Source organism: Dioscorea cayenensis, chromosome 10 (assembly GCF_009730915.1).
Source record: "Dioscorea cayenensis subsp. rotundata cultivar TDr96_F1 chromosome 10, TDr96_F1_v2_PseudoChromosome.rev07_lg8_w22 25.fasta, whole genome shotgun sequence".
Taxonomy (NCBI): Eukaryota; Viridiplantae; Streptophyta; class Magnoliopsida; order Dioscoreales; family Dioscoreaceae; genus Dioscorea; species Dioscorea cayenensis.
In genome coordinates this window covers 23,051,165-23,119,596 of record NC_052480.1, presented here as the reverse complement: position 1 = coordinate 23,119,596, position 68,432 = coordinate 23,051,165, and the positions used below count along the sequence as shown (strand labels likewise).

At 37.6% G+C, this 68,432-nt stretch overlaps 11 protein-coding genes and 1 non-coding gene across 17 annotated transcripts in view; 5 read left to right on the top strand and 7 right to left on the bottom strand.

Annotated features, from left to right (window-relative positions):
• Positions 1-8,556: 8,556 nt before the first annotated feature.
• LOC120270476 (sucrose nonfermenting 4-like protein) lies at positions 8,557-13,819 on the top strand. 2 transcript variants are annotated; one of them, XM_039277499.1, is made up of 13 exons: positions 8,557-8,875; positions 8,971-9,043; positions 9,516-9,692; positions 9,820-9,954; positions 10,051-10,110; positions 11,018-11,107; positions 11,542-11,670; positions 11,781-11,925; positions 12,023-12,199; positions 12,885-12,948; positions 13,073-13,142; positions 13,248-13,347; positions 13,716-13,819. In XM_039277499.1, the coding sequence occupies exons 1-13, from the start codon at positions 8,808-8,810 to the stop codon at positions 13,802-13,804; spliced, it is 1,377 nt and encodes a 458-aa protein (XP_039133433.1). In that variant the 5' UTR covers positions 8,557-8,807; the 3' UTR covers positions 13,805-13,819. The 2 variants fall into 2 exon arrangements, with proteins under 2 accessions (XP_039133433.1, XP_039133432.1); XM_039277498.1 differs by having other exon boundaries at positions 8,971-9,058.
• Positions 13,820-13,893: 74 nt separating this feature from the next.
• LOC120270475 (U-box domain-containing protein 44-like) lies at positions 13,894-17,682 on the bottom strand. Of its 3 annotated transcripts, none has more exons than XM_039277497.1 (4): positions 17,431-17,682; positions 16,145-17,357; positions 15,765-16,065; positions 13,894-15,667 (listed from the first exon to the last, which is right to left on the bottom strand). In XM_039277497.1, exons 2-4 carry the CDS (start codon positions 17,348-17,350, stop codon positions 14,067-14,069), a joined length of 3,108 nt encoding a protein of 1,035 aa, XP_039133431.1. In that variant the 5' UTR covers positions 17,351-17,357; positions 17,431-17,682; the 3' UTR covers positions 13,894-14,066. The 3 variants fall into 3 exon arrangements, with proteins under 3 accessions (XP_039133431.1, XP_039133430.1, XP_039133429.1); XM_039277496.1 differs by having other exon boundaries at positions 16,145-17,351; XM_039277495.1 differs by lacking the exon at positions 17,431-17,682 and having other exon boundaries at positions 16,145-17,424.
• Positions 17,683-19,389: 1,707 nt separating this feature from the next.
• Positions 19,390-23,064, bottom strand: LOC120270016 (pentatricopeptide repeat-containing protein At5g61800-like). The gene is made up of 2 exons (XM_039277023.1): positions 21,540-23,064; positions 19,390-21,411 (listed from the first exon to the last, which is right to left on the bottom strand). The coding sequence occupies exon 1, from the start codon at positions 23,062-23,064 to the stop codon at positions 21,541-21,543; it is 1,524 nt and encodes a 507-aa protein (XP_039132957.1). The 3' UTR covers positions 19,390-21,411; position 21,540.
• A 3,085-nt stretch (positions 23,065-26,149) lies between these two features.
• On the bottom strand, positions 26,150-26,231 carry TRNAS-AGA. Its single transcript has one exon. It is a non-coding gene; the product is annotated as a tRNA-Ser (tRNA).
• Positions 26,232-26,350: 119 nt separating this feature from the next.
• Positions 26,351-28,680, top strand: LOC120270151 (multiple organellar RNA editing factor 8, chloroplastic/mitochondrial-like). The gene is made up of 4 exons (XM_039277173.1): positions 26,351-26,757; positions 27,393-27,490; positions 27,589-27,654; positions 28,188-28,680. Exons 1-4 carry the CDS (start codon positions 26,399-26,401, stop codon positions 28,478-28,480), a joined length of 816 nt encoding a protein of 271 aa, XP_039133107.1. The 5' UTR covers positions 26,351-26,398; the 3' UTR covers positions 28,481-28,680.
• A 257-nt stretch (positions 28,681-28,937) lies between these two features.
• Positions 28,938-31,553, top strand: LOC120270395. The gene has a single exon (XM_039277388.1). It carries the CDS (start codon positions 28,938-28,940, stop codon positions 31,551-31,553), a length of 2,616 nt encoding a protein of 871 aa, XP_039133322.1.
• An 11,418-nt stretch (positions 31,554-42,971) lies between these two features.
• On the top strand, positions 42,972-50,279 carry LOC120270688 (retinoblastoma-related protein-like). The gene is made up of 19 exons (XM_039277760.1): positions 42,972-43,124; positions 43,206-43,329; positions 43,427-43,531; positions 43,639-43,769; positions 43,859-43,955; positions 44,056-44,102; positions 44,739-44,937; positions 45,048-45,114; positions 45,219-45,398; positions 45,496-45,689; positions 45,772-46,636; positions 47,143-47,299; positions 47,400-47,472; positions 47,555-47,731; positions 47,821-47,940; positions 48,012-48,153; positions 48,257-48,357; positions 49,662-49,777; positions 49,878-50,279. Exons 2-19 carry the CDS (start codon positions 43,225-43,227, stop codon positions 50,026-50,028), a joined length of 3,027 nt encoding a protein of 1,008 aa, XP_039133694.1. The 5' UTR covers positions 42,972-43,124; positions 43,206-43,224; the 3' UTR covers positions 50,029-50,279.
• A 732-nt stretch (positions 50,280-51,011) lies between these two features.
• Positions 51,012-52,505, bottom strand: LOC120270394 (proteoglycan 4-like). The gene is made up of 2 exons (XM_039277387.1): positions 52,442-52,505; positions 51,012-52,270 (listed from the first exon to the last, which is right to left on the bottom strand). The coding sequence occupies exons 1-2, from the start codon at positions 52,503-52,505 to the stop codon at positions 51,012-51,014; spliced, it is 1,323 nt and encodes a 440-aa protein (XP_039133321.1).
• A 693-nt stretch (positions 52,506-53,198) lies between these two features.
• Positions 53,199-54,233, bottom strand: LOC120270689 (ethylene-responsive transcription factor LEP-like). Its single transcript, XM_039277761.1, has one exon. It carries the CDS (start codon positions 53,973-53,975, stop codon positions 53,235-53,237), a length of 741 nt encoding a protein of 246 aa, XP_039133695.1. The 5' UTR covers positions 53,976-54,233; the 3' UTR covers positions 53,199-53,234.
• A 2,654-nt stretch (positions 54,234-56,887) lies between these two features.
• LOC120270837 (nudix hydrolase 13, mitochondrial-like) lies at positions 56,888-58,311 on the bottom strand. Of its 3 annotated transcripts, none has more exons than XM_039277900.1 (6): positions 58,231-58,311; positions 58,036-58,112; positions 57,827-57,941; positions 57,664-57,747; positions 57,290-57,439; positions 56,888-57,165 (listed from the first exon to the last, which is right to left on the bottom strand). In XM_039277900.1, exons 2-6 carry the CDS (start codon positions 58,101-58,103, stop codon positions 56,986-56,988), a joined length of 597 nt encoding a protein of 198 aa, XP_039133834.1. In that variant the 5' UTR covers positions 58,104-58,112; positions 58,231-58,311; the 3' UTR covers positions 56,888-56,985. The 3 variants fall into 3 exon arrangements, with proteins under 3 accessions (XP_039133834.1, XP_039133835.1, XP_039133833.1); XM_039277901.1 differs by having other exon boundaries at positions 57,827-57,926; XM_039277899.1 differs by lacking the exon at positions 58,231-58,311 and having other exon boundaries at positions 58,036-58,118.
• A 6,541-nt stretch (positions 58,312-64,852) lies between these two features.
• On the top strand, positions 64,853-67,650 carry LOC120270061 (histidine biosynthesis bifunctional protein hisIE, chloroplastic). Its single transcript, XM_039277060.1, has 5 exons — positions 64,853-65,054; positions 65,743-65,988; positions 66,067-66,162; positions 66,291-66,442; positions 67,252-67,650. The coding sequence occupies exons 1-5, from the start codon at positions 64,899-64,901 to the stop codon at positions 67,469-67,471; spliced, it is 870 nt and encodes a 289-aa protein (XP_039132994.1). The 5' UTR covers positions 64,853-64,898; the 3' UTR covers positions 67,472-67,650.
• Positions 67,651-68,057: 407 nt separating this feature from the next.
• Positions 68,058-68,432, bottom strand: part of LOC120270393 (pentatricopeptide repeat-containing protein At1g59720, chloroplastic/mitochondrial-like) — a 1,305-nt gene continuing 930 nt past the window's right edge. Inside the window, exon 1 of the mRNA XM_039277386.1 lies at positions 68,058-68,432. This exon is cut by the window's right edge and continues 930 nt beyond it. Within this exon, the coding sequence (XP_039133320.1) occupies positions 68,058-68,432 (375 nt within the window).

The window sequence follows — 68,432 nt, the reverse complement described above, 5'->3', positions numbered from 1 at the left end:
CATGTTTAAATTGCTTGAAAATCCCCAAATAGAAACAAACCCCTCTCCCCCCTCCCTCCCCAAATTAAACCCTCAAAATTAGATTTATGGTTTCCAATGAGTATTCACTTAGTTCTAGACCTTGCTATTTTCGCTCTGATTTTGTCGAGATTCTGCAATTTTTAGTCCTTATTGGAGAACTGTTACACCAATAAACACCTAGTTAAGTAGAAATGAGGGTCTTTTTCTTTCTAGCTATTGCGAAGAAGGAGATTGCCAGCAAAGCAATAGGAAAAATGTGATAGTGAAAAAGATAAGGGATAAGGTGATAGTGTAATTTTATAAAAGTTAATTAGTTTTTACAAGGCTGCTATCTTATCATGGTCATCATTAATGTAGTACGCGTGCATAATAAATAGTTGACATATAAAACATATCAGCATCCATCTCTCTCATCATTGGGTCGGGCCTATTGAGCCAAGAAAATTGAGGCTTTGGCCTAGCTCAAGCCTAGATCAAAAGGAACTTATGAATAGTTTGGGCCAGGCTGGGCCGGCCCAAGTTTTAAAATATGAAGCCCATTGGTTTGGCATTTTGGATTAATTGTTGGATCGGGCTAGGATCGGCCTATTGGATTGGGCTCTTACAGGGCCGCTATTATTTCTTTCTCCAACTTTACTTAATTAAACTCTGTGATGATTTAAAAATAATAATTATAATCAATAAATTTATTCATTGATTATTAAAATAAATGAAAACAAATAAAAATAAAAGGCACTACTCATCCCTAATTTCTAATATTCAATGTTCTACCCTTTTACTGGTTCACCATCTCCATCCTAGCGTGCGGGGTGTGGCCTCGCCGTCTTCTTCTTCGATGCCAACTTCCTCATCTTCATCATCAACCACCTTAACATCACCGATTTGCATTGTAACGGCATGATTAAGTCAGTTCTTCTCCCAATCTTTCATAAAATGGCATCACATCCTTAAACTCAAGTCCTATTGTATTATTTGAATCTTTATCCAAATAACCTCTCTTGTTTATATCTTTCTATCTGCTTTTAGCCTCGCAGTCTCAACATAATTAGGTAACGAGTTCATTATTGATCTATCATATTGGGTGAGAGTTGCCATAAATATGGTTTTGTTACTCATTCCGGCCATTAGTACTGTAGTAATATGTTTAAATTACGTGAAAATTCTCAAATAGAAACCCACCCCCCCCCCACACACACACACACACACACAAAAAGGAAAAATTAAACCCTCAAAATTAGATCTATGGCTTCCCATGGGTATTCATTTAGTTGTAGACCGGGCTATTTTCTCTCTGATTTCGTCAAGATTCTGCAATTTTTAGTCCTTATTGGAGAACTGTTACACCAATAAGTACCTAGTTAACCAAAAATGAGTGTCTTTTTTTCTAGCTATTACAAAGAAATAGATCCCCAACGAAGTAATAAGAAAATTGTGATGGTGAAAAAGAGAAAGGATAAGGTGATAGTGTAATTTCATAAAAGTTAATTAGTTTTTACAATTCTATTGTCTTATTATAGTCATCATTGATGTAGTACACATGCATGATAAATAGTTGACATATAAAACATATCAGCATCCATCTCTCTCATCATTGGGCCGGGCCTATTGAGCCCAGAAAATTGAGGCTTTGGCCTAGCTCAAGTCCATATCCGAAGGGACTCATGAATAGTTTGGGCCGGGCTTGGCCGACCCAAGTTTTAAAATATGAAGCCCATAGCCTAACTCAAGGGTTTGGCTTTTTGAATTACTTGTTGGATCGGGCTAGGATCAACTTCTTGGATTGGACTCTTACTAGGCCGCTATTATTTCTTTTTAAAAATCTACTTAATTAAACTCTGCGATGATTTAAAAATAATAATTATAATCAATAATTTTATTAATTGAATATTAAAATAAAAAAATAGATAAAAATAAAAGGTCCCCACTCATCCCTAATTTCTAAAATTCAAAATCCTACCCTTTTGCTGGTTCACCATCTCCATCCTGGCGTGCGCAGTGTGACCTCGCAGCCTTAGTCTTCGATGCCAACTTCCTCATATATATTCATCATCAACCATCTCAACATCACCGATTTGCGTTGTAATGACATGATCAGGTCAGTTCTTCTCCTAATCTTTCATAAAATGACATCATATCTTTAAACTCGAGTCCTGATCTATTATAGGAATCTTTACCCAAACAACCTCTCTTGTCTATATCTTTCTGTAGGGTCTTATCCTTGCAATCTCAACATAATTAGGTAACGAGTTTATTATTGATAAATCAGATTGGGCGAGAGTTTCCATAAGTATAGTTTTGTTATTCATTCCAGCCACTAGTACAACAGCAACACTTTTTAATTGCGTGAAAATCGCAAATAGAACCCCCCCACACCACACACACACACACACACACACACACACACACACACACAAACCCTCAAAATTAGATTTATGGCTTAACATGGGTATTCACTTAGATCTAGACCATGCTATTTTCTCTTTGATTTCGTCCAGATTCTTGCAATTTTTAGGCCTTAAAAAAGCACTGTTACACTAACAAACACCTAATTCACTAGAAATGATTTTTTTCTAGTTATTGTAACGAAGGAGATTGCCAGCAAAGGAATAGAAAAATTGTGATGCTAAAAATGATAAGGGATAAGGTGATAGTGTAATTTCATAAAAGTGAATTAGTTTTTACAAGGCTACTGTCTTATTATAGTAATCATTGATGTAGTACGCATGCATGATAAATAGTTGACATATAAAACATATCAGCATCCATCTCTCTCATCATTGGGACGGGCTTATTGAGCTCAGAAAATTGAGGCTTTGGCCTAGCTCAAGCCCATATCCTAAGGAACTCATGAATGTATAGTTTGGGCCTGGCTGGGGCGGCCCAAGTTTTAAAATATGAAGCCCATGGCATAGCTTATGGGTTTGGCCTTTTTGAATTACTTGTTGGATCGCGCTAGGATCGAGTTATTGGATTGGGCTCTTACCGGGCCGCTGTTATTTCTTTTTAAAACTCTACTTAATTAAACTCTATGATGATTTAAAAATAATAATTATAATCAATAATTTTATTAATTGAATATTAAAATAAATAAAAACAAATAAAAATAAAAGGTCCCCTCTCATCCCTAATTTCTAAAATTCAATATCCTACCCTTTTGCTAGTTCACCATCTCCATCCTTGCTTGCGCGGTGTGACCTCGTCGCCTTCTTCTTCGATGCCAACTTTCTCATCTTCATCATCAACCACCTCAACATCACCGATTTGTGTTGTAACAGTATAATCAGGTTAGTTCTTCTCCCAATCTTTCATAAAATTGCATCACATCTTTAAACTCGAGTCCCGATCTATTATGGGAATCTTTACCCAAACCACCTCTCTTGTCTATATCTTTCAGTATAACTCTCAGTCTCAACATAATTAAATAATGAGTTCATTATTGATTTTTCAGATAGGGCGAGAGTTGTCATAAGTATGGTTTTGTTATTCGTTCCGACCACTGGTAATATCGCAACATGTTTAAATTGCGTGAAAAATCCTCAAATAGAAACAAATCCCCCCAAAATTAAACCCTCAAAATTAGATCTATGGCTTCCAATGAGTATTCACTTAGTTCTAGACCTTGCTATTTTCGCTCTGATTTCGTTGAGATTCTAAGATTTTTAGTCCTTATCGGAGAACTATTACACCAATAGGCACCTAGTTAAGCAAAAATGAGGTTCTTTTTTTTCTAGCTATTGTGAAGAAAGAGATTGCTAGTGAAGCAATAGGAAAATTGTGATGGTGAAAAAGATAAGGGATAAGGTGATAGTGTAATTTCATAAAAGTCAATTAGTTTTTATAAGGCTACTGTCTCATTATAGTCATCATTGATGTACTACGTGTGCATGATAAATAGTTGATATATAAAACATATCAACATCCATCCTATCATCATTGGGCTGGGCCTATTGAGCCTAGAAAATTAATTCATTAGTCTAGCTCAAGCCCATATATGAAGTAACTCATGAATAGTTTGGGCCGGGCTAGGCCGGCCCAATTTTTAAAATATAAAGCCCATGGCCTAGCTCATGGGTTTGGCCTTTTCAAATAGCTTGTTGGATCGGGCTACGATTGGTCTATTAGATTGGGCTCTTACCGGCCCACTGTTATTTCTTTCTCTAACTTCACTTAATTAAACTATATGATGATTTAAAAATAATAATTATAATCAATAATTTTATTAATTGATTATTAAAATAAATAAAAACAAATAGACATAAAAGATCCCCACTCATCCCTAATTTCTAAAATTCAATATTCTGCCCTTTTGTTGGTTCACCATCTCCATCCTGTGTGTGTGCGGTGCGACCTTGCCGCTTTCTTCTTCGATCCTAACTTCCTCATCTTCATCATCATCCACCTCAACATCACTGATTTGCATTATAACGACATGATCAGGTCTGTTCTTCTCCCAATCTTTCATAAAATGGCATCATATCCTTAAACTCAATTCCCAATCTATTATGGGAATCTTTACCCAAACAACCTCTCTTGTCTATGTCTTTCTGTATGGTCTTAACCTCGTAGTCTCAACATAATTAGGTAATGAGTTTATTATTGATATGTCCGATCGGGTGAGAGTTGCCATAACTATGGTTTTGTTATTCATCCGGCCACTGGTACGACTGCAACATGTTTAAATTGCATGAAAATCCCCAAACAGAAACAACCCCCTTCCCTCCTCCCCTCCCCCAAAAAGAAAAAAACAAAAACAAAACCCTCAAAATCTATGGCTGCCAATGAATATTCACTTAGTTATAGACCTTGCTATTTTCGCTCTGATTTCATCAAAATTCTGTGATTTTTAGTTCTTATTAGAGAACTATTATACCAATAAGCACCTAGTTAAGCAGAAATGAGGTTCTTTTTTTTCTAGTTATTGCGAAGAAGGAGATCACCAGCGAAACAATAGGAAAATTATGTGGTGAAAAAGAAAAGGGATAAGGTGATACCGTAATTTTATAAAAGTCAATTAGTTTTTATAAGACTACTGTCTTATTATAGTCGTCACTGATGTAGTACGTGTGCATGATAAATAGTTGACATATAAAACATATCAGCATCCATCTCTCTCATTATTGGGCCGGGCCTATTGAGCCCAGAAAATTAAGGTTTTAGTCTAGCTCAAGCCCATATCTGAACTAACTCATAAATAGTTTGGGTAGGGTTGGGCCGGCCCAATTTTTAAAATATGAAGCCCATGGCCTAGCTCATGGGTTTGGCTTTTTTAAATAACTTGTTGGATCGGGCTATGATCGGTCTATTAGATTGGGCTCTTAGCTGCCCACCGTTATTTCTTTATCTAACTTTATTTAATTAAACTCTATAATGATTTAAAAATAATAATTATAATCAATAATGTTATTAATTGATTATTAAAATAAATAAAAACAAATGAAAATAAAAGGTCCCCACTCATCCCTAATTTCTAAAATTCAATATTCTGCCCTTTTGTTGATTTACCATCTCCATCCTGCACGTGCACAGTGTGACCTTGCCACCTTCTTTGATGCCAACTTCCTCATCTTCGTCATCAACCACCTCAACATCACAATTTGCGTTGTAACAACATGATCAGGTCAGTTCTTCTCCCAATCTTTCATAAAATGGCATCATATCCTTAAACTCAAGTCCCAATCTATTATGGGAATCTTTACCCAAACAACATCTCTTGTCTATATCTTTCCATATGGTCTTAGCCTCGCAGTCTCAACATAATTAGGTAACGAGTTTATTATTGATCTATCTGATCGGGCGAAAGTTGCCATAAGTATGGTTTTGTTATTCATCCGGCCACTAATACTACTGCAACATGGCGTGAAAATCCCCAATAGAACCCCCCCCAAAAACCATCAAAACTAGATCTATGGCTTCCAATGAATATTCACTTAGTTCTAGACCTTGCTATTTTAGCTCTGATTTTGTTGAAATTCTACAATTTTTAGTTCTTATTAGAGAACTAATATACCAATAAGCACCTAGTTAAGTAGAAATGAGGTTCTTTTTTTCTAGTTATTGCGAAGAATGAGATCACCAGTGAAACAATAGGAAAATTGTGATGGTGAAAAAGATAAGGGATAAGGTGATAGTGTAATTTCATAAAAGTCAATTAGCTTTTATAAGGCTACTATCTTATTATAATCATCATTGATGTAGTATGTGTGCATGATAAATAGTTGACATATAAAACATATCAGCATCCATCTCTCTCATCATTGGACTTGGCCTATTGAGCCCAGAAAATTAAGGCTTTAGTCTAGCTCAAGCCCATATCTGAAGTAACTCATGAATAGTTTAAGTAGGGCTAAGCCGGCCCTATTTTTAAAATATGAAGCCCATGGCCTAGCTCATGGGTTTGGCTTTTACAAATAACTTGATGAATCGGGCTAGGATCGGCCTATTGGATTGGGCTCCTACCGGCCCGCTGTTATTTCTCTCTCTAACTTTACTTAATTAAACTATGTGATGATTTAAAAATAATAATTATAATCAATAATGTTATTAATTGATTATTAAAATAAATTAAAACAAATAGACATAAAAGATCCCCACTTATCCCTAATTTTTAAAATTTAATATTCTACCATTTTGCTGGTTCACCATCTCCATCCTGGCGTGCGCGGTGTGACCTCGCCGCCTTCTTCTTCAATGCCAACTTCCTCATGTTCATCATCACCACCTCAACATCACCGATTTGCGTTATAACAACATGGTCTTAACCTCGCAGTCTCAACATAATTAGGTAACGAGTTCATTATTGATCTGTCAGATCGGGCGAGAGTTGCCATAAGTATGGTATTGTTCCTCATTCCGGCCACTGGTATAGTAGCAACATGTTTTAATTGCCTGACAATCCGCAAATAGAAACAACCCCTCTCCCCCCAAAATATGGCTTCCCATGGGTATTTACTTAGTTCCTAAACGAGGCTATTTTCTCTATGATTTCATCGAGATTCTTGCGATTTTTAGGCCTTAACAGAGCATTGTTACAGCAACAAACACCTAGTTATGGAGAAATGAGGGTCTTTTTTTCTAGTTATTATGAAGAAGGAGATCGGCAGGGAAGCAATAGGAAAATTGTGACGCTGAAAAAGATAAGGGATAAGGTGTTAGTGTAATTTCATAAAAGTTAATTATTTTTTAAAATGCTACTATCTTATTTTAGTCATCATTGATGTAGTACGCGTGCATGATATTTATAAAATAGCTGACATATAAAACACACCAACATCCATCTCTTTCATCATTGGGCCTTGCCTACCGAGCCCAGAATATTAAGGCTTTGACCCATCTCAAGACTAGATCCGAAGGGCCTCATGAATAGTTTGGGCCAAGCTGGGCAGGCCCAAGTTTTACAATATGAAGTTCATGGCCTAGCTCATGGGTTTGACTTTTAGAATCAATTGTTGGATCGGGCTAGGATCGGCCTATTGGATTGGATAATCAACGGCCGGCTGTTATTTCTTTTTTTAACTTTACTTAAATGAACTCTGTGATGATTTAAAAATAATAATTATAATGAATAATTTTATTAATTGTTTATTAAAATGAAAAAACAGATAAAAATAAATGGTCACAATTTATCCCTAATTTCTAAAATTCAATATTCTACCTTATTGCTGGTTCACCATCTCCATCCTGGCGTGCGCAGTGTGACCTCGCCACCTTCTTCTTTAATGTCAATTTCCTCATCTTCATCATCAACCACCTTAACATCACTGATTTGCCTTGTAAGGACATGATCAGGTTAGTTCTTTTCCTAATCTGTCATAAAATGGCATCACATTTTTAAACTCGAGTTTTGATCTATTTTGGGAATTTTTTATCCAAACAACCTCTCTTGTTTATATCTTTTGGTCTACTCTTAGTCTCGCAATCTCAACATAATTAGATAATGAGCTCATTATTGATCTGTCTGAACTGACGAGAGTTACCATAAGTATGGTTTTGTTATTCATTCCAGCCACTGCTACTACCACAACTTGTTTAAATTATGTCAAAATCCTCAAACAGAAACAAACTCTCCCAAAATGAAACCCTCAAAATTAAATCTATGGCCTCCCATTGGTATTCACTTAGTTCTAAACCTTGCTATTTTTTCTCTAATTTAATCAAGATTCTGTGATTTTTAGACTGTATCGGAGCACTATTACACCAATAAACATCTAGTTCAAAAGAAATGAGGGTTTTTTTTTTCTCGCTATAGCGAAGAAGAAGATCACCAGTGAAGCAATAGAAAAATTCTAATGGAAAATAAAAAGATAATAGTTGTAATTTTGTAAAAATTAATTAACTCTTAAAATATTATAGCCTAAATGATCGTTTCTAAATTTAAAGGGTTCTACAAGACACTTGATTCATCCCAAAAGTTTATTTAGTCATAGTCTTGGCAATTTTTTTTTATACATAAATATGTAAAAATTACAGTCTTGTTATTAATATATATATATATATATATGTTTTACCGCGCATCTCGTTTCCCTCCTTTAGCAAGAAGTCACACGGCAGGCTTCTAAAACCCTTCAAAATTAACTCCTCCAAAAGGAATTTTTATATATACATATATTTTGTTTCTCAGATTTCTCATTGAACTCTCAGTAGCAATGCTTGCTCTAATGGCTAGTGATTTGTTTCCATTGATTCTAGGGTTTGAGCTTCGCTTCTCCTCTGGTTTCTACAGCTACGTGCAACATTCGTTCTTTGTTTCTGGTCTCTATTAGTGGTTTTCTTCTGTGTGTGCTCCGGAGATGGTTCTGGTGAGGATATTGTGGCCTCATGGCAGCCAACAGGCCAGCGTGACTGGCTCTTTCGTGAGGTGTTTCCTTTTTTTCATTTAAGTTTTTTTTTTATTATTAGTTTTTTGCTATTCTTGCTGCAAAGAGTTGTTTTTTTTTTCTTTGGATTGTGTAGTTGGGAGCAACATTATGTGATGTTTCCTTTGGAGAACTCGCCGGGGAGTTTTCAGTTGTTCCTTGATCTTCCGGTTGGATTCCATCAGGTGGCACTGCTGAAACTTGTGTGCTTTTTTTATATGGATTCTCTTTTCTTTTTCTAGTCATGAGTTATTTTTGAAGAAAATGAAGTTGAAGCTTTATAAAAGATCTGATCTTTTGTTATAAACTGGTGAAAATAGCTGAATTTCTAGTTAGTGATTGGGGGAATAGTTTAAAAATTGTAAATGATATCTTTTCTGGTCTCAGATTGTTGAGTGTTGATTTCAGTACTGAATTTAGTGATGGTTACCATAAAAGGGAAATTTTTGAAATTAAGTTGTTGGTCTTTGAAAATAATGGCCCTATGGGGATACTTTTGATTAAGTGGTGCTTTGTAGATTCACATTGATACCATGCTTGCCCAATTTGAAGCCTTTCTTTTATCTATTTGAAGGAATTAACTTTATATTTATGCTGTCCTGGATCATTTTATTTTCATTTTTTTTTTGTCATAAATTTCAGTACCGATTCTTGATTGATGGTGTATGTCGATATGATGAAATGCTGCCTTATGTCGCTGATGATTATGGTATGATAAATAATTTGTTGGTTACATTGGAAGAAAACACCATGCCTTTAACTCTACAAGATGATCCACAAATGGTCAGAAGCACGGATGTTCGTACTGCTTTGTATGCGGTATGCTCTGTATTTCACCTCACATTCTTTCTTTCAAGATTTTCTTTCTGATTTCAGCCTCCTAGATATGATTGAATTACCCGAAATTGGTGAATGCAGTATTTATTCTAAACTTATTTGTCATCAGGGCTCACCATCTAGCACCATTCCTGATACATTAGCAGCAGAATTGTTAGATGTATTCATTCAATATTCTCGCTGCTGGGTATCTACTATTTTGTCAAATAATACTGTGTATGATATGCTTCCTGTTTCAAGCAAGGTATGCTGATTGCCATTTTGAGCCCTATTGGCTTAGTGTGCTTCATCTCTTCCTCTACATTGCCTCATAATCTTTTTCTCTTTTATGAGTTTGCAGGTGGTTCTTTTTGATGCTCAATTGTCTGTTAAACAAGGATTTCAGATCATGTATGAACTAGTAAGTATGCTATTTCTATATATATTTATTTATTTTTTGTCAGAACTATTTTCTCTTGGAATATCTTGACTAGAAGCAAAAAGAATTGAAGGTTTTGGTGGTAAGATCCTAATTTAACTTACGGTTTGCTACATAATATGAGCATATTTTTCACAGGTTAAATCAGTTGTATGTGATCAATGCCTCTGGTGCTAAAAAATGCTTTATGTTCTATCATTTTTTAAACTGAATCTCTAAAAGGTTTACAAAATAATAGCTTTTTACTGATAAAAACTTCAGGTATGGCATTAGACTTGTTTGGTTATTAGCCAATTTCCATTTCTGCAACCGTCATTAACTGCATTGGAGGATTTAGTACTCTTTATCATGATATTTTCTGGGCTTGGTGTTAGTGTGTAAAGATATTACTCCAATTGAGGATCACCGCTGCTTGGCATTTCATAATGTGTTATAACTTATAAGCTAATACCTGGCAGTTAAGTTACTAATTGTTTTTTGATAATGGATTTTTTTCCGTTTGCATCAGATGCAAACACCTAGCTTCCTAATCCATAGTATCTAATGACATTGATTTAGTATTGATTCAAGGATTCAATCCTATACTTTTCACTTTCTCAGTAAAACCATTTAGGTTCACAAAAACAACATATATTGGTAAAAATTTATCATGTAAGATGCTGATCTACAAGTGAAACCAGAGGCATCCTGGATTGGCTATAGCTGTTGAGGGGTTTCAGTTATTTTGATACCATAAATTATATCAAAGAGAAAAAATATCCTTTGGTTAGTTAGCCTATTTGTTTAAAATTGTTATCTTGCATTCTTTAAGATTCATGTAAATTAAAGCCATTCAAAATTGTCTTAGAAAACATTACATGCTAAACAGATACTGGTGTTATCTGTACAGGGCTTGCCTGTTGTTCCTATATGGGATCCGTTCAGAACTACAGTAGGGGGAATGTTAACTGCTTCTGACTTCATATACATTCTAAGAGAGGTATGCTTTAACTCTTAATAAATTTTCTATACTGTGAAAAATAAAATAAAATAAAATAAAATTATTTTAGGATAATTTGGAATTTCATTAGCCATTTGGCTGCCTAATCCAACCTGCACTTCATGAAGGCTTGGCCTGTGCCAAGATCAGTGTGTTCAGAACATAAATAAATTTTCCTGATGTGAACATGCGTTTGACCTCTGGCGATATATTTTGGGCCAAGTGGCAGAGCCTGACGTAGCTTGAATATCAACATACATCTTTATATTATCTATTGATGTGTGCATGTGCACATGCTGTTAACACAAATGCCTTTTAGTATAATTAACATCTCTAATCTATTAACTTTAGTTTGGGTTGTTTAGACCTTGGCTGCTTATAATAGTATTTTTGCATCTCTTTCTTACAAACATTGAAACATATTGGTTGCGCAGCTGCAGGAAGATGCACTAATACAATCCAATGAAGATCTTGATAAGTGCACAATCTCTGATTGGAAACAATTTAAGTTTCAGCAGAGAAATCCTGTTGGGTCTCTAGCCATGCAGAGTCCTGTCATACATGTATGATATTTAAATCCAATTATTACAGATTTCCTTATCCTTTGTTTTTCACTCTCCATTTCATACACTGATTTCTTTTACTTTTCCTTGATGCTATCTTATTTTTGCAGGCCTCTCATAGTGACTCTCTGAAAGATGTGGTTGTGAAGATTGTGCAAAATCAGATATCCTCAATTCCTGTGTTTGACCCTTCTTCTGGTGATGCATCATCCATACCAATCTTAACTCTTGCATCTCTTCCTGAGATTTTGAAATGTAAAGACTTAGCTCTATCTGTCAATAATTTTGATTCATAACCTGCCTTTGAGGATCTCAGGCTCTCAGCTAACATTTTTGACTAATAAATTATCAGATATATCTGAAAGATGTCAGGACCCTATGAGAATTCTTCCCCTTTTAGAACAACCAATTTCCAGAATTCCTATTGGAACCTGGCTGCCTGGCACTGGTGGGAGAAGCGATGGTCATGTAGTGGCATTTTTAAAGTTTGATGAGCCTGTAACTTCTGCTTTTCAAATTTTCTTGCAAGGTAATTTCAATTCGTGGGTATTGTCTGAATATTTGGTTTATCACTCTGGAGAACAATTGCTCTTCAAAAAGTGTTTCATTTCTTTTTGAAGTGAGCAAAAGGTGATCATACTTGTCTTCAAAATGGCACATTCTCATTTCTATCTATTTACCGAATTGCTTGCCTTTTACTAGTAAAACATTTGCCTTTCATTTTTTTTGATAATTTATGAATTGTCTCTCTGCATCCTTCTGCTCATGCTACAGCCTGTTAACTTACATCTGCTGAAATCTGAATTACTGCCTCTAACTAACTTGAAATCAATAATATTACCAAATGGTTGTGAGAAAAATAGTGAAAGCATAAGACAATGAACTTCTGTAATTTTTGCCGCTGATATCTCAGAGATTTGATTAGTCAATGTTGCTTTTATGTCAAGCATGTATGCTTATTTTCTGTCACAGGTTTGTTATTTAGCAAAATTTCACTGGTTTTCAACTTCAAAACAACTAATATGTTTTCATCTAGCATTATACATATATATATCAAGTTGTCCTCTCCTTGCATATACTCTTAACCACAATAAGCTATTCCCCTCACCGGTTCACATATTCCTGCTCTGTCAAGAGATTGCTGTTAAATTCCAAATCCTTGTACTTATAGTATAATGACTAGTACGCCGACTGTTTTTTCCTGTATTTTGCAGCTAAGATAAGTTCCATACCAGTTGTCGATTGCCATGGATCGTTGATTGATGTATTCTCTCGCAGGTAACAGTAATATCTATTCTTATATCCATGTGAGATGTTGATTGCTTAACTTGTGTTCTCACGTTTATTCATAAAGTGCAGGTTTGTGACTTTTGTGTGTTAATGTCTCTATTTTTTTATGCAGTGACATTTTAACCTTAACCAAAGGTGATGTGTCTGCTCATGCTCAACTTGATCAATTGACAATGGACCAAGTGAGTGCTCACAGTTATTCAAAAGAAAAAACTGCAAACATAAATCTCTTTAATTTCCATTCTAGTCAATATCTTATTAAAGATTAATCATAATATTATACTCAGGCTTTGCAACTAGTATATCACAATAGCGGTCCTAGGCCATCCTGGACATGTTACTGTTCAAGCACCCTCCGGGAGGTCATCGAGCAACTCTCCAATCTAGGTATTCAATAGAATCTAGAATATATATATATATATATATATATAAAGGACCATTTATTTATGGGCGTCCATAGATAAGAAATCTATGGATGTCCATTATTAGCCGTTGGCGACCCAACAGCCAACATTGATGAACAGTAGTTAACACGGTAATAAATATAATAATTACTGTTTGAACAGTAATTATTGTTCATCAATGTTGGTTATTGGATTGTGATCCAACGGCTGATAATTAGAAACCCATAAAAAATATTTTGCCATATATAATATATATATATATATATATATGTCGCAAAATATTTAGATTCAGTTATTAAACTGTAGATGTCAGTGCAACTAGATTGTATGAAATCTTTACTCTGTTTTCAGTGGTTCGGAGGCTTGTCATTGTTGATCCCATAAGCAAACAGCTGAGAGGCATAATATCATTGAGGGATGTACTCATGATCCTCCTTTGAAAAAGTTCACCATATATATGTATATGTCATCTCAGATATCATAGTTGTTGTCAAGGAACTCTTGAATTATAAATAAATAATAAATCTTATTCAAAGAATACATGTACCACCTACAGACTTCAACTATTTTCAATCAGTTGAATTCCCTCTTATGAATAATATTCAATGTGAAGTATGGTATGGGAAAGAATCTAAATGGAACTGGTGATCTAGTTTGTCTCTCAATTGACAAATTGTAGTAGTTTGTATGGCTAAAATGGCTTCAGAAATATGAAGACTGTTGTGGTATGACTTTCATCTGCCCAAGCATGGAAGCAGCCTTTCTCTTGAGATTATCGAAATGGAGGAGGTGAATGAGTATACCTTCCAACCGCTCGAATTGTGGGTTCTTCAGTGTACAATGAGGGAAAATTTTCTCGAAGAGATCGATAGCCTTCTCCTGGGCAGGTGGAAGACCCTTCTCCATTACATTGAGAATTGGTGCTATCCCCTGGTTATCCACAATGGCCATTGCTGCATTTGAGAATGTTCGGCTGTCAATGAACAAGGTGTCCAATGCCATAAGAGCAGTTTCCGGAGCACCGGACTGTGTTTCACTCAGCATTTGTACTAATGGCTTTATTGCATTGGCCTTGATGAGGCAGAAGGTTTGCCCCGATGAGCAGGCAGAACCATGGATGGGGCAGAGACCTGGGTGCACCGAGGGGGAGAACGGGCAGCACCATGAACTGTTGTCAAGGAATTCTGTCAACCATCGTGGTGGGGTGAAGATGGTCACTTTTTCCACTGTTGCAGCACCTGACGAAGTGGCAGGATGGTGTGTGCTTCGACACAAATTTGTTAGAGCTAGAGCTGTTTGCTGCTTTGCGACTGAGCTGCCTGTTGACAGGACATGAACAAGAGTTGGGTAGACTTCAAGCTTGCTCACTTGTTTCCAGAGTTCTGGTTTGGCTGGGTCGGTGTATCTTAGCAATGCTGCCAGGGCATTCTCCAGTAGGCCGTGTGTTGAATCATCGGCTGTTGGTATTGCCTCCCGTGTCATCATCTCCACGTGCCTTGTATCAGCTGCAGAAATTACATCAAGGATAGATCTCAGAGCTTCCAACCTGCATAACATCTCATCGATTGCAATGTCATCAACTGGAAGGTGCCCTATGATCCCTGCCACGGTTGATCTCTCCTCTATGCTGCGTGAACTGATTAGGATTGTCACAAGGGCGGTAACGATGCTTTCTTTCTGTGGAGATTGAGGAAGCTGAAATCCAGATGGTTTGTCCTTGACAACAAAATGCATTAATTTCAGTGCTTGCAGTCTCACTTCACCTTGGAGATTGCCTTCAGATGCGGAGGAGAAGCAAATAGTTGCAATCTGATCAGAATGGATTGAATCCCGGGCCACCTCTGATTTCTGAACCATTGCAAGGAAGAACCTCAGCAAGGCAGCGCTGGTTTGAGGAGTGGAAGTGGCTGTGAGATTCAGTAATCTATCAATGTTGTGTTGTGAATGCAGCTCCCGCAAGCTGATGTTTGTACTGTAATCAGCTGGCTCACTAACCCTAACAAGTGAAATGAGAATATCTGCGGCTTCCTGTTTCCAGTGATTTTCAGAAATGGAGGAGTACATCAGGCCAAGTAACGCTGGAATGGTGTCCCTCTCCAACAAGAACTGTCTTGCCAATCTTTGAAATGTAACAAGTTTTTTTATGCAGAGGAGGCATGCAGACTTACTGTCTGGAGGGTTTGAATAAAGCATTTTGGTGAGTGCTCTGATGAAATCCTCAGTTTCGAATTTGTTTGCTGCACTTTCACTTAACTGAATCCTTGTCAGAGCTGTGGCCATCAAAAATCTTGTTGCTGATGGAACTGTTTTAGATCAAACCACCAAAAACAGAAAAACGGCTATGTTGAGTTGATAATGCAAGAGAATCATTTGAAGTGTTTCAGTTGATCATTTCTTTACCTTGATGGAATTGAGCGAGAAAGGGATCAAAGTGTCCAGCTTCTGCCATCTTGACGATAAATTCAGTGTTTGATGAAGGCAGGTTTCTCAACACAATTTCAGCCTTTTGCGATATCTCAGGATTGGGATTCTGGACCAAAGAAACCAATGTAGGGATGGCATCCTTGGTATTACCAATTTGCTCAGCAATCATCTGTTCATCTGAAAGTCTCACCAAGAGATCCACCGCATCTGCCTCGATCTCTCCTCTGTGAAATCGTTTGATCATATACCGAATGGCTCCTTTTGAAGCAATCACTTCCTGCAATCATCAAATGATTTATCCTTTGAATGCAATGGAATAGTTTGGTGATGCTTATCCTACAAATAACAAAGCTTACCTTGTTCTCTCTTGAGTGATTTGCGAGGCAGAGGAGGCATTTGAGGGTTGCCTTAGTGTTCATAGAACTGCATTGCATGAGGTTGACTAACTTTGAAACAAGCCCCTTTCTTGAAACTTCAGCAGTGCACTCGGGTATGTCAATCAACTCCTGGAGATCCTCCAAGGCCTGATTTAGCACATCAGATTCAATATAGTCAAAGGCGGATATTGCCTTCTGGAGCCTCAAATTCATGTTCCTATTCTTCCACTCAAGAATGGAGCTCCTCAGCGATATGTTTGCGGTCAGCTCTAAAGATGACAGCTCTTCTTCGCAGACAGGACAGCTAATTTCCCCTCGCTCGAAATGATCTGAAATGGCTTTCCTCTCAAAGCTGTGTCCGCAACAAATAGCGACCGGGTCTTCCATTGGTTCACCACTCAGGGGGCACACAAATGCGCTGATCAGATTATTCTGCAGGCCAGCCGATGTCTCAGGTGGCGATTGAGGCATGGTATCTAAGCTCTGCAGCAAGTGTATGAGCTGTGATAGCTGGAGTGCTTCAGCACGCTGTTTCCTCAATTCAAGCTCTTCCTTTTCCTGCTGAAGCAGCTGAATCTCACTTCTAACGGTAGATACATTTGGCGTCACACCAACAGCATCAGCAATTTGCTTCAACAGGTTCTCTGCATACTCTCCGCTCTTTCCATTCCTAGCAGCGTTACACTTTTCAATCTCCATGATTATAGCTTCTGTGGATGCTGCTGATTTGAATTCCATGGATTGAAATCCATTGATAATCTCATTGGTCTTTGATTTCAATTCCAGCGTCGCATCAATGTTGGCCAAGCTGAGAAGAGTAACATCCCTGGCAATCTCATCCGCAACTTGTTTCATCTTGGACAACAATGAGCCAGAATTTATCAGAAGGCTGAACCTGCCTCTTGATTTGTGGCTCTTGATGACATCCAAAGCCTTGTTGACATCCAATTCCAGTTCCTCCAAGGCTTTTCTCATCGGTCTGGATTCGGTTCTCGCCTCCACTCTTTTACCATGTAATGCCTCAATAATGGTTTTCATCTGTTTGACATACATAGAGAACATCAAGAAACTCTCCTTCTCCACCACAACATCTCCGGCCTCGTTGATGAGCTGTGACATAACCTGTATCAACCTGGTGCATAGCTCATCCCTCACACTGCTGCCCACACTAACTGCAAAGTCCATCCTGTTGCTTTGAAACATAAAATTGAACATGAACAACAACAACAACAACAGAAATTATAGATATACATCATCATACATACCTTTTTATGCTCAGTAAAGCAAATTCTCTGAAAAGGAGTTCAAGTTGCTTGTTTGCTGAGACTACAAACCCATGTTAATTCATTCTCATACAATCCTGAAAGAGTCTTTTTTTTTCCTCTTGCATTCTCCCTATGTTTCAAGATAAGCGTGTTAAGAAAGAAGTAAGGGACCACATGCAGTGTAGTTTCAGTATCAATGCATGGAAATCAAAGGGAAGTGTGTGGCATGCTTTGGTTGTGTGGTTGGAATTGGTTTGAATGTTGGAATTTGTCTCCTCTCCTACAGTTCAGTAAGTATAATTTTTGAATAATAAATCATGCTTGGATTGAATTTTTTTTTTTATATATATATTTTTATTTTTATTTTTTAAATAATCAACCTTTGTTGATTTTTTTTATTTGAATGGATTGAATTTGAGCTTGAATTATTATTATTATTATTATTATTATTATTATTATTTTAATAAATGTTTATTACATAGGACCAAGCTCGGTTTATAAATATTGTATACGCTTGACCTACGAGGCAAGTGATAATGACATAATAATGTGAACAAGTGGCTTTGACTTTGACTTCTTGGGTTTCTTTTAATGTAAGAGCAATCTTGATTTTCAAAGAACCTTTCTTCTTTCTTTCACTCTGGACCTTTTCCATGAAGTGTGTGTGAGGTCAGAGGAAATTTAGAAAGACTATGGTTTGTCTATATATACCCCTCCTTTGAACTTTTCTTTTTATGTATTTTGTTATAATTATTTACAAAAATAAGTTTACATTTTTAAATTATATTTATATGTATAAATATTATACTTCGGAAAAACTTAAGGCAATTAAAGATTTCAAGACATTTCAGTGGGATAAAAAAATACAATGATTTCAACTGGTCTTTATATTTGAAAATTCTAGGATTTTGTGAATTTTTTTTTTAATAATGGACGATAAACGTCCTTTTTATATGAATATAAACAGTACGGAACAGTACTTAAATCCGGATGTACAATGGATGTACAGTATAAAAATCTCATGTGAACAGTGACAGAACGATAAACAGTATTGTCAGGGGAGAGATTTGAACCCATGATCTCCTTTTTATACTTTGGTGTCATACCATTGTGAACTCTTTTTGACAAATGATTAGGATTTAATATGACTCCAAACATATTTGCTTCCTTTTTTGTTTTTAAATGGACAAACCACCACAAATTACACACCCACTTTATATTTATTAGAAGGGAGTAGAATTTTCATCCTCATGTAAGAGAGTCAAATAGCTTACCGCTCACCTTTGCTTTGGTTTCAATCCTTTTCGGCCTTTGATTTCCTGTATTTGTTTCAATGCACCAATTCTTTTCCTTGAAACTCTCCTTCCTCCAAACTAGAAATGAATTTGATCAAGTGATAACCATAAAAAATGGCATTTATATCAACACCAACATAATCTCCATCTTCTAATGAAAACAAAATCCAAATTGTTTCAGTGGACCTCTTTTAACTCGTAATAATATGTTTATCAAACATTAATTCTGTTTACATTATATATGCATGAATAGGGGTGTAATCGATCGAGTTCGAGCCGAGCAGTAGCGAGCTCGAGCTCGAGCTCGACTGAAAATTCGGTACTCGATACTCGGCTCGAGCTCGATCGAGTATTTATTTTATAGCTCGAGCTCGACTCGGTACATAAATCGAGCTACTCGAGCTCGCTCGATTAAGCTCGAAAAAGCTGAAAATAACCATAAACATTATGCTCGAACTCGAGCTCGACTCGAGCTCGAAAGTTTTTCCCCTTGATTTTTATCAAATAAATCTAATATTATATATATACATACTCGATTAGGCTCGCGAGCACTCGAGCCAAGTATCATAATACTCGAACTCGGCTCGCTCGACTACCCGAGCTACTCGAGCTCGAGCTCGGCTCGACTGTGACCGAGCCGAGTTCGAGTTTTCACCGAGTCGAGCCCGAGTAGCTTGCGAGTAGAGGTGTATCATTTACACCCCTATGCATGAAACCAATGAAAGTGAAATATTCCGCGGAATCAAGTGTTGTTCTACAGAAACACTATATTGTTGACTTTTTCTAAAGTTCACACTTCCTTGTCCACACAGTGTAGAGTTTTTTTTTTACTTGAAAACAATAAAGTTTCATTTCATCTAAAAATTTACAAATTATAATAAAAGTTTCAGCAAAGCAAAATATTCATAATTTTTTTTTGCTTGATGAATCTAATATGATAATATCGCATTCATCATAACAAATGACCACCAAACTCTTTTTTTAATGGGACCATTTATCATGTCTTATCAAGTTGCTCTCAAGCTTAGCTGGAAATTTCGAAATCAGTTATGATCAAGTGGTTAAGAAGCTTGACTTGAAATTTCACAAAAATAAAACCAAGATCAAGCAATATATTGAAGCTATGGTATGTTTAGGCCAAACTGGATGGAAGTTTTCTAAACTCAATAGTTCGTATAAAATATATAGCTATATATATATATATATATATATAACAAACATAGGCCAGTCAATGGGCCACATTATTTGCCTGGCTATAACCCATCTAAGCAAACTTGATTAAAGCCGATCAACAGAAATAATACATTTTATGCCACAAAAAGGATCATGATTGAACACCGTATCAAGAACCAACCTAGTGATCATAAATCATTACTTACATGTCATGTTCCGAAAAATTAATTGCTTTCCAACACAGTAATTTACATTCATTTAGTCACTATAACTGAAGTTCTAATTTTACAAACTAAATCATATGTTGCAAGATTTGTTGCAATGTGTACAACCTATGCCTATTTTTTAACCCAACAACTAATACTTGCAAAGTTAATACTAAACACACTAGTCCATATGGAATGAGTACGGGAACTAAGTTATCGCCCATTTACTCAGATAACACAGCAGAAAAATGCATGCAAGCAGGTTAAATGGGGAGTCTATTCATCAATATCTAATTTGTCAAGTCTCCTCTCTCTTTTACATAAAAAGTACCCGAGAGCAGAGATAACTCTTATTCTAACTCAAACTAACAAAACTAGTTGAAGATAATTAATTCTCTTATGATGTATAAGCAACTCTAATTTATTAATCTATATCTCCAACTTAATATTACTGAACTAAATCCTTAATATAACAGTAAATTACATCTCCTGACGTCCTCAAATGGCTCAAGGACTTTTGGACTAGGTATGTAATAAGAATTGGTCTGTCAGTGCACCAATGTGATCCGTTTCTACAGCAAGCTGTCTTCAAACTCTAACATGCCGTGGTTAGCTTCCTTTTTGATTCATTTAAGATGTGGTCATTCTTACTTCACTTTCACATTCCTTCCCGCTTGGATGCCTTTCTTTGGTCATTTTGATGCAAGTGAAATGATGTTTATTTATGCCTACATCTGTATCTCACCAACACTAAAACCCCAAGGTAATAATTTCCAACATCATGCAACCACCTTACCAAAGTTCACTATCAGTCTGCCACAATAACGATTTGGAGAACACCAAAATTTAGATTGTATAAATGGCCTTAAAACTTAATTAAATGTAGTACAGAAAGATACTTAACATACGGATACTATGTGATTGCTCATGAGCTTCAGTTTGCAAAATGCCAAAATTAAGGCTATCAAAACAGGCTGAGCCATTTTGATAAAAAAAAAAAATGTACGAATTCTGCTCAAATTTCGGTTCACTCATGATCATCCCTATCCGTACTATTAAGCTTGATTATTAAATGAATCAAGCTTAATATTGGTATATAAAACAATGCACAGAAAAACATATCATATGAAGAGAAAATACATGCTAGATGTCAAATAAATGAATTTTAACTCTTGAAATGTAAGACATACCTCATGTAAAACAAGGACTTGATTTGCCACCCAAACACCTGAATACAACTAGAATTAAGACTAATTCTTGACGACTTTCTAATGCTCTCACCCTTGCAAGTTGTAACATCTCCTCACCTACTTGTACAACATATATATGTCATGGCATAAATCAAAATTTTACAATAAATTCTCCACAATAATCCAGCCTGTATTAAATACAAAATTTAAATAATAATATGATACAAAAAAACCAAAAGACTCACCTCAACAATTATCAACCAAAATGGAACTAGAACCAGCATTCTTCATGACTTTCTCATGGCTCATCAAATCTCTCATCTTTGCAACATCTCCCCACCTTCTTGCACCAGCATACATGTTCGCCATGGCTGAGTACACTCCACTGTCCTTCACCTTCATTTCCCACAACCGCTTCGCAGCAAATTCACCAACCTCCACATCACCATAAATCCTACAACCCCCAAGCACCCCTCCCCACACATACTCATCCCCTTCCATCCCCATCTCTGCAATCATCTCCATGGCCTCCTTTATCATACCCGCTCTTCCCAGCAAATCAGCCATGCATCCATAGTGTTTCACCTCACGTTTCACACCATAAACACACTCCATTTCATCAAACACCTTGCATGCAGTGCTTACCAGTCCAGCATGGCTACAACCAACCAGAACCCCCAGGATGCTCACCCCATCGGGCTTCACTCCAGACATTATCATCTTGTTAAAGTACTCCATTGAGAGCTCACCATGCCCGTGCATTGCCAGCCCAATGATCATCGCATTCCACGTGAACAAGTTTCTAAGCGGACTTTCGTCAAACATCTCTCGTGCAATCCTTATGCACCCACATTTCGCATACATGTCGACTAAACCAGTTATGAGATACACACTGAGTTTGCTTCTTTTTCTCTTGATGTACTCATGGATTCTCTCGCCGCAGTCCAATGCACCGAGGTTGGCACAGGCGGAGAGGGCAGAGACGAGAGCAACATCATCCGGCTCCAATGCCGACTCAATCATCATTCTATCGAACAGCTCGAGCGCTTGGTTGAACCGACCTGACTGAGAGTATCCGGCCAGAAGCGCGCCCCAAGAGATAACATCCCTCGCAGGCATTTCATCAAACAGTTTGCGGGCGAGAACCAAGTTCAGGTCGTTATCCCTGGCCTTCACATAACCATGAATCATGCTATTATAAGTGACGATGTCCGGGTGAGGAGTTTCGTCAAACAGCCGTCGGGCATACGAGATTGAGTTCGAGGAGGAGTAGATTGTGATGAGAGTGTTGACGACGAAGACATCAGAGATGAAGCCGAACTTGAGTGCCTGCGAGTGGAGACCGCGGCCAATGGGGAAGACGGCAGTGGCGGCGAGACGAGAGCAAGCGGTGAGGACGAAAGGGAAAGTATGCGAGTCCGGAGGAATGGAGAGGCGGCGCATGCGGAGGAACAGGAGGAGAGATTGGGAAGGAGAGGATAGGAAGGTAAGAGAGCGGAGGAGGAGGTTGAAAGCGAAGGTGGAGGGGGAGGAGATGGAATGGAAGAGGGAAAGGGCGTAGTGGATGGAAGGAGGAGGGGAGAGGAGTGAAGGGTTGGAGAGAAGAGAGGTGAAGGTGAAGAGGAGCTTGGTAATGGCGGAGGAGGAGGTGAAGGTGAGGCCATGGATGGTAGCTTGTGCATGGATGCACTGGAGATGCTTCAGAGATTTGCACTGTTTCAAGAGGCGAAGTATTGCATGCTTAGACTCACACAATGGTGCTGGCACCATTTGCCATTATTCTCTTCTCGTTGTCTTTTGATATTTATAATGAAAATTATTTGGAGTAATATTATTAAACATAGAAAAGGTTTTAATAATTCTGTCCCATTTGATTCTGTAGCTTAATTTTTTTTTGCTTTTGAAGATTGAATAAAAGTTTTTTTTTTTTTAATATATTATATGGTTTTGTAAAAATCATTTTGAAATTGCAAGGTTTGGTTTCTGTACTTAGAAAAATTTTTTTCTTTGTGAAAGACGACAAGCACCAGAACCCCATAGACGTATACATGTGGGGATTAAAGCTCAACGTCAACCCACGTACCCTCACCTATCATAGGACATGAGGTTTGATTCCGGATCTTCCCCGAAACAAACACTAATACCAATTGGTCCAAAAGCCGTTGATCTCATAAATTCTTTTTCTACACATCTATAAATAATATTATTTATATTTCTTTTATGGTTAAAAATTGTGTGTTTATGCAATAAATGATGTTAATGTCAAATTGACATTTATATCTTTTTTTTTTATTTTATAAACTTCAAATTTAAATTTTATAATATTATATTTTAAAAACTATTAAATAAATTATAAAACATTAAATTTAAAACCATAAAATCTTAAACTCAAATAATATAAAACTATATATCCAAAATTTTACAATCCTAATATTAGTGCTAAATATTAAACCCTAAATCCTAAACTTTAAACCCTGTAAACTATGGTTTACTATTAAGGGTTTAGAGAAAAAGGTTTCCAGTTTATAATTTACAATAACATCAAAATTATGGACAAAGATAAACTACAATTTACGATTTATAGTTCAAGGAAAGACTTCCAGTTTATTATTTACGATAACATTAAAATTAGGTGAAAAAGAAAAAAAAAATTATTATTTATTGATTATACCTATATCAAAATTTTGCAATGTGATTAACCTCTTGAATTTTCAAATGAAAATAGTAAAAAGTGTATTAATTTTGACCCGTATTTGTTTAATTCTAGTTTTTTAGCCAACTAATAGAAGACATATTAATGATCTCACATGCTTCACATTACTTTTGTCATTTGAATTATTTAACTCAACCAATACTATATAATATTTTGTAAAAATATTCAAATTGCAAAAATTTTAAAATATCAAATGAAGTACAGAGGAACTTGAATGAACAACTAGAGGCAAGTATTACAGTATTGAATGGTGCCTTACATGTATGTACATGATACGATTGGATATAAGTTTTGAATGAAATTCATAATAAAATTGACCTTTTTGTGTGTGTGTGTTTAGATTTTAATCTAAGATTAAACTATTGAGCCACAGGGATTTATACTCTACTACTTAGTCTAAAGATTTATTAGTCATTTGTATCTCATGATATTGCGAAATTTACCGCAATTCACATGTTTTTATGTTAATTTTATTTTTGTGAATTTTGTGACATGAAATAGAATTTTGATTCTATATTCTCAACAAACGAAATTGGTGATTAGTTTCTTTGTGGTTCTAAAAAAACTGCAAATGAGAACTAAGACACATTCAAAGTATTTGCAAACAATATTTTAAAAACATACAGAAAATTCTTACTTTTGACATAAACATCATTAAATTAGGGAAAAAAGATCTCTCTTAATAGTATTAAGAGATCTTATAACTCAGCTTTCTAGTCTTATCAAGATAGTGTAGTAAAAGAAGCACGTGATGTCAACTTGATTACAAATAATACTTCTTTGCTATCTTGATATGAATGTGAAAGAGAATTAAATTTTATTATTGTTTATTTATATATGAATAAGTCAGTGTTAAATGTGTGATCTTTATTTCTCTCAAATTTACCATTATGTTTTTTTTAAAAAAATTTTATAACATAGATGATTACGTTGCTGTTTAAAAATCCAAAACTTATTTTGATTTTTGAAAATATTTTATCCATGTGCAAATATAAAAGATTATTAACTGATTTTATAAAAAAAATAGTGAAGAAAAATATACCTTATCAATAAAATTTGTTACATATATTGATGGAGGATAAAAATAAATAAACTATAGTATATTTTGTTTATGAAATAACTTTTTTAGATTATTAATAATATGAAGTTGGTATCTATTGGTTCCCACATGTTATCTCATCTATTTTTATTTATTATTTTATTGTATTAAATTGTATAAAATTAGATTCTAAACACGTATATAATTCGAAATCATGATAAGATATTTTATAAGCACTATAAGAAATAATTGTTTTTGATACAATGAAACCATATGTGGATTGAAAACTTTCTTAAAGAAACCATGATTTCAGTAAAATGATAATTTTATTTTGATTATTCTAAAAGTCTTTTCATCATCTTGATATTTGTTTTCCTTGAATTTCTACTATTTTAGCCACACTTTTTTAATTATTAGTTTACACGAATAATTTTAAAATAATAATAATAATAATAAGTTTAATAGATATAAATGCGACTCTTACTAAACAAACATGGATGCAAAGATTAATGTTGACTTCATTAAATCTAATCCTAATACATTCTTATGATCTTTCCAAACATTATCTCTAATATTACATTAATAAAAATTTAAAAAGTTATTTCACTAACATAAATTATATAAGAATGCAAAAAAAAAGTCCTTAACTATGTTGTCCATGATGTTATTATATTCTTGATAGACTTTATAATATTTGTTACTCACTTTTTATGTGAAAACTTTATATGTGTCTATATTTTAAAATACTAACGTTGTTATATTATATTATTATTAAATTTTATTGTGATCTTAATTTATGGTAAAAATTTATTAAATTTATATATTTATAGCCCACCATGCTAGTCTATATATATATATGATAAAGTTTTCATGAGGGCAAAAGGTGACAAAAGGCTTTATATGTGTATATATTTTAAGATATTAATCTTGTTATATTCATGTTTAATGATTTTAATTTATGATAAAAATTTATTAAATTTATATATTTACATGTACCCGCAACGTTAGCAAAACTGTTTATATATATATATATATATATATGATAAAATTTAATGAGGGTTAGGGCAAAAAGGAAAAAACATTAAAAAAAATAAATTTAAAACCGTGGACGGCAGGATTCGAACCTGCGCGGGCAGAGCCCACATGATTTCTAGTCATGCCCGATAACCACTCCGGCACGTCCACTCAATTGGTCACGGATGTGATAATTTTAATTTTATTCTATTATATTATATTTTAAAATTGGGATCTTATTATCTTAAACCCTTGCCCGAAGTCGAGGGTTTTTCTCCAACCTTCTCTTCTTCTTCTTCTTCTTCTTCTTCTTCTTCTTCTTATCTCTAGTCTCACCAATGGCGATTCGAACCCTAATCTCGAGGCTTCCATCCTTGCTCTCCTCTTCTCGGTCCCTTTCCCTATCTCCCGGTGCTCCTCTGCTCCGTCTCCGTCCCTTGGTCGTGCTCGCTGACTGCATTCCCACCGCCACATACTCCGGCTGCGCAGCTGCCCGTGCGTTGTGCACGACGGCAACGGAATCGTCTCTCAATGATTCACAGCCGAACTGGAGCAACAGGCCGCCGAAGGGGACAATTCTTTTAGAAGGATGCGACTTTGAGCACTGGCTCGTCGTCATGGAGCCCCCCGATCCCAGCCTCACCCGTGATGAGATCATCGATTATTATGTCAAGACCCTCGCCGAGGTTGTTGGCAGGTCAGGGCTTCTGATTTTTTTCTTATTTTCCTTTGATTGTGGCGTAGGTTTGCAGCTGTATGGATTGCTTGTATCATTGATGTCATTGCGGGATTATGGTAAAAACAAAATGGTGTCATTTTTATTATTTATCCCATTGAAAAGGCAACACTGATTGTGACGCGATTCTATCAACTGGTTAATTTTGATGAAATGCTCTGTTTTTATCCAATTCATCCTCTTTTTTTTTTTAAAATATATATATATATATATATATACATAGATATGTGTGTGTGTGTGTGTGTAATGATAGTGTTTTTGTAGGGGAATGGACTAGTTGGAAGTCATTGTATAACTATATTTTTGCCGAGTTTGTTAGAAATTTCTATTTTTGATTCAGTTCATGAACTTCAAATACCATGGATACTATGCATAGTTTGATCCTTATCCAAATTTTGGTCTTTGTGGTGATTGATGATGTTTAAATGTTTGCCTTATTGTTTCTTGAATGATTAATTCGATTCGAGATGCTTTGGTTTCAGATGAGACAAAGGAAAAAAAATTCTTTTGGTGAGAATTAACTAAGTTTAGGAGTGATCTATTATTTTGCTTGTTATAGTTGCCTTTTTCTATTTTCTAAGTTTGGTTTTTTTCAGTGAGGAAGAGGCAAGGATGAAGTTGTATTCAGTATCAACTAAACATTACTTTGCATTTGGATGCCTTGTTTCTGAGGAGGTCTCTTACAAGATTAGAGGTATATCTTAGTCATGTCTTTGAACTCAATTGCTTTGTATTCATGCTGAGTTTGAGATCATTAGTATCTAACAATTGTTGCATTTGAACACTATGCAGCTGTTGATAAGGTTCGCTGGGTGGTTCCTGATTCTTACCTGGATGTTAACAATAAAGATTATGGAGGTAAAAATGAAATAAGATAAACCTCTGGTTTAAGTTTTTGCCATGATTACATTAGAGGTATCTTGCTTGCCATCTTTGCTAGTACAGAATCTATCCAGTACCATTTGTCTGTTGATCCACCGTGACTTGTATTTAATTATATGTTTTATTCTTGTGAACATTGTATTATGTATATGGGCTTGCGGTGTTGTTTTCCCAGTGATGGATTTATGTGTGCATAAATTCATGTTAGTTTGTGTGGATAATTCTTTCCAGCCAGTGTTAAAATTCCATTGTGTTATCAACCACCAGTTATGCAAATTGATCAAGTTTCACCAGTTGTCCAGCTTTCTCTTTAGGGCCATACTTTCAGGATTTAAATATTTTTATAACCTCATTATGCCAATCTTGATTTTATTGCATCCATCAATGTTTATAAAGCGATTATCTTGCGTAAGTACTTTCCCAGTTTCGTGCCTTTACAATACATAGCGGATTTGAAGTTATGTAGAACTACTGCTGGCTGTTTTTATTATTTTTTTTATTTTTACCAGGTGAACCTGTCATCAATGGAGTACCTGTACCTTATGACCCTAAATACCATGAGGAATGGGTTAGGAACAATGCACGAGCAATGGAGAGATCTCGACTCAATGATAGATCCCATGACAGGTCAAGGAATTTTGAAAGGCGAGGAGAGGACATTCAGAACTTTCAAAACAGAGATGCATCTCCAATGACACCAAATATGCCACCAAGGGAACCATCAAATGTAGCTGGTATGCATGGTCCAGGAAGTCAGAACCCTATGCGTAGTTCTCCAGGAAACTACCGGCTTCCAAACTGATGCATCTGATGTGACCCAAATACGCAGAAGTGGGCGCACTGAAAGGGTATCAACACAAGTCACGAGGTTCAAGGACTTTGTTATGTAAAATGAGGTGCTCTGACGTGTGGGTGGCAGACAAATGAAGTAGGGAAACAGAATCATGCATTAAATCATAAGACTGTTGGTCATACTAGTAGTTATCATGTAATCAATTTGAATGAGTAGTGGAGCCTGGCACCAATGAGGATTGTACACTTGACAAGTTGTTACAATGCTTTAAATGAATGGGGGCACAGCCTGGGTAGGGGAGAGTATTATCCCCTTTTCTTCACACTTATTCTAATCTCCCTGGTTTATCTTCTTTTCTCTCCTCATCTTTATCTCTTCTCTTCCTATTCTCCTCTCTTATCCTCTCAAATTTAAACATCTAACCGTTCCATACGCAACAATTGGTGCTTCCGTTGAGCTCTCCCACATGACGGAGGGCATGGCAACTCGTTCCCGCACTATCGAGGATCAGCTGACCAAGCTCACAGAGCTCTTAGCTAAGCAAGACGCCAAGATGGACGCCTTGTATCTCACCGTCCATCAACACTCTGAAGCATTTGACGTTGTTCAAAAATCTTTAGCTTCCCAACAGTCAGTGGCGGCGGACATGATGGTTAAATTCTCTACAACCGACAAACCTTCGGCCCCGACCACACAGCCACCCTTGCTTCCACTACCAGCACCGACCTCAGCCAACCCTTATGTTTTTTCCATACCCTTACCAAACCCAAACCGTCCGCCGAAGATCGAACTTCCTCTATTCTCTGGCGATGGGGTTTTTGGATGGTTATTCCAGGCAAACCACTTCTTTGCTTCTTATCAAACACCATTGGATAACCAATTACATACGGCGGCCTTCTACATGACAGGCCCAGCTTTACAATGGTTTCAATGGATGCAAGCCACTAATCAGTTTAGCTCCTGGGAAAAGTTTTCTCGACAACTAGAGCTTCGGTTTGGCCCATCTACCTTCCTCAACCATAAAGCTCAACTGTTTAAGCTCAAGCAACAGACCACCGTTGTGAAGTACTTAGAAGAGTTTGAGTGCCTATCCACTCGGGTTACTAACCTCACTACCGCGAGTTTGCTAAACTGTTTTCTCTCAGGGTTAAAAGATGATATCCAGCAAGAGTTATATATACTTCGACCAACAGATCTTCATGAGGCCATCGGCCTCGCCAAACTCGTCGAAGACAAATGCAACGCTGCACGCGTTTCATCGCCATATCCACGTACCCATTTTCCGCGTCCACTTCCGGCTCCATCACTGCTAGTCGCCGCCGGTCCCCGGCCACCCTCTCTTCCCATCAAGCGACTCACACCATTCGAAATGGCGACCCGTCGAGAGAAGGGACTGTGCTTCAACTGTGATGCCAAATTCGTCCCTGGCCATAAATGTAGTCCCGCACAGTTCCTTTGTCTAATGGTCGACACCGAGGAGGATACTACATTCGACTCCCCACCACCCACCGACACCCCCGAGCTGCTCCCACAAATACATCCCACTCCACAGGATGTCGATACCACTCCATGTATTTCGTTCCACGCACTCACCGGTCAACTTGTTCCCTCAACATTAAAACTCGCGGGATCTATTCACGGGCATCCTGTTGTTGTACTGATTGATGGTGGCTCGACTAATAACTTCATTCAAAGCCATCTAGTTAAACATCTCGGCCTCACTGTTCATCCGTCACCTCACTTGCGAGTCACGGTTGGGAATGGAGAATCTATGGGTTGTGGCGGTGAGTGTCGCCAGGTGTCGATGAAACTCGGTGACACCTCCTTTTCAGTCGATCTATTGTTGCTTCCTATCTATGGCGCCGATGTTGTCCTAGGTGTACAATGGCTCTCTGGATTGGGACCTGTGGTCTTTGACTATCGCAATCTGTGGATGGAATTCATCCAACAAGATTCATACATCTGTCTCCAAGGTTTGACCAGGTTGGAATTGAATTATATCACCCCATCTTCCCTCGTAAAACAACTCACCAACCAATCCACAACCCAATATTGGCATCTAGAGGTTGAACACTCTCCAACAGACCCGGATCCCAAGTTTGGTCCAACTGCTCCACCTTCCTTTATTGCTGCTCTACGTCTTCTCTTAACCTCTTTTGCAGATGTTTTCTCTCCTTCCATTGGGCTACCACCTCAGCGACCATTCGACTACTGCATTCCCCTTCTACCCAACACCACCCAAGTTAATGTCAAGCCTTATCGCTACCCGCATTTTCAAAAGACGGAGATTGAAAGATTGGTGACTGAAATGATATCAGATGGGATCATACAGCCTAGTACCAGCCCTTACTCTGCACCCGTTTTGCTAGTCAAGAAACGTGATGGTTCTTGGCGTTTCTACGTCGACTACCGTGCTTTGAATGCAGTGACTGTGAAAGATCATTTTCCCATTCCCACAGTCGAAGAACTGTTTGACGAGATCGCCGGCGCCCATGTTTTTTCCAAGCTTGACCTGCGCGCCGGTTACCACCAAGTCCGAATACACCCACCCGATATTGAGAAGACGGCCTTCCGTACTCACGATGGCCATTATGAATTCAAAGTGACGCCTTTCGGCCTTTCCAACGCCCCATCAACATTCCAAGCCTTAATGAACTCTGTCTTCAAGGGTATTCTTCGCCGATTCGTCCTCGTGTTCTTCGACGATATTTTAATCTATAGCACTGACTGGGATCATCATTTACAACACTTACAAGCTGTTTTCTCTATCCTCCGATCTCATCACTTGCATGCAAAGCAACAGAAATGTGAGTTTGGCAATGCCGAAATTGGCTACCTAGGCCATCGTATCTCTGGTCAAGGTGTATCCGTTGACCCATCCAAAATTTCCATGATATGTAAATGGCCACAACCACGTGCAGTTCGTGATCTTCGCGCGTTTCTTGGGTTGACTGGCTATTACCGGCGCTTTGTGCGTAACTATGCTGCACTCACTGCACCACTCACCATCCTTTTAAAGAAAGACTCTTTCACTTGGTCTCCGACGCCGCGGCCGCCTTCCACAATCTCAAGACTATCATGACAACCACACCGGGTCTACAATTACCAGATTTTACCCTTCCCTTTGAAGTCCATACAGATGCGTACGGTTCCGGTATTGGTGTCGTATTATCTCAAAACAATCGGCCTTTGGCTTTCTTTAGCAAACAACTAAACCCAAGGATGCGTGCTGCCTCCACATACAGTCGGGAAATGTATGCAATCACAGAGGTAATTCGTCGATGGCGACAATACCTACTTGGTCGACACTTTATCGTCATCACAGACCACCAAAGCCTGCGCTCGATGTTACACCAGACTGTGCAAACACCAGAGCAACAACGGTGGCTTACCAAACTACTTGGTTTCGATTTTGACATCGTGTACAGGCCGGGTTCCCTGAATGGACCTACCGATGCTCTTTCTCGTCGTCAAGAACCTTCCATGTTCCAACTCCACACAATCTCTTGGCCTTTGACTGCACTATGGGACTCCTTGCGATAATGCTACATCTCGCATCCTAATCTAAAGTCTATATTTCATGATGTGCAGGATAATCCAGCTCTACACCCAGAGTATACCATCAAGGACGGCATCCTCTTGTTCAATGGCAGGGTCCTCATCCCATCGGAGACAGCTCTACAACCTTTGCTCTTAGCTGAATTTCATTCTTCACCCATCGGTGGTCATGCAGGAATGCAGCGCACATATGCTCGACTTGCGAGTACTTTCTACTGGCCCGGGCTTCGTCAATCAGTGCGTGATTATGTCCGTCGTTGTGCTACATGCTAGGCCACCGAACCATTTAACACTGCTCCCCAAGGCTTGCTACAACCTCTGCCCATTCCTGGCAAAATATGGGACTCATTGTCCATGGACTTCATCACGCACCTCCCCTCATCATCCGGTAAAACCACAATCTTAGTCGTGTTGGACCGCTTGTCCAAACATGCACACTTCTCCGCACTCGGCCCCCGTTTTAGTGCTCCCCAAGTTGCTGCCATCTTTCTTCGGGATATTGTCCGCTTACACGGCTTTCCTTCAAGCATCATCTCTGATCGTGACCCCATTTTCATTAGCACATTCTGGAAAGAACTCTTCCATCTTCATGGCACCACTCTCGCATTGAGCAGCGCATACCACCCCCAATCCGACGGGCAAACGGAGGTCTTAAATCGTTGTTTGGAACAATATCTCCGGTGTTTTATTGCAGACCAACCTTTCGCATGGCTCAAATACCTACCCTGGGCTGAGTGGCACTATAACACCTCTTGGCATTCGGTGATCCGCATGTCCCCCTACGAAGCTGTCTTTGGCCGACCACCCCCTTCTTTGCTCGATTATCTAGTGGGCACCTCTTCCATTGCTGCAGTTGATGACCTCCTTCAAAGTCAGACATCGTTGTTACAAACTCTGCGCGACAACCTCAAGCGTGCTCAACAACGCATGCAAGACCAAACGAATACCAAACGCCACGACATGTCTTTCAGGAGGGTGATTGGGTGTATCTTCGTCTCCAACCTCATCGGCAGACCTCGGTGGCTCACCGCCAAAACCACAAGCTCTCTCGCCGTTTTTATGGGCCGTTTCGTATTGTGGTTCGTATCGGTCTTGTGGCCTATAAACTCGACCTACCGTCGGATGCCCGAATCCACGATGTTTTCCATGTTTCCAAACTTAAACGGTGCCATGGCGAGCCATCCACACACTCTATTCCGTTACCAGCCCAGTTTGTCAATGGCCAGCCATTACTGCAGCCAGCTTCAGTCTTAAATAGCAGAACCATCCTCGTACGTGGACATCCAGTTCCACAAGTGTTGATTCAGTGGGAGGGGCAACCAGCGTCTGACGCCACGTAGGAAGATCGCATTGCTTTTTACCAAGATTTCCCTACCTTCAACCTTGAGGACAAGGTTTCTTTCCAAGAGGCGGCAAATGATGCATCTGATGTGACCCAAATATGTAGAAATGGGCGCACTGAAAGGGTATCAACACAAGTCACGAGGTTCAAGGACTTTGTTATGTAAAATGAGGTGCTCTGACGTGTGGGTGGCAGGCAAATGAAGCAGGGAAACAGAATCATGCACTAAATCATAAGACTGTTGGTCATACTAGTAGTTATCATGTAATCAATTTGAATGAGTAGTGGAGCCTTGCACCAATTAGGATTGTACACTTGACAAGTTGTTACAATGCTTTAAATGAATGGGGGCACAGCCTGGGTAGGGGAGAGTATTATCCCCTTTTCTTCACACTTATTCTAATCTCCATGGTTTATCTTCTCTTCTCTCCTCATCTTTATCTCTTCTCTTCCTATTCTCCTCTCTTATCCTCTCAAATTTAAACATCTAACCGTTGCATACGCAACACAAACAGTGATGGTAGAGGCCTTCCATCCAGCCCAGCTCCTCAAGGAGGCGGCCATGGTTTCCAAGGAGGTCCGCCTGGCGGAAACATTCCAGGTGGCCCTGGCCATGCAGCATCTGCTCTGGTTTATCAGGGTGGCAGTCCTGGTTATCAGGGTTCCAACCAAGGATATCCTGGAAGTAGCTCTGGTTACCAGGGAGTTAATCAAGGTTATCAAGGAAATAACTCTGGTTATTAGGGAGTTAATCAAGGTTATCCGGGAAATGACTCTGGTTATCAGGGAGTTAATCAAGGTTATCCTGGAAACAACTCTGGTTATCAGGGAGTTAATCAAGGTTATTCGGGAAACAACTCTGGCTATCAGGGAGTTAATCAAGGTTATCCAGGAAACAACTCTGGTTATCCGGGAGTTAATCAAGGTTATCTGGGAAACAACTCTTGTTATCATGGAGTTAATGAAGATTATCCGGGAAACAACTCTGGTTATCAGGGAGGCCGTAGATCCTATCATACGAAAGCGCTCTTAGTTCAGTTCGATCGAACGTGGATCTCCAATCCAAAACCCGAAGCACACACAATGGAGCCGTAGACAGTCAAGTGAAATCCAGTCTATGAAATTTGATCTCTGGACAACATCATTGTGACAAAGGTCAGTAATGCTAGAGGAATCATTACCGCAAGGCATAACGGGGGAGGTCATAAGCGTCTGTACCATTAAATCGATTTTCTACGGAATGGAAAAGAAATGTCAAGGTGGTGGTCCAGGTTATCAAGCAGGTAATCAAGGTTATTCAGGAAGCAACCCTGGTTATCAAGGTGGTGGCCCAGGTTACCAGGGAGGTAATCAAGGTGGTGTACAGGCGCAGCTAGGGGGAGACAAGGTGCACTGTCTTTTAAATGTGAAAAAGTTCTAGTTTTTTTTTTTTACTTTTTTATTTTTAGAAATATGAGAGTAAATTTTTTGAGAGGTTACTCAACTTTGCCTTTGTTTATTTTAGGTAACTGAACTTTAATTTGTTTCTAAATGGTTACCATAGATTAATTGGAATTCACCGGCAGGTCACTCTGTCGATTTCAGGCGTTGGATGCTGATGTGGAGTCCCGGAATACACGGTCATCCACAGAGGTCACCAAACTTATGGCATGCTGGAGTGTCCACGTTGCAAACACCTTCCTCGTCAGCTAAGGCAGAATATGTGGCCATTCCACGTAGGCACAAAGGTCTTCTTCCTTTCTCCCCTATTGGGCATTTTATTTGACAATCCTAGGGCAAAGAACGATGGCAACCGGCATAGGGAGGATGACAACTAGACTGGGAGAGCTGCTTTAGAAACAATGTGCCCTACTTCTCCACCACGTTTCCACCCACTACCTTTCATCAAGCTCCACCAACGCCACTACCACCGCCACCACAATCGGCCATCTATCATCGTGGCAATGCAAGCCCGATTCCTTCTTCTATGCAAGAAGGTAACCTCCAGCTGCCATTTTTATTAGCTCCTCAAGTTACAGCTGCAGTAGTGTGTGTCAACACTAACCAGCACCAGCAGCAAGGTGGATTAGGATGGGTGGAGATTGAAAGGAAGGTTAATATTGGAAGGTCACTTGGTGGCACTAAAGTAGATTGTCTTTGGTCTTTCTAGAGTTTATTTATTTATTATGTTTATGATGTTTTACTGGGTTTTTGTTTGTTTTTGTGCTTGAGATTAAAACTTTGATGTTGTGTGTTTTTTGTGATTAATGAAATGAATGAATAAATGAGAATGGTGGTTTGGAAGCGTTGGGAGGTAGAGAATTATTTGTACTTGTATTTTTCTTGATAATTTAGAATGGCTGCACATTGATGTTGCCATGGTTGATGAGATGAAAACATTTGAAAATTGGATCAAGTGAACCTGCAGAATTAAAAAATTTCACACAAATGCTATCATTCCTGCAAAAGTAAAAAATTCCTGCATAATTTAAAAATTTGGATCAAGTAACCTTTTGGTAGGAACCAAATGCTATCATTCCTGCAGAAGTAAAAAATTCCAAACAACATATTCAATACAACTTACATAATCAGCCAAAACCTATTTAATTGGAACAAAACATTTTTAATACTATTATTATGATTAATCCCTTTCTCACATGTATTGTTTAAAGAACAGACCAAAACTGTATTCTCATTAATTCTTTTGCTTTCTCAAAGGTATTGAAATGAAATATGCATGCATCATCCTAGCATGAATATATAAAAGCTACAGTCTCTGAAGTTGTATTTTTATAAAAGCTGCAGTCTCTACAAAAAACAAATTTATTGCAACAGCTGCAATCTCTACAAATGTAGTCTCTACAAAAACAAAAGCAAATCATTGCAACAACTATACTTTGAATAAAATAAAAGATGCAATTTTACAGAAATAACAAAAACTGCACATTTATAATAAATCTATAGAATGTTTATATAAATTTTGCAGATTTACAAAAGTTGCAGTTTTACAACAATACAACTTAACAGAGATCTTACAAAATAAATATGAACAAAAACTACAGAAATAACAAAAGCTGCAGATCTCTGAAGTTGTATTTTTTACTGTATTTTTACAAAATACATACTAAGTGATTCTAAAGGTTTGCATATTTGACACCTTGGAATGCAATTTCTCAAGGTGCCTTCTTGTACATGTCACTTGCACCAGCAGAAGATCCACCTCCAGGTGGTAACCACACTTTTCTTCTTTTGTCAGGGAATATTGCTTTGTTGCTATCTCTTCCATCCTTTTGTTGTAACTGAGACCTTTTTCCAGCAGCAGTTGATGAAGGAACTACTGATTTACTATGTAGATTTGTTCCACAGTGGCCCTTGCATCCCTTTGTGTTTGTCCCTTGCATCCTTGAATGAGTTTCTGTTGAAGATGCAACACCTTTATAGTGAGACTGCACAACAATTGGAATTGTATCAGGTTTCACACATGGAAAATAAATTGGTGGGAATTTATCAAACATATGAAACAAGAGCCAACTACTCCTAACATGAAAAAAAAATTAATGACCTGTGAAAATCCAGAAGGATCTGTAATTTCAATTTGAAGCATGTTCTTTGATTTTACAGGTTGGCTACTACTTATTGATGCCATCCTACATTGAGTTTCCGGTGCAGTTGAATTCACATGCATTGTTTGTATGTCAACTGTGACCATCTGTACATACACAAGTAAATTACAATGAATTCATAGTCATGGTCCCCCAAATAAATAAGTAAAATAGATAAGACCCTACTAACTTCACCTGTTGTTCTACATCATTGAATGTAACACCTTTTTCATTGTCCCTTTTGTTTTTTTCTCCAGCTCTACTCAGCCCTAACCCCTTCAATTGAGTTTCCTTTGCGTATTAAATATAAGAGCAATGTGGTTAGATGAAAACATAGTAATGCATCATTCAATAACAGCCCAATGACCAACCATACCTGTCCCTTATGGGCACCACTTAAGTCAGATGGCACCTCATTTGCCATCTCATTATTGGGAATATTCTCCATTTGTGTACTTGTTGAGCCACCTGGGTTTTTCTGACAATCATGAAATAAAATTAGGCTAACATGATGAATGTTAAACATGATCTAATTTGGACAGTCATGAATTAAAGTTAGTCATTTTACTAACCTGACCATGGAATCTTTTGTTATGACCTGTCTTACCACAGATGCTGCATTTCATTTTGACACCCTTTTTACTTACTTTTCCACTGGTATAAGCATTTTTTTCATCCACTTCTCTTCTCCTACGCACAGTTTTTCTGCCCCTTCTCCTGTTCACTGGCTCTGGGGGGATGATGGGACCCTGGTCACTTTTTGGATAGGAGTTCTTGTCATGGGTTGGGTAGAGTATATGCCTATATGTGTCCATAAAAGTTTTAACTTCATAGCATGAGTGCAAATAGTTTTCTGGTTTCTCTTTGTTGTAATACAATACTGCTACTGCATGGGAACAAGGAACACCACTGAGTTGCCATCTCCTACATGAGCAAAAGCAATCTACCTTATCCACCACAAACTGCCCTTCAGGGCCTAACACCTGATATTTATCCCCACCTGACCATGTGGTGCTATAAAGCCAACTCAATTGCTTGTATCTTTCAAGTTTTTTCAATATTCTAGGGCAGTGGATAGTAGTAACCTTTTCCATTGCAGCCCTCTTTTTTTGGATCCTTTTCATTAACTGTGTCCTTATCATTTCATTCATGGTAATAATTCCCTTCATCCTAGCTTCCAGAATTTGGTTGTTAAAAACTTCACATAGGTTGTTCAAAAGGATGTCACACTTAAATTGACTCTTGAAATGTGATTTACTCCAGTGCTTGGGCTCAATCTTTTGCATATATTCAAATGCTCCTATGGACATCCCTTTCAAATTATCCATGGCTCTATCAAAGGCTGTTTTGTATGTTGCCCTAGCACAAGACCAAAGTTGGTCTTTCAGTGCTTTTCCCCTAAATATTTTCCTAAAGTTGGTGTGAATATGCCTCACACAATATCTATGCTCACTATAGGGAAATAACTCAGCTACTGCAGGCATTAGTCCCTAATATTCATTTGATTTAGAATTAATACACATTGATAAGGGTACACCATCATCCACAACCATAGCACAACCATAGTAAAAAAACCAAGTCCCTTGAGGAAGCAACCATCAATGGACACCAGGTGCCTGCAACCTGCCAAGAAACCTGCTCTCAATGGAGCAAGGCAAAGGTACATACCTTTGAAGACACCTTCTTCATTGGTTTCAATAATGAATGTTGAACCTGGGTGTGTCCTCATTATTTCCAGCCTGTAATCATATATTTTCGCCATCTGGGACTCCTCATCACCATCTATGATGCTTTATAATATACAAAAAAACACACACACACACACACACACACACACACACAACAGTACCAAATTAAGGAAAACCTATGGAAAATTCAGCAAATATAGTGAAAGAAGCACAAACATTACCTAAGGGCAATGTTTTTTGCCTTGAAAGCTTTTAATCTGCTGATGTCCACTTCTTGATTAGTCTTGACAGCTTGTATAATACCAGAAATTTTCCAATTGGGGTATGCCCTAAATTGCTCAAGATAATACTTTGCAATCCATGCCGCGCTCACATACCGATTGTTATGATCCCTACCACATTCATGCTCTAACACACCTGTCTTTATCTGTATTGTGTTCTTATCATCTACCATAGGTGAGGCCCACAAATAGAATGGGCATCCTTTCTTACAAAAAGCCTTGCATCTTGTCTTGGTATTGGGTCTAAAATTCATTACATATCTATTCTTGATTCCATAGTTTTTCACAGCATCCTTGAACTGTTTAAAGCTTCTAAATTTCATCCCAATTTTAAATTGTGGGTTCATCATGTCAACCTCATCATTAAAGTCAGGGTATCTAGCTCTAGGAGGGCCAACAACTTCCTCATCTGTGGAAGAACATGACTGAAATCCCTCTGAGTTAGTATAATCAGACTCAAAATTGTCACAATCACCATCTTGTACAGCTTCTCCACAACTGACAGTATTTGGCCTTGACCCACCAACATTGGGTGTATCCTTTTCCTCAGACTCATCACTGAATTTATAGTCTGAATCCTCAAAATCACCTTCATTAACATTGTTGCTTCTATCATTGCCCCCAGTTAAAATCTCCTCCAAATTTTCATCATCTACTTCTTCTTCTTCATCCTCAACTACATATTTTAATAGACCCACACTTTCATCATTCACATGATTTCTAGTAAGTCTCATACAAACACATATTTCCTTGCTAGGCCCTACAGACATTGCCATTTTAAGGGCATCCAAGTCAGTTTTTACCTCCTTGTAACCTTTGTCAGCACTTGTTGTGTCTAACCACCATATAGAAGAACCATCTGCCTCCAAATTTAACTCCTTGGCCATGGTTATTAGTTCTATCTTGGATATCTGATCAGCACAACAATAATCTACATATCCTGCCATGCCCTCTATTTCACCCACTTTGTAATGCATCCTTATGGTGAATAACTCAGCATCTGGCACTTTACATAAATATCTAAAAGTCAATTGGTTGCACAGATAGAGTGGGCTATAGTTAATCATATACTGAAGTCCTTTGATAAAGAAATGCCAGTGAAATTAATTAATGATATCTAGAGATATAAATAATCAAAATAGAAAATACCACACTAACTTATGACACACACTATCATGTTTACTGAAACCTTAAGGCAATTCATTCATGGTATTTGCAGTAATGTAAAATGGAACTTCAGAATTAAAATAAAATTCACCATAAACTATCTTCATCCAATGATGCAAATACAATTCACATGAATAGCAACTATCTTCATAACAGTGCAATCTGAAATTCACATGACAATTGCAGAATTAAAATAATCAAAATAGAAAATATCCAAACTATCTTCATCCAATGATGCAATTAAAATCACACAAAGGAATCTAAAACTATCTTCATCCAAAGAAATAAAATCTTAAACAATACAAGTGGTATTGATTGATCAACTGAAAAAAAAAAAAAAAAAAAAAAACCCTCATCCATGAAGGAATCTGAAACTCACATGAGAAGTGCATAATTAAAATCATACGATTAATTTACAAATAGCATTGCAAATTAACATAAACAATTGCAAAATTAAATTCACATGAATAGAAACTATCTTCCAAACTAAAAAAATCACAGTAACAATTGCATAACTAAATTACAGAAACAATGCCAAGAACTTGAAATTTACATGAAAACCTCACTATTAAAATCACAAACCAACCAAAAGAGCGATTAAAAAATAAAACACTATATCAGTAGATTTGAACAACTCATAAAAATTAAATTAGCCAAAAGAGTACAAAACCACCTACAAATAGATTTGAACAACTTTGATGCATGTTAAACCCTACACACACACACACACACACACACACACACACACACACACACACACATATATATATATATGTTATTTACTTTCTTAACGAAACCAATATTATTTACCCCAAAATTTTTTTTATTCCTTCCTCCACTAACATTCATTTTTTAACTACCAAAACTCTAGCATACTGTGAGATTCGTTAGAGGTTCTACAAAAAATCTGTTAAATTAATTGGAAACTTAATCCGTAGTGCATCTCAAGACTCCAAAACACAACAATAAATATAAATGCAGCTTTGGTTGCATGATTACAGAATGCTTCATAAGAACCAAAGATTGCATGGCCAAACTTCAAGTTCAACCTCCGTTCCAAAATTACAACAACACTACAAGATCCCATGAATGTGAAATGGGCCATAGTCTAGCACTTACAGTAGTCAGGGGCTTCATCCCACGCGTGTCGTATCTCCCAATTTACAGCCATCTTCACCGGGATGCACTCAGTCTCTTCAACGTGCTCCAAGATCACCGGCGACCACAATCTTCTCCTCAGACACCCTCTTCAAGGAGTCTAGCTAACAATCTCACGGAGGAGTTCACCCAGGACTCTAAATAAGGAGTATATCAAAACCCTCTTCTTCGTCCCTGTCTTTGTTGGGGTTACTGGAAAAAAGGCCTTGTCTTGTCTTGTCTCACTCGGTCTTTCTCGACACGATGGACACGATGGGGTTTTTTTGACGCGTGGCAGAGAAAGCTTACAAGCAACGTTAGCGCCAATTTTTTTGACACTCCAATGTGGCAAAAGTTTGGTGACCTCTGTGGATGACTGTGTATTCCGGGACTCCACATCAGCATCCAACGCCTGAAATCGACATAGTGACCTGCCGGTGAATTCCAATTAATCTATGGTAACCTTTTAGAAACAAATTAAAGTTCAGTTACCTAAAATAAACAAAGGCAAAGTTGAGTAACCTCTCAAAAAATTTACTCAGAAATATGAACTAAGGACAACTATTGTTTCATTACAGTGTGGTTGAAGACTTACAGCGTCGTTGAAGACTTGAAGTGTACAGGTGTTTATTGAAGGTTTATAATTAATTAGAGATCATAATATTAGTAATTAAAGATAATAACAAAAATTAGAGATAAATAATAATACTTATATATTATGTAGTTAAAAGATATAGTGAAACATTTTATCATTTTGTCACTTATTAAATTTAATATATATATATATATCACAAAAAAGAGAAATATATAAATTATAAATAATTTTTTGGTTTTGTTCTAATGTGTTTTCCACTATTAGCGGATATAAATTTGCTTTTTCTTCTCTCGTGTAATTTTTTATCTTAATATATGTGATTTATTTATTTTTTAAAATTAAACATCTGCTCCATTTTTACATTTATAAGTACCTTTTTCTTTTTTTTTAAACTATTATAAGTACCTTCTTAGTTCTTAAATAATGTATCCAATATGCCACCTCACTGAGCTGGGACTTCTCTTATGTTTTTGTCCCTTCATTTTTACATTTTTTAAATGTATTTATATTAAATATAAATATTGAATATATATATATACATATATATTATCAAATAGTGTACAAGCATCTACGAAAATTTTGGATTGGTCCACTCGAAATAAATATCTTACAAAAAAAACCTAATAACCTAAGAAACTATTAATTATATAAATATATTAATAATTATTCATTTTCAGTACTGGTATGCAAGTGAATTTCTCAGAACAAGTGAGATCCAAACTATCAGAAACGAATATTTAGGTGCCGGACGATGATCGGACGGTCCCCGCACAGAGGAAAATTTTTTCATCAATGCACTCACTCTTCTGTCCTTTTATGTCCGTCCGATTATTATCTAACGGACGAGATAACATTCATAACCTCACCTGGCCCACATCGTTACCTGATCCACGTCTCTTTTGGTTGTTCTCGAGGACACCCGTGCCTGTGGGCCCCTTCACATCTTATCTCGAGTCTGGCGGGGAAATTGAGGAAAACGGTATAACACGTGGCAAATTTCAATTGGATGTTTATGTATGTGATGGTCGGTCATGACATGGCATCACATGATATTCTCCATGTCATCTCTTTTTCCCGCGCTAAATCCATGGGATGTAAATATATTATTAAAGAAGGGTCAAATTATAAAAAAATTCCGGGAAAAGGAGGGAAATGAAGTAATAAGAGAAAGGGAAAAAAAATTAAAAAAGAAAAAGAAAAATAGAATTCCCCTCCAAGCATTCTCCCCCCAAAAAACCCTTGGCCCATTTTTGGCTGGGATCCGCGTCATCAGCACGATTCCCAGAGATTTCGAGATTTTTGAGGTGAGATCTGCTGGTTTTCTGCTTTGATTTTCAGTCTGGGAGGTTGATTTTGCTTTGGATCTGGTGGATTGCTGGGTTTAGATCGGTTGGGTTTGGATTTATGAGTCCTGGAGCTGTGGATGCGAACGGTGGAGGGCAGTCGCCGGGCTCTTCGAATTCTGATGATGCTGGAGAGATGGAGGCCCGGTTTGCGGATTTATGCAAGGTTTTTTTGGTTTTTTTAAGTCAATTTGTTTGATTTTTTTTTGTTTTTTTTGGGGTGATTTTTGTATGTTTTCTGAGATTGGGATCTGGTGGAGTAGGATGGATTGGCGCTGGATGAGAACACGGCGAGGTCAGCGTTGGTTTTGTTCAAAGAGACCAAGCAGGTTCTAGTGGCGAATATGTCATCAATTGGAAGCGGATCGGTGAAAGATCGTTTCTTTGTGCTTTTACTATTTTTCTTTGTTTGTTTGGATTTTCAGTGTTTGAAAAATCTTTTTTTTTTTTGGTTTATTTGTGTTTGCATTTCTAGGCGGAAGAGGCTGAGAAGTTTTGGTCGGCTTTTGTTTTGTATTGTGTTTCGAGATTGAGAGAGAACAGCAAAGAGAAAGAGAATGGATTAGGGATTTCATTATGCCAGATTCTAAGGGCTACCAAACTAAAGTAAAGTTTTTTCTCTCTCTCATTTTTGCAACATTTTCTTAGGTGTGTATTATGTTTGTTCATTTTTCTTTTTGTTATTTGGGTTTTAGAGTTGCTGATTTTTTCAAGGAGATGCCTCAGTTTTCTCTCAAGGCTGGGCATGCTCTAAATGGGTTGTATGGGTCTGATTGGGAGAAAAGGCTTGAGGTAAGAATTAAAAGGAGCAATTTCCTTTTTATGTTTCGGTTCTGATACGAAATGTTTCTTCTGATAACTAACTCGCATGTTCTTTCTTGAGTACTTATAGTTGAAGGAAATGCAAGCCAATGTTGCCCATTTGTGCCATCTAAGCAGGTAATGCTCCACGTGACCTATTTTCTGTGCATTTATCCATATAGGAGCTGTTGGCCTCACACATACAGTTGCTGAACACTGGTGGTATAGTGTCTTGATGTGATTGTGATGGTGCTTCATGAGATGATACACTGGTTTTTTTTTGAGAGAATTTGAGAAATGTGTTTTCAATGACGTTTTTAATGTTGTTTCAATTTCTAAAACATTTCAATTTATTTGTTATCAGATGATGCATCTTCTGTCTCGACCTCAATTCTCTAAATATGTTTTCTTCAAGTGCACTTGACCTTTAAATATGCATATGATTTTTAATCTCATAATAGAATTTCTCTAATAGTTTGTTTGCTTTATTACTCGTCTTCCATAGTTGTTTTTTTGAAAAAGCAAAAATGAGCTTTAGTGCTGCTTGGTGCTGAGAAAAAGCGGCTTGACATGAAATAGAAAAGTAAAAGAAGCATAAAGTAGTATTAACATCTTGTTTGTGCTGCTGTGAAGCCAAATTATTGCATCTCTTTGTATATCTCCTCTTCTTATATGCCTTCCTTTCTTTTGTTGGATTGTACAAACAAATTTTCTGCCTTAAATTAATGCGCTGGGTTTCATTTCAACATTAGCTCATATGCATATCGTGTGTAGGTATTACAAACGAACATATCAAGAGCTTTTCTTGGCTGGTAATGAAAGCACCAACCAACAGTTCACGGTTTCTGGTGGCACTGGATATGTTTCAGACCATCATCGTTTTGGATGGTTACTTTTCTTGGCACTGCGTGTCCATGAACTTAGCCTTCATAAAGATCTTGTGACTTGCACAAATGGACTAGTCTCTGTTCTGGTTAGTTTTTTCTCATACTTTTCATGTAGACCATCTTTAATAAATAACTACTACCAATTTAGAAGTTTGCATTGATGTGAATCTTAAGTGTTATGGAATATTTTTTACAGGCTGTACTCATTATTCATGTCCCTGTTCAATTCAGGAAATTTTCCATGCAGGACTCTCCTCATTTTGGTACTTGCAAGATTATTCATGTTCAGTTTAATTGTCTATTTATTTCAGTCCACAAATTTCTGGTAAATTTTTTGTTGTAAATTTTATATATTGCTCTTTGGCAGCCAAAAAATCCAACAATGGTGTGAACATACTTGCTTCCTTATGTGATGCTTACCATACCTCTGAAGATGAGCTAAGGGTAATGATGGATAAAGTGAATAATTTGATAGTGGATATACTGAAAAAGAGCCCTCGTATTGCTTCAGAGTGCAAAGCTGAAAATTTGGATCATGTGGACGCAGGTCAAATAGAAAATTTCTGTGTTGTTCATTACAAATACTATAATTGAGACTTCCATATTTTTTTTCATGCCACAACAATTATGCCATTTTTCTGCAGATGGTTTGACATATTTTGAGGATCTACTGGACGAAAAGTCACTGCATTCTAGTTTAGTGCTCCTGGAGAAAGATTATGATGATGTGATTAATAGGCAAGGTGAACTAGATGAACGCATGCTTCTTAATGAGGAAGACAGTCTACTTGGAAATGGAAGCTTATCTGGAAGTTCCATTAACATTTGCAGCACAAAGGTCAGTTGGTATCATCATTGCACTTTGTATTATTCACAATTTTTTTCAAAATCCATATTCACTGTTAACCTTCTATATGCAGCGGAAATTTGAGGCAATGACATCACCATCAAAGACGATAACAAGTCCTTTATGTTTTTCTCCTGCATCTCCTGCAAATGGTAATTGTATCAACAACTCAAAAGCAGTCTATGCCACACCAGTAAGTACTGCCATGACTACTGCAAAATGGCTACGGAGCGTCATCTCTGCCCTTCCTTCAAAGCCTTCGCAAGAACTTGTACACTTCCTTTCTTCATGTGATAGGGATTTAACTGGTGATGTTGTGCGTAGAGCAGAGATAATATTGGAGGCAGTTTTTCCTAGTAAGTCTTTTGGAGAAAGATGCATTGCCGGAAGCCTCCAGAGTGCCAGCCTCATGGATGGTATATGGGCAGAACAAAGAAAACTGGAAGCTATGAAGTTGTACTATCGGGTTTTGGAAGCAATATGCAGAGCAGAAGCACAGATCTTGAATGGAAACAATCTTACTTCACTATTATCCAATGAGCGTTTCCATCGCTGCATGCTTGCTTGTTCAGCTGAGCTTGTCTTGGCTACTCATAAAACAATTACATTGATGTTTCCTGCTGTTTTGGAGAGAGCTGGCATAACAGCTTTTGATTTGAGCAAGGTGATAGAGAGCTTCGTGAGACATGAGGAAACTCTTCCAAGAGAATTGAAAAGACATCTTAATTCCTTGGAAGAGCGTCTCTTAGAAAGTATGGCATGGGAAAAAGGTTCATCAATGTACAATTCCTTAATTGTGGCTAGGCCAGCTCTGTCAGCTGAAATAAACCGCTTGGGGCTATTGGCAGAACCGATGCCATCCCTTGATGCAATTGCACTTCACCTTAACATGCCCACAGTTTGCTTCCCACCTCCAAAGAAATGGGAGTCTTCCACAGGTAGATTTTTTAGCCTGAGGTACATGCAGTATAGTGGCTATTTTTTTTATAGCCAACTACTTTTGATAGCTTATGTTTTTGTCATCCATTGCCATGGGATAGGTAAGCAGCGGCTGTGAAGGTATTTCTTCTAGTTAAAGCATTTAGTGGATATGATGATTTTAATTTATAAATGGCAACTCCCCCTTTTGAAAGTAAGTGTGAGATGCAAGATTTATGATTTTCAAGCTACGTAGGTTTTTACTAAACACATATTACTTGTTAGCATAAGCATATGGATGCCAGCATAGATTACATATGTGCATGCACAACTGTGTGCAAAATGATTAGGTGTTACTTTATATAAACTGATGTTCTTTTTGAATGCCTTATTGTGAATGTGATTCGAATTTCTTGTCATCTTGGTAAAGCACTTGTAAAGATCTTTCTATTATAGAGTAAAGAATGTCTGCGGGATCAATTTTTACCCTAACTGAATTCATTTTGTGTCATATTTGTGGTTACAGACCAGAATGGAGATGTTCGGTCTCCAAAGAGATTATGCAGTGAGTATAGAAATGTGTTAGCAGAACGTAATTCATTCACATCACCGGTCAAGGAACGTCTTTCGACCTTCAACAGTCTGAAACCAAAGCTACCACATCTTCAGTCTGCTTTTGCAAGGTTAGTAAACACTGTTGAGCACATTTTTATTCTATGAATTGATTTGAAGCAGTTTAAATTCTCTATATGGTGAATGTCATGTGTGAATCCTTTTCTGTAGCCCAACAAGGCCCAACCCTGCAGCTGGAGGAGAAATGTGTGCAGAGACAGGGATTAATATTTTCTTCAGCAAAGTAACCTTGTTCCATAGATCTGTTCTTTTCATTAAATGCCTTTTTTGATTTCTAATCTGTAATTTGGATTTGCACCCTGTAGATTGTGAAATTGGCTGCTATTCGAATAAGAAGCATGTGTGAAAGACTACAATTGCCCCAGGAAATTTTGGAGCGTGTCTATACTCTTATCCAACACATCCTTAGTCAGCATACAGCTCTTTTTTTCAATAGACATATAGACCAACTTATATTGTGCAGCTTCTATGGTGTTGCTAAGGTACTGTGCATTTCATGATTGTCAATCATCTGTTGTTTTCTGACTATATATGTCAAGGTTCTCATTCCAAATTTTTTTTCCTGTGGCAGATTTCACAATTAAGTTTGACCTTCAAGGAAATCATCTATAATTATCGGAAACAACCTCAGTGCAAACCTCAGATTTTTAAAAGTGTCTATGTCAATTGGCCATCAACATCCCACAATGGAGTAATATACCTTACCTTTGCCTCTTGGATTCAAGTCTATGAAATAATTTCTAAACTGATTTTGCAAAACAGAGATTGGGGGAGGAGCATGTTGATATAATAACCTTCTACAATGAAGTATTTATTCCATCAGTTAAGCCTTTATTGGTTGAATTAGGCTCTGGAGTCAATCAGAGTAGTAACAAACCTGCTGAGGATAAGAACAATACCAGTGGTATGTCTTGCCAGTTCCCCTTGCCACTTTTACTTTGCACTGAAACATTAAAGCAGACTTTATCTGAAGTACCTTCATTGGATGAATCAATGCCCAATTTCAGGGTCACCGCGGTTCTCCCCATTCCCAAGTCTGCCAGATATGTCCCCAAAGAAAGTTTCTACAACCCATAATGTTTATGTTTCTCCTCTGCGGTCATCAAAGGTATGCTGATTTTGTCCATCTTTCCACCACAAATTTGGCAATCTGGACACATATTTTTTTTAAGTATTTTCTTGCTCAATATATTCTAATAGCATGTTTTTCCTCTTGTGACGATTGATAAAAACTCAATGATAAGATTATTAACGAATGGCTCCTTATTTGTATGATGGTTGCCTGACTGGTATATAGTGGTCCTGAATTCACCCTCTAAGAATCTTATCCTTGTAGAGGCCTGCCTTCTCATGATGATGTATCATGAGTTTCCCATTGTCTACTTGTCCCTTCTCCGCAATTGTGTTTTCACTTTTCTGGAAGCTTTTGCTTTTTGTCTTCAGAGCTTTGTGATGCGGCCCAATTCACAGAATTGAGAAATCTTGGAATTAAGTTTGCTGAATTTTCCCAGACATAATAATAACAAGAGGAACTTGATAATTTAAGGATGAAAATAGAACTATCATAAAATATGGTAGTCTCTCACAGTCACTACCAGTGAGTTTTAGCCTCTCACCAACAAGAATTACCCTAGAAGAGCTGAAAGTTTTGTTCAAATGACTTTTTAACCTAATAACATGACGCATAAATACATGAAGAAATTTAAATCCTATACAGAAGGATGATTCATTCTAACCATATCTAAAGGATAAATATATTGTTAACAAATTTGAAACAAACTCTAGGAAAAAAATGAAAACAACTTGAAAGATAATTACTGATGATGACCGCATCACCTTGACTTTCAAATGTTAGAGTTTCGTACGGAATAGATAAATGGAGTTGTCTTTTATATAGTCTTGTTTCTCTGCGCCCTTCCATCTGAGTAGACGCCTTTGATTTTGCCATGCTTTTAACATTGGGGAAATGTAGATGCTGTTATTGCCTTTCTTGTTCTTGTTCCTAAATACACCTAGAAGTTTCTGTGAGCATTTTTATTGATGATCCACTGCCGTAGTGGATAAATGTTTTTTTGTTTTCTGCTTCCCCTACTTTACATTCCGCTGGGTAGCTTTTGGTCATCAAAAGTGAATTGTTTTTTCATTTATGGGAACTCTCCAGGATCCTCACAGAAGTTGCTTCAGATAAGAAAGCATGTCAAATTGTTTGTGAAGGATGGGTGGAACATTTCCTTCTGCTTTTATGAAATAGGGCACAGCATGCTATTGCTATACAACTAATTCTTGAATGCCAAACTATTTGACTTGTTTTGTCCTTTATACCCACGAGATAGAGATTTGAAAATTTATTGTAAATCTTATGGGATGAACATCTTTGTCTCCTTTACAAATAAATAAGTATATCCTTCTCAGATGGATGCTCTCCTCTCGCCAAGTTCCAAGAGTTATTATGCCTGTGTTGGTGAGAGCACTCATGCTTACCAGAGCCCATCCAAAGACCTGACTGCCATCAATAACCGCTTAAATTGGTATGCCAGCTAGAGATGACTATCATTTTATTGCATTCTGATAAAGATGCTGATGGCTCTCGTTTTCTTCTCTTATTTCTTCATTGCCTATGCAAAATAGTGGTAGGAGGGTTCATGGAAGGCTCAACTTTGATGTGGTGAGTGATTCAGTGGTTGCTGGCAGTCTGGGTCCTCAGCAGAATGGGAGCTCAGCATCATCTGCTGCGGCTGCCACCTCAAACTTGCCTATAAAAAGTGAGCAAGCAAGCTGACCCATAGTGCAACTTTCTGAGTCATCTCCCTGTATGTAGTCTAATTGTCTTGTCATTCCCTAATTCAGTTTAATTATTTGTACATGAGTGTATTAGATAGGTAATTGTGTTCAAGCAGTGTACCACTGTAGAATAAACAAATTTTGCTGCCTCTTTTGGTCTGCAGAGTCTATATAAACTTTGGTTGATTGCCATGTAAAAAAGGGGCAGTAACACTAATCTAACTTAACAAAGCTTTCAATTGCTTCTTAGCATCAAAGTCTACTATATCTTTATTTTTTTATTGTTGCTTGTTTTATTATAAGGATCAAACTTGTTCCAATAAATATATGTCATCATTTTTGCCAGCGAAAACTATTTAATAATATGGCTTTAATACATCTGCAATTGCCCATGTTTTTGATCCTATAACCTAATTGACTTGAGATTATGAATAGGTGGATGGAAAAAGACAAAACATGAGGTTACTCATTTCTATACCAGTTATTGTATTGTATGATTTACCGAGAAGAATGTTTGCTGGAGTTATAAATAGAAAATTCAATTGCGTATTATTATTATTATTATTATTATTATTATTATTTACTCATGTATAAGGTTTCTGTTGGAAAATTGTGATCTACTAAAGAACATCTGCTGAACTTTTGAAGGTAGATGATTTGGCATGAACTACATTTTTTTATTGTGATATTCTTTTTATTATAGTGTTTGTGGGTGAAAAGATAGATGCATGAAATTAGGCAGGGACAGAAACAGAGGATTATATTAAGGCATAACCGCCATTATTCTACATATATCAAGAAGTTCACACCACACAAAGCCGTATGAAATTATCTTGTGCCTGATATGTCAGGCAATCTTGCAGTCCCAACGAAATGCAGAAAGTGAACCAGGGGCTGATGATGATGGAGATAGCGGGGTGGCTTCAGACATCATCCTTTATTGATGGCAAGCCCAGTAGGATGTTCAGTATCATCAGAGCATTACTCACCCTTCTTGGGGTGGGAGGAGCTGGTGCCCGTAGGGAGACGATGGCTGGAAACATTGAGGTGCACACCGGGGCTCTTATGAGTGCAGGAGCAGTTGAAAACCATGGAGTTGTTGATTGCCTGCACATTGCTGTTCACCATAGCTGCTAATGGTCTTGCTTTAGACACTGTCATGCTTTCCTTAATGTCACTTTGAGGTTCGTTCTCCTGCACTTCACTTGGCTTGCTGTTGTGTTGGTATTTAAAGATGGTGGCTGCTGGTTGCTGCTTCTGGAGTTTATGATAACCAGAGCCCAGTTCCATGTAAGCTCCCATGTTCTCTCCTGCAATGGTTATGAGCCTCCATCCAGTCTGTTCTTCTTCTTTGCTCTTTTCTGCTTTCTTCTTTCCAGATGGCATGGTTGAATTATTGGCAATTTTACCATCAGTAACAACATCACCTTTCTTCGGGCTGAGGTGAGCATGATTTTTCTCAACTGGTGGTTCTTTTTTGTCAGATGTCACCTTGCTATTTCCATTGCCATTCTTGTATTGAGAGAAGATGCTCTTAGGCTGCTGTTGTATGGTTTTCGGCGATGGTGGTGGTGTTGGCTCTGAAGGCTTAATGATCTTAGGAGATTGTGGGGGCGTCAGGGACCGGTATGCCACTGCTCTGGGTCTCAGTGATGCTTGTGGCTGGACTGCTGATTTTGGTGATGCTGGTAGTGCTGTAGATGTTGGTGCTGGTGGCGCTGTAGACGTCCAAGGTCGATCATAATTAGTTGGTGCTGATTTTGGTGATGCTTGAGGTTGAGCAATAGCAGTAGCTTGAGATATTTCTGGTTTTGGTGATGGTGGTGGTGGTGGTGTTGGTCGTGGAGATATTTGACGTTGAGTAGTAGTAAACTGAGTTTGTGCCGGTTTTGGCGATGGTGGTGGTGGTGGTGTTAGCCGTGGAGATATTTGACGTTGAGTAGTAGTAACCTGAGTTTGTGCCGGTTTTGGTGATGGTGGTGCTGGCCTTGGAGATGTTTCACGTTGAGCAGTAGTAACTTGAATTTGTGCCGGTTTTGGTGATGGTGGTTGTGGTGGTGATGGTGCTGGCCTGGGAGATGTTTGACGTGGAGTAGTAACAACTTGAGTTTGTGCTGGTTTTGGTGATGGTACTGGAGGTGTTTGTGGCGGAGTAACTAGAGGTGGTGATGGCACAGCTGGCCGGGTTTGTATTGGACGTAATGGAGGTAGTGGCTCCACCTCCAGTGCTGGTGCTGGTGCTGGTGCCAATACTGGAGGTGGTGGTGGTGGTGGTGGAGCAGTGGTGGTCGGTGCTGGTGGTCTGGCAAAAGTTGGAAGTCGGATAGGAGCTCTAAGAGATGGAGGTTGTAAGGGTTGAGTGGGTACGGGTATTGGTGCTGGTGGTGGTGCTGGTGGCGGTGCCTGTGGACCTCTTTGAAATATAGAAGCTAAACGGGACAAAGGACGGCCGGGGACAGGCTGGTTCTGCTGCATAACTACCGGTGTTGCTAGAAGAACGTAAGGAATGTAATGGGATTTAGTTTGTGATGAAATGAAGGTGTCTACCCCCTTGCCTATTTGTAATGGAGAAATGGAGTGTATGTATTGCTCTTTAAAGAAAAAGAAGACATAATTAGTGCAAAGAGAAAAAAAGGAAAAAGAAAAGCATCAGATACGCAGCCTAGCCATTGAAGTGAAGTGAAAAGAGAGGGAAATGAGAGGAGAAAGCAATGTAAACGGTCCCAAAAGAAACAAGCTTGGTATCAAATGAAAAGAAATTACTGCAAGTGGAGTTGGAAACTCAATGGTCCTCGTACTTCTTTCTCTCTCTCTCGTCTTCTTGACTTTGCTTGCACTCACACGGATGCTGATGCCGATGCCATACGCTGGACTTTGCTGGATGATCAGGCATCTGTTGATTTTGTTCTTTAATTTTTATTAAAGGTATTTAGTGCTCATGATCTCCAGTGCAAACTGTTAACCTTAATACTTTTTGTGTATTGTGTGCAGGAATCAGATGAGAAATATATGTCCATTTTATACCAAGCCTCTCAATGTACATAAACAGTACAGGACCAACCCAACCCTTCCTCGTGAAAACGAAGAAAACAAAAGAAGACAAGAAAAGAGATACAGTGAATTGAAAATAAGAGAGGGAAAAGAAACAAAACCAGCATCACCACCACCACCACCTCTACCACCTTCAGTGTTTTGTTTTAAACTTTAATAGTAGTAAGAGCTGCCGCCTAGCTGGAATCCGTCATTTGGCGAAGCCTCGTCCACTGTTGGCATTGGCCCGAACAATGGGCTGTGCACGTAGCCTTCTTCAAAGTAACCAGCTCCACTCCATGCACATGCATTGACCTCCTCTGCATCAAACCAGCTCATCTCTTGGGCCACTGTCTCTGAAGTGCATTCTGGCGTATTAATAGCAACCTCAGGGACTACACCAGATGGAATGTAAGCCTCCTGCTCTGCTACTACTAGATCATTATTATTAGCAAGATGGTTACTCTGTTGATGAACGTGAACACAATGAGAATGAGTAGAGTCTTGTTGCATGGTGCCAGTGAAGTAAGGTGGCAGGAGTGTGGTCTGGTGAGCAGTGATGTCCGGGGAGAGGAATGGAGTCAAGGAGGAACCTGGTGGGAGGTCGGGGAATGCAAAATTTGTTCGAGCTCGTGCTCCTCTGAGTGAACGGGCGGCACGGTCATAGGCCACTGCCGCCTCCTCCGCTGTGTCAAACGTGCCAAGCCAATGCCTTTCTTTAGTTGCCGGATCACGTATCTCCGCTGCATAACGACCCCATGGCCTCCGGCGAACTCCAAGGTACCTCGTGCCACTGGCTACTGCTGTTGCATTTGTGCTGGTATTACCATTGTCTTGTTGCTTTCTTTTGCTCTTCTTCTCCTGCGGAGCAGGAGTTGATGAGGTTGATGAAGAGAAGAAAAAGCTCAAGTCCATGAGAAGATGAGAATTAGAGAGATGATGCTAATTGTGTTGTTTGAGATATAGAAATGATTTATGGTTTGAGGTTTAAGTAGGTTCAGTTGTGGCCTTTATATAGAGTCTAAGAGTTACATTTGTGGAGCCCATGATACAATTAAGTTAATCCTAATATTAATGGTTTCGAACTTTTGAGGCAGAGGCCAAGAAGAAGAACATGTTAGGAAAACCAACTGACTTGTAAACTCTCTCTACTTCCCAACCACCATTGTGTTTGATTGTGAAAAACTGATTCTTCAAATATTTTGTGTTTGTTTTGATGAATTTAGAAATCAAAAGAATGGTTATTCTCTCTGATGGAATGGAGTTGCTAATGATGAGCATCAAGTCTCATAAAACAAATGTGTAATCACATGATTAGTGGCCTTAATTGAAGAAATGATTAGCATGTGCCATCTTCTCTTCCTTTTGGCTGCCTTTTAATGCATGGATAATTTCTCAATTGGTATATCCTCTGCTTTATGAACCATATAAAGCTGCTTCCCAGGTATATATATGTATGTATATATATATATATATTGAGCTTGGATCACAAACTAATCATAGATTCAATGTACAGTTTCTTATCTGTTTGTTGCGAAAAACTCATCATAAGTTATGATTGTTGAAGTTAAAAGAAGAGCTAAGTGATGATTTGTAAAGATCAAGCAAGGAACAGTTAGAAGCTTGGCAGTTATGAAAATTAAAATAGGTTGGTAGGTGTGTTTGATTACTTGAATTGAAGTTTGCAAATCATGTTATGAATCACTTAATCACTTCGCATGCATGTTTCTTTATTGTTTATTGTTTATTGTTTATTGTTTTTAATTTCAAGTTTAGCAGGACAATTAAGGATTATATGATGGCCCATCCATGTGCTTCCAATTTAAACCAAATCAATGATAAGTTCCACAGGCCATCTAACTTTATAAAGCCAATGGTTCTCTTTTGAAATCTTTTGATGCTCATGAGAGGCATAGATTTCATCCCTTATATATTTGTTTTTTCAGGTTTGTGGAACCCCCTAAATGAGTCAAAAGAAAGCTTGGGATGCATGTGAGGGGGGACTAATAGTCCTTATTATCTAAAGGTACTACTACTACTACTACTTCATAATGCATAGCCACTAGAAACTTGCTTCCATGCTTGCACTCTATTCCAAGCCAATAAGATCTCTGTCCTTTACCAAGTTTAACTTTTAGAAGCTCTTTTCTGACAAACATCAACCTTGACCATCTCTTCATCCTTTGTATTATGACCCCATTAATGACGTTCCAGTTTAATCCTTTTCTGCTTATTATAATCCAACTTGTTAAGATTAATTTTTAAAGGCTAATAATAGAAGACATTTTATGAATATAATAATAAACACAATGTTGTAGCGTATTGTTGACTACCCTGCAAATTATAGGAGAAGGTATCATTTGAGGCAGTGTCTAAACAAAGGGAACATGAACCTGCTACACTCCAACCCTCTCTGCTCCATGTGCATGAAATCTTGGTCTGATTTATCTGCAGATTAACAATGAAATCCAATGCAACAAGTTCACTGAATTCAATTCACACACCCAAAGTTAATCCCCTCAATCACAAACTGACAAATTTAATCAGTGTTTGACTGAGTTTTTTGAGTATCTGTAGACTTGTGATGCTTTTCACTGAGACTCACTTTGAAATAAATTAAAAATACAAGCACACATGTAGACTAAAGTAGGCCAGTAACAGTAGGAAACATCTCTTCATAACTCATGCTTAACAGTAAAAGAATCAGTGGTTATTATCATCATTATTATTAAATATTGATTAATCTTTTATCTCTTAAAGTATGTACCATCTTGTGGCTGAAAAGAAACAAAACTTTGAGAATGTTCAGACATTGACAGTAAAACTTCTCCCACTCAGGCCTTGACTTGAAAAAGCAAAGATGAGCATGAGGACAATGAAATGTGAAAGCCTACATGATGGTTTTTCACTTAGTCCCATGAATTGCCATTTCCTAAGCTACTTAAAAGAGTATGACATGTAAAGATGTGCATTTGGTGCATGGAGTCAAAAGAAGCCACAATCACAAAGTTCTCTTCATGTTTATAGTATGAAACATATGGTTCATGTATTCAAGCTTTCTCAATTATTTCATTCAAATTTTTTTTTCTTTTTATGAAAAATACAAAACATCACTGTAGAAAGAAATCTTAGAATGCCATCCCCACCTTATAGCCTATTGACACTAACCAGGAGTCGAATCCCGTTATGTAAGGTGAGAGCGCGTGGTATATTTAGAAAGCACATGCACGCTGCTTACACTTGTCCATATTTTTTTAAAAAAAAAAAACATTAGAATATATTTGAATGTTAGGTATGAAGAAGATGCTTGTTGTATGAAATTATTTAGGGTATCTTCGGCGTGCTTATTTGTTTGATTTCTTAATATTATATGACCAAAGAGTTTGTTAAGAAAGAAAGCTTGCATAACAGTAATATATGGTTGATGTGCTTATTGTAGTTGTTTACTAATTTCAATTTGTCTATTACCTTTAAAATTTAATGTGGATTAGAAGCAGTAATTTGATTTTTACTGAATTTATTTACTTAGCTCTATCTAAATAATTTGAATTTTCTTTTTAACACTATATAATACTCATAAAAATGTGATAATTGTAATGAGCGCCACCTATATTCAAACGAAAGCATTTTAACGATTTGTCGAACTATTATCTACTTAGATAGTGAGCGTGTTGAATTTCAATGAGGATTTATACATAGCAACTGAATTCACATATATAATTAGAACTCATAGTCATTGATTAATCAAATGATTAGCTTGATTAATCAGGTGATTAATATTGTTCTAAGATAATTTATTTATGTACAATGATCAAGCAAAGCCATGAATATCTCCGAATTCAACTTAGAATCCAGTTATCAGGACTCTCAGAAATAACATTAGTTAAAGTATCATGGTACATAAGCAATCTCTAGAGTTAAAGTATCATGGTACATAAGAAACCTCTAGCTTCACCATCGATGAACTATACGCATCGATAGCGTTGTCCACACACTTTGTAGTAGACAATGCAGCATTCCTCGAGGATAGAAACCGAATGCAAGCGTCGAGAGCCTCGCGCATCCATTCGTATCGACATAGTTGCATTGATTCCCTTACATCCACCTATTCAGAAAAAAAAAAAACACTCAAATGATTGAGAATTTGAGATTGATTTTAAGTTCATATAATGTTGCAGAAAAAATCATTAGATAGAAAGGATTGAAATCGAACACTACAAACTACAGACCCATCGTCTTTGGTGACAGGATTGCTCCGGCCACCATTCAAGTTCTTCGGTAACCTCCATCGCGAACATGTAACCTCTACAAACTCCTTCAAGATTACAACTATTCTCTCTGCTTTTGCTTCGAAACTCCCAAATTCCCAATATTGTTTCCTGAACATAATTACTGACAGTGATCAAGATTGAAAACTACTAAACTATAATTTTAATGCATACATGATTTAATGAATCGATGACTCGTAATCGATAAATATATATATGTAATATCTGAAACTGACTATTGATGTGAATATTACTCATATTATAAGGAAGAGGCCTTATTACATTAGGAATTCCTCTATCATAAGTTATGGTAATAACATCAGTAATTGACCTACACTGATGATTCCTTTCACTCCGGCTTCTTCTAAAGCTTCGCGACACGCTGCTTCACAGACACTCTCGTCGGTCTCCCAACCACCCTGAGATCATTTCGACGTACTTAAATACTAAGATAAGAAAGAGCAAGTTCTTGAAGCTAAAATGAACGTAAAATTTCACCTTGGGGAAAACAAGATCATGCCGATTCGGCGAGGAAATCATGAGGACTTCCAATCTATTCGACCAATCTCCGCCTCTGTTCTCAACACTTTGCTTTAATCTATAAGGAATGCATCTGCTTGTATCATATAAAACTCCTTTTAAGTGAGAACACCGATCGAAACAAACATATTTTTCTTTACCTTTTGAGCTAAAGAAAAGAAAATTACCCTGCGACAAGACGAAAATGTTCATCGTATCGCTGCCGATGTCGGCCCGTTCGAGCTATTAAATCCATCCTATTAACCTTCATGTTAAACAAGCATAAATTTAACACAAATTGAAGCTTTTACAGAATGTTCATTAAGAAACAGAGAGGACAACAGAAAAACAAAAATGAATGAAATGAAGTCCATTAATTTCACCTTAAAAATGAAAAAAAATTCTCATGGTTTTCTTCTCAAAGCTCATCTCAAGAACAATATAAGAAACATGGAAGAGAAGAGATGAGGATTGAATGAATTCAAGAAGAAGCATTGCATCTGAATTTAATGGGGTTTTGAGGTCAACTAAGGCTACACCAACCACATTGTTTTACATAAAAATAAATAAAAAATAAAAAACATAGAGCAACTCCCTGACAAAGAGATGAAGATGATTGAACCAAGGAATAAGAAAAACAGAAGGCTTTTTTAGACTATACCACCAGTTGAGATGTTTCAAGGAACCCGGGCTTTTTAGCTAAATCAAACTTTTAAAGTTAATTAAGAATTTAATTACATAATTAGTCTCTAATTATATACAATTAGGATCATATAAACTGTTTGTTAATTAATTTCTTTTTCAAGATGAAAACAATATGAGAATTTTCATGTTGATTGGTGTTGAAAGGTCATGAATGAATTATCTATTTTATATGTGGTCCTGTGATTAAACAGTAATGAAATAATATTCAGTATTATTATGTTTAGAAGAAGACTTAATCATAGAGCATGATAAGCAACAAAATGGTTTTCATGAATTAATAAGATATTAAACTATTCTTCCCTGAAACTGAAGTCCTTTACATGGACCATCAATTTCTTTATGGTCAATGCAGTACTTATTAGCATTTTCTCAGCAGTTTCACTCTTGCTAATCACAAACGTATAATTTGGAATTTAAAAAAAAAAATTTAATGGAAAGTATAAAAATAACTAATGATAATCATGGAAATATAATAAAAAATTTCACTTATATAAGTATTATAGAATGAGTAATTTTGGGGATTTATATGATTTGTTGATGTGATACGGAACACAGCTATTTTTTATTATTTATATATTTATTTATTTAATAAAAGTGGATAAATTATAACGTAAAATAATTAGAAAATTATTACAAGTAAAATAAAATAGTACATAATAAATAGACTGGTAATGCACAAATATGTTGTTGGTGTTTGATCAGAGAATTGGCGGGAATTAAGTGTTGGTATCTGTTGAGAAGTCTGAAAAACAATAGAGGCAACTTTGATCTATTATATGTGTGTTGTTTGTATGCTATTTGGAATGGTTCACTTTGAATCATTACTGTTTAATGTTTGTTATATTATCATGTATTTTGTGAGATGCTTGACTGGCATTCACATTATGTATCTTTATATTCAGTTGCTTTGAATGTATTAGGAGAGTGAACTTGCTTATGCTTTAATAGATTGCCTTCTCTTCATTTCATAAGTTTTGGTGTGCATCCTTGTTTTGTCTCAGATTGAAGAACTGGTTATTAATCTTGATTTCTTCTTCTAGAGATCCTATCAGTGGTATCAGAAATGGCAAGTTCTTCTTCTAGAGATCCAAATGTCCCTCTCTTTGATGGTGAAAATTATAATCTGTGGAGCTTGATGATGAAGACCATGTTTCGGTCTAAAGATCTCTGGAATCTTGTTGAGAAAGGTTTCAGTGAAGAAGGAGATGGGAATAGAATTAATGAGAGCATGAAGAAAGATGCAAAGGCTCTCTTTCTCATCCAACAAGCTCTTGACAAGAGGATCCTCATCAGGATCACTGAAGCCAAGACTGCAAAGGATGATTGGGAGACCATCAAGAAGGAGTTTCAAGGAAGCACAGAGAATCTCACAGTTCAACTACACTCACTCCAAAGAGAATTCGATGCTCTAAAGATGAAGAATGGAGAGAAGATTCAAGACTACATCAGTAGAGTGCTAGATGTAGTATATAAAATTCGAATGATGGGAGAGACACTCCCACAGAAAGCTGTTGTAAGCAAGATAGTGAGAAGTCTCACCCCTAGGTTCTCACAAGTAGTACATTCTATCATTGAAGCCAAGAATCTCAATACTCTTAGCATTGATGAACTCAGTGGTTCATTGAGAAATCATGAGTCTATCCTTGATATCTCAAGTGAACCAGAAGAAGAGAAAGCCCTCCATGTTAAAAGTTCTCAATTTGGAGATCAAAGCAACAGAGGGAGAGGTAGAGGACGAGGTTTCTTCAGAGGAAGAGCAAGAGGACGAGGAAGAAACACAACCGGTGGACAATCAATCATAGATGTTGGGAGTTCAAGCAACAATGCAAGACAATATAAAGGAGTTCAATGTTTCATTTGCAAGAAATTTGGGCATGTAAAGGCTCAATGTTGGTATAGAAACAAGGAGGCTAATGTTGCAGAAGAAAGCAAAGACAAAGATGGAGAAGGAGTTGTATTCATGGCCATTGGTGATGATGCTGTGAATGAAGATGGAGGAACATGGCTCATTGACAGCGGTTGTTCAAATCATATGACAGGAGAGAAAGCTTTGTTTCAGTATTTTGAATCAACAACAAACAAGATTATCAGGCTTGGAGATGGGAAACCCCTTCAAGTTGAAGGTGTTGGGTCTATCCCTCTGGGTGCAAGCTCGGGCAGGCAAATTACTCTCACAAAGGTCCAATTAGTGCCCAACTTAACACATAATCTGTTAAGTGTGGGACAACTAATGGATACTGGTCATGATGTGAACTTCTCCAAAGGAATTTGCACTATCAGTGAGATAAATTCAAAGGGAATTGTAGCACAGGTACATATGACAAAGCAAAGACTCTTTCCACTAGCTGCTGAGAACGTGAGCTATGCTCTCACAGCACAAGATGATGCATCATATCTCTGGCACAAGAGGTATGGTCATGTTAACTCAAAGACACTGAAGCGACTTCATGATGAAAAGCTGGTGCTAGGATTGTCACCAATTGCCGATATTGATCCATGTGAAGCTTGTTCCTTTGGAAAACAAACCAGAAAGGAGTTTCCTAAAGGTGTGGTCACTCGTGCAAGTGCTCCGCTTGAGTTAATCCATGGTGATCTTGTCGGACCAATGAAGAGGCCAACCATTGGAGGTAATCTTTGTTTCATGTTGTTAACCGATGATCATTCAAGGTATAGCTGGCCTTATTTTTTGCAAAAGAAGTCAGAGGCATTACAACACTTCAAGATATTCAAATCCTTAGTAGAGAAGCAATTCTTTCTTCAAGTGAAAGCCCTCCGAACAGATAGGGGAGGAGAATTCATGTCCAAAGAATTCATGGACTTCTGCAATCTTAATGGGATTTTCCATCAGCTCACCGCTCCGAGAACGCCCCAGCAGAACGACGTCGCAGAGAGGAAGAATCACACAGTTGTAGAGATGGCACGTACAATGCTGCTGGACGCCGGAATGCCGCCGGAGCTATGGGGAGAAGCAGTTGCAACAGCGGTATTCTTACTCAATCGTTCGTTGACTCGAGCAGTGAAGGGTCAGACTCCATTTGAAGCTTTGACCGGGTCAAAACCAGCGGTTAAATACTTTAAAGTATTCGGATGTCTCGTGCACAGGTACATTGATTCCAGTCAACGGAGCAAGCTTGAAGCCAAGTCAGCACCTTGCGTTTTCACTGGCTACTGCGAGAATTCGAGAGCCTATCGGGTGCTGGATCCGGATACGAACCGCGTACACGTCAGCAGGAATCTGCACTTTTTCGAGAACAAACGCTGGGATTGGTCCAAGCTCTCCAACTCAGCAACCTCAGTTTATGTGCCCTTTGCTGATTTGGAAGGATAATGTGAACGTATCTCAACCGTTGGAATCATCATATCAACGGCTCATGACTTATCACCCTCTCAACGCTGATTCTCAAACTCTCTCATCAGAAACAGCCAGTAACGGCGGAGCTCCGGCGAGGTATAAAAATCTTTTTGATATTTACTCTTCGTGCTCGTTTGCACTAATCACTACAGATCCTGTAACATACGACGAAGCAATATCAAATCCTGAGTGGATTGAAGGCATGAACGAAGAGATGATTGTCATTCATAAGAATAAAACATGGGAGTTGATCACTCTACCTGAAGACAAAAAGGCAATCGGCCTAAAGTGGGTATTCAAATCAAAGTTCAATCCATACGGGTCTTTGTTGAGGAGGAAAGCTCGTATTGTTGCAAAAGGCTACGCCCAACGGGAAGGTGAAGACTTTGACGAGATCTTCTCTCCCGTTGCTCGAATGGAGACTGTACGTCTTTTCCTTGCCATTGGAGCTCAGCGAAGATGGAAGCTTTATCAACTGGATGTCAAGACCGCCTTTTTGAATGGTGAACTAAAAGAAGAGGTCTTTGTTGAACAACCTGAAGGTTTTATCATGGGAGGAAAAAAGAATCAGGTGCTCAAGCTTAGAAAAGCTCTTTACGGACTTCGCCAAGCACCCAGAGCTTGGTATAGTCGTATTGATGCACATTTCATTCAACTGGGTTTTAAGAGAAGTGAAAATGAACCCACAGTCTATAAAAGGCAGCAAGGAGACAGTGAAATATTGATGTTGTGTTTGTATGTTGATGACATCGTCTATACGAGTTCTTCTGAAGTAATGTTGACAAGGAGGAGATGATGAAGACGTTTGAAATGTCTGATCTTGGGGAGTTGAAATACATTCTCGGATTAGAAGTAAAAAGGTTAAATGATGGTCTTTTTGTGTCTCAGCACAAATATGCAGTTAATCTATTAAACAAGTTTGGAATGGAAAATTGCAATTCAGCTACAACTCCAATGAATACAAATGAGCATCTTCAATTACATGATGATTCAGAGAATGTCTGTTCCACAAAACACAGAAGAATTGTGGGTGGATTGCTCTATCTCACTCACACTAGACCTGACCTCATGTTTGCTTTGTCCACTGTGTCACGATTCATGAGCTCTCCTTCTTCTCATCACTATGGAGCTTTGAAGAGAATACTCAGGTATGTGAAAGGCACTCTGAATTATGGCTTGCTCTATAAAACAATAGATGGTTTGGAATTGCAAGGCCATTCGGACAGCGACTGGGGTGGATCCATTGATGACACTCGAAGCACATCAGGCTGGTGTTTCTCTCTTGGATCAGCTGTCATTGCTTGGAGCTCGAAGAAGCAAACCATTGCTGCACTTTCTAGTACTGAAGCTGAGTACATTGCACTCACTTCTGCAGCCTGTGAAGCAGTTTGGTTGAGAAGGTTAATGGATGATTTGTATGAGAAACAAACCAGTGCATCAGTTATATACTGTGACAGCAAATCAGCCATTCAAATTGCTAGAAACCCAATACATCATGGAAGAACAAAACATATTGACACCCGTTATCACTTCATCAGAGATCTAGTGAAAGATGATCAAATTGATCTTATTCATTGTGGAACCAATGAACAGCTTGCTGATATATTTACCAAGGCCTTATCATATCAAAAGTTTGTGTATTTTCGGGATGCCTTGGGTGTTTGTGAATGCTCTGATCAAGGGGAGCATGTTGGTGTTTGATCAGAGAATTTGAGGGAATTAAGTGCTGGTCTCTGTTGAGAAGTCTGAAAAACAGTAGAGGCAACTTTGATCTATTATATGTGTGTGTTGTTTGTATGCTATTTGGAATGGTTCACTTTGAATCATTACTGTTTAATGTTTGTTGTATTATCATGTATTTTGTGAGATGCTTGACTGGCATTCACATTATGTATCTTTATATTCAGTTGCTTTGAATGTATTAGGAGAGTGAACTTGCTTATGCTTTAATAGATTGCCTTCTCTTCATTTCATAAGTTTTGGTGTGCATCCTTGTTTTGTCTCAGATTGAAGAACTGGTTATTAATCTTGATTTCTTCTTCTAGAGATCCTATCATATGTCACATAATTCATTAGTAGTGAAGTAAGGTATCAATTAAGTAGAGGTGATTAGTAATACTGAGAAAATAACTATAGCCGGTGGATCATTCATCTTAAGTGGTACTAGACTGACAAGGAATTAAACACTAGGTTTGATATTGGGGTCAATTCACTAGACTTAATATATTAGAGAGCCAAAAAAATCGAGGCTTCATTTATTTATTAAAATAGAATCATCCAATTTGATTATTTTGGTAGTCGAAGATATAAATATCTAAAAAATATATATGATTGATTTTAATTAAAATCGGGAAAAAAAATAATTGAAAATAAGGTTATTTTGTCATAATCTGAAAGTAATTAGAACCAAGAGTTTTCAATTTCTCTGGAGGCATGTCTTCAAGGAATATTAATATTTATATAAATATATATAAATATATATATAGGGACAAATGTGGATGAACAATGTATTAGGAATGAACACACGAGAATATGAGCTCTATAGTACTTGTGCCCTCTACAACTCCTTCGATATGAGCTAAAATTCAAATTTATTTTCTCAACTAGATAAATACTTTCTTTAGAAAATTTGATTCTACAAGAGACCAAACAGTAGTTGCCTGAGAAATATATAATAAGTCTTGGATATATATATATATACGTATGTACTATATAAAAGAAAAGTCTTTCATGTCACATGAACTCATTTGATTGGTTAAATTAATACAATTTATTCAAAGGGCCAGAGTGGATAGTTCCTTTCACCATCCATTATCCAATAGTAGAGAATAAATAAATCCGATCCTCCGATACAATACAACCCGATTAGCTTATCGGATCCTTTAATGGATCCGATGTGGCCATACCCGATATATCTTGATTCGGATCTCAGAGGATCCGATACCACATCAACAATTCTTCTTCTTCTTCAGTGGAAAGCGAGAGCTTTCTCTAATGGCGGCCACTCCCCTCGCTCGCTTCTCTTCTCTGAGGATCTCTCAATACGATGCCATTCCATCAAAGCGTCGTTCGGGAATCCCAATCTCAGGATGCTCCTCGCAGCTCCGGCCACCTCGAGTGGTGTCGGGGGATCTTCGGCTCGATTCCAAGGTGCTTGCAAAACCCTCATTTCATTCTGTTTTTGATGTATGGATTCGTCTCTTTGGCGTATTCCTGGTTGATTTTTAGATGCAAAGTTGGGTTTTTTTTCCTAAAACATATTGAAGCAATTGGTGAATAAATGCTAATAATGAAGAACTACGTTTTTTTTTTTAAAAATTGTTTGATCTGAAAAAGACTCTAGCTCTTAATTAGAACAAAAAAGATGCGAATTTCCTTGTAGAATGATGATCAGAAGTTAGCAATAATCACAAAATTCAAAAGATTAGTTTGATATTTCATACTATGTAGATCTTCCATTCTCCTGTTCTTTTGCACAAAATTCTACAAATTATTTATGTTTTATGCTTGTGTGCAATTCAATTAACTTGTAACAAAATAAGAAAATTCCAATGTTAATAGTTGAGAGCTGATGCCTGAATTATTTACTTTTGGGTGGGAGTTTTGAACACTGTCATTGCCATTTCCAATCCCAGTTGAGAAAAAAAAAAGTTGGCTGTGTTAAGCAGCTGACAGCCAGCGATTAAACTTTGATCAAAATAACGTGAATCTCGATCACATGTTGTTGTGGGAGTTTTGCATCTGTTTGATTCTTCTTTGCGTGAAATGTTATTGTCTCGGAATAGTTTGGTGACTTTTGTGTTGCTGCTTTCTTCTTTGGAAAAATAAAAATAATTAGGTTGATGCCGTATTGGATAGTGTGAAATGGGATGACAAAGGATTGGCAGTGGCCATAGCCCAAAATGTGGACACAGGAGCTATTTTGATGCAAGGTTTCACCAATAGAGAAGCCCTTGCTACAACTATTTCATCACGCAAGGCAACATTCTATAGTCGGTCGCGGTCATCACTGTGGACTAAGGGAGAGACTTCCATGAACTTCATCAATGTGCATGACATTTTTCTTGACTGTGATCGTGACTCTGTATGTAACTCATAAACGGCTGTTGTGAGAGCTTTTGATTCATGAGAATTTTGCTTGATATGGTTTTTCTTGTTTTAGATAATATACCTTGGGAAGCCTGATGGACCGACATGCCACACTGGATCAGAGACCTGTTATTATTCTTCCGTTAATGATCTATTGGGTGACATTCAGGTCAGCTAATTTGGAATCCTTTATCTTTCACATTTTTTTGATTCTTAGTGTTCTTTATGTTGATTATTTTAGTTTCTGAATATCGAAAGTTATGAAAGGAATTGACTTGTTGAATTTATTGCTGACAGACCAACAAAGATCGTCTGGCATCCACAACTCTCTATTCTTTGGAAACTACAATTTCTCAGCGTAAAGATGAAATAGATACTGCACAAGATGGAAAGCCTTCATGGACAAAGAGGCTCCTGGTTGACAAGGAGTTGCTGTCTTCTAAAGTTAGGTATGATTATCTTCCTAAATTTCTATTGACCTTCAACTAGTTTATTAACCATGACATGCATTGTTATAGAAGTTTTGGAAATTTATATGCTCAATTTATGGTAAATGTTTGTTTGCTTAAACCTGCGCTGCTCACAGCCTTTTTCAGACAGCCTATTTAGTGTTGTTTAGTGGATGAAAAATAGTGTGAAACTCTGAAGCAAGCTATTGTTCATCCTTTATGTGTGCATCATATGTAAAGCTTAGGGGGAAGTTTTATTAGATTTAAGAGTATTTGAGGGCGAAAAAGGATCCATACTGAGCGCAGGATGACAACTATATTATGCACATTTAAAGGGAGGATCCTATATTCTTGAAGTGGAGATATTTTCCTCACCTTCTGTAGCATACAGGGTCAATGCTTTCTTGGAGATGAACTTAATCCTTTCAATACTGATGCAAAGCAATAGTTTCATGCAGTAAATCATGTTTGTTTGGTTATTTAATTCAGCTGAGGAATTAAAATTACATCTACCTATTGTTTAGCCAGAGTTTCTTAACTCCATGTCATGCAATGCCATCCTTCATTTTTTGAGATGTCATTTTCTTCAAAAGAAGAAAAGAAAGACAACATGTGTGGGCGCATTCACTGAGCATCAAATTGTGCTTCATATATTACTTGTGTAAAAGATTTACATGTGCATCAGCAATGCAAGTTTTTCATATCAAAATGGGACCTTTTTTTGGAAGAGCTTCTGTTTCATCAGTCACAATGTTTTGAAGAGTTGCATATATTTGAAATACTCATCTTTTTGTATATCCTCTTACAAGGGAGGAGGCAGGGGAACTTGTGCAGACTCTTCTTGAGAATGAGGACAAGTCTCGAACAACCTCAGAAATGGCAGATTTACTTTACCATGCTATGGTTCTACTAAAAGTGAAGGATGTGAAGATAGAAGAGGTCCTCGAGGTTCTCCGGAAAAGGTTTTCTCAATCCGGGATTGAAGAGAAGAGCAGCAGAGGTAGACCTTATGCTAATCCATCCTCCTAAGTTCTAAGCTTATTTGTGTTTGATCAGATGCTCATGTGTTCCAATCTTTAAGTGACCGTCCATATTTATCATGTTGTGATGTAATATTAAATGTTTGGGGATTAAACATGCTTTATTCCATGTTTTATTTTACCTCTGTAAAATTTTGAAATCAATGAGACTCTTGAATTTTTTTCTTTCTTCCTCTTCTATTTATATATGACGACGCGTCATTTACAAACGTTCATCATAACTATTGGTTTTTAATCCAATAGTTTTCATTTTAGTCCTACTGTGCAGCTAAATAATAGTATAAGAGTATTTTGATCTGAACCATTTGATCATATACAGTTTATGTTAAAAAAAAAAACCAAAGAGAACAACACACCCACCCGTTCTCTACTAGCACAATCCATATGTTATCGTTTATTTCACTGTTTTTTCTCTCACGCCATGCCCATGATGAAACAATATAATTAATTAGGTTAATCAACCTAGATTCCTGATCAACACCCTCGGTCTCACTTGTTTTATCGAGGTTAATACACACCCTATTTTTTTGAGCGGCCTAATCACTTGTCTCGATAAATTAAAAAAAAAAATCAACCTAGTTTCCTAGCAAGCTACAACCAGGAGTCTTGGCTATACCCGCATGTCTCATTGTACACCTAACGTGATCCTTTTCCGCCCACCGTCCGACCCCTCCATAAACGTTAGACAGAAGCACATAATCCCCATCATGCCCTTGCTCATCCATCTCCACTATCCTCTCCTTAACCTGTTCCGCAACCTCAACATAACCAAAATTCACACAGGCTCCCAACAGCGTCCTCCATATAACCAAGTTGGGCCGAATCGGCATTCTCAGCACAAACTCATGGGCCTCAATGACAAGCCCAGCCCGGCCCAATAAATCCACGATGCATCCATAGTGCTCCAATATCGGCTCAATCCCATACATCCGTTTGATACTCCCGAACAA

Excerpts from the sequence above, each read along its gene's own strand:
- LOC120270476 (XM_039277498.1), top strand. The coding sequence starts at position 8,808 with ATGGTTCTGGTGAGGATATTGTGGCCTCATGGCAGCCAACAGGCCAGC. Across the intron at positions 11,108-11,541 it reads TCATATACATTCTAAGAGAG|CTGCAGGAAGATGCACTAAT; the intron begins GTATGCTTTAAC and ends TTGGTTGCGCAG. Across the intron at positions 11,926-12,022 it reads TCTTCCTGAGATTTTGAAAT|ATATATCTGAAAGATGTCAG; the intron begins GTAAAGACTTAG and ends ATAAATTATCAG.
- LOC120270475 (XM_039277495.1), bottom strand. The coding sequence starts at position 17,380 with ATGTTCAATTTTATGTTTCAAAGCAACAGGATGGACTTTGCAGTTAGT. Across the intron at positions 16,066-16,144 it reads ATCACTCAAGAGAGAACAAG|GAAGTGATTGCTTCAAAAGG; the intron begins GTAAGCTTTGTT and ends TGATGATTGCAG. Across the intron at positions 15,668-15,764 it reads TCTCGCTCAATTCCATCAAG|TTCCATCAGCAACAAGATTT; the intron begins GTAAAGAAATGA and ends GATCTAAAACAG.
- LOC120270016 (XM_039277023.1), bottom strand. The coding sequence starts at position 23,064 with ATGGTGCCAGCACCATTGTGTGAGTCTAAGCATGCAATACTTCGCCTC.
- LOC120270151 (XM_039277173.1), top strand. The coding sequence starts at position 26,399 with ATGGCGATTCGAACCCTAATCTCGAGGCTTCCATCCTTGCTCTCCTCT. Across the intron at positions 27,491-27,588 it reads GGTCTCTTACAAGATTAGAG|CTGTTGATAAGGTTCGCTGG; the intron begins GTATATCTTAGT and ends AACACTATGCAG. Across the intron at positions 27,655-28,187 it reads TAACAATAAAGATTATGGAG|GTGAACCTGTCATCAATGGA; the intron begins GTAAAAATGAAA and ends TATTTTTACCAG.
- LOC120270395 (XM_039277388.1), top strand. The coding sequence starts at position 28,938 with ATGACGGAGGGCATGGCAACTCGTTCCCGCACTATCGAGGATCAGCTG.
- LOC120270688 (XM_039277760.1), top strand. The coding sequence starts at position 43,225 with ATGAGTCCTGGAGCTGTGGATGCGAACGGTGGAGGGCAGTCGCCGGGC. Across the intron at positions 45,115-45,218 it reads GCAGGACTCTCCTCATTTTG|CCAAAAAATCCAACAATGGT; the intron begins GTACTTGCAAGA and ends GCTCTTTGGCAG. Across the intron at positions 48,154-48,256 it reads GGATAAGAACAATACCAGTG|GGTCACCGCGGTTCTCCCCA; the intron begins GTATGTCTTGCC and ends GCCCAATTTCAG.
- LOC120270394 (XM_039277387.1), bottom strand. The coding sequence starts at position 52,505 with ATGCAGCAGAACCAGCCTGTCCCCGGCCGTCCTTTGTCCCGTTTAGCT. Across the intron at positions 52,271-52,441 it reads AGCTTCTATATTTCAAAGAG|CACCAGCACCAGCACTGGAG; the intron begins GTCCACAGGCAC and ends TATTGGCACCAG.
- LOC120270689 (XM_039277761.1), bottom strand. The coding sequence starts at position 53,975 with ATGGACTTGAGCTTTTTCTTCTCTTCATCAACCTCATCAACTCCTGCT.
- LOC120270837 (XM_039277899.1), bottom strand. The coding sequence starts at position 58,118 with ATGAAGGTTAATAGGATGGATTTAATAGCTCGAACGGGCCGACATCGG. Across the intron at positions 57,942-58,035 it reads CATTTTCGTCTTGTCGCAGG|ATGCATTCCTTATAGATTAA; the intron begins GTAATTTTCTTT and ends TGATACAAGCAG. Across the intron at positions 57,440-57,663 it reads GAGTGAAAGGAATCATCAGT|GAAACAATATTGGGAATTTG; the intron begins GTAGGTCAATTA and ends AATTATGTTCAG.
- LOC120270061 (XM_039277060.1), top strand. The coding sequence starts at position 64,899 with ATGGCGGCCACTCCCCTCGCTCGCTTCTCTTCTCTGAGGATCTCTCAA. Across the intron at positions 65,989-66,066 it reads TTGACTGTGATCGTGACTCT|ATAATATACCTTGGGAAGCC; the intron begins GTATGTAACTCA and ends TTCTTGTTTTAG. Across the intron at positions 66,163-66,290 it reads ATCTATTGGGTGACATTCAG|ACCAACAAAGATCGTCTGGC; the intron begins GTCAGCTAATTT and ends TATTGCTGACAG.